The sequence below is a fragment of the Perna viridis genome, chromosome 8, assembly GCF_037379345.1.
Source record: "Perna viridis isolate PV_CMFRI_1.1 ecotype Kerala chromosome 8, ASM3737934v1, whole genome shotgun sequence".
Taxonomy (NCBI): Eukaryota; Metazoa; Mollusca; class Bivalvia; order Mytilida; family Mytilidae; genus Perna; species Perna viridis.
In genome coordinates, this window is record NC_142452.1 from 39,614,909 (window position 1) to 39,679,919 (window position 65,011).

Below are 65,011 nucleotides of genomic sequence, written 5' to 3' on the forward strand. Positions count from 1 at the left end.
TCTGGTGTATTAGGCGAGAGGTGTTTTGTTTTTTCATCTATATTTGATGTAAGCACTTTTTAGCTAATGTTGTATTTGAATTTCTGCAAAACTGGGACCCCCTAAAAATGCAACTTTTACTTTCTTCATACTGTAAAAGAACTATTATTTGTGGTGTGCCGGTTTTCGTGGTTTTCTGGACTTTGTGCAGGCGGTGTTGCCATAGATATCACAGCGGTACGAGTTTGAGTCCCGCAGAGGGAACATCCAAAATTTTCCATCGCAAATTTGCCAGTTCTAACATCTTTGAGAATTTTTCAGACTCTTCTATAAGTTTACGTTATCTTCCCTGTATCAATTTGATCCGATGGAGCAGTGTAGCGAATAGAGTCGTCACATTCTGAGACGTTTGTATATATATATATATATTCCCTGTATCAATTTGATCCGATGGAGCAGTGTAGCGAATAGAGTCGTCACATTCTGAGACGTTTGTATATATATATATATATATTCCCTGTATCAATTTGATCCGATGGAGCAGTGTAGCGAATAGAGTCGTCACATTCTGAGACGTTTGTATATATATATATATATTCCCTGTATCAATTTGATACAATGGAGCAGTGTATCGAATATTCGTTACATTCTCAGACGTTTGTATATATATATATATATATATATATATATATATATATATATCTTCCCTGTATCAAAATAGAGTCGTCACATTCTGAGACGTTTGTATATATATATATATATATATATATATATATATATATATATATATATATATGTATATATATCTTCCCTGTATCAATTGAATCAGATGGAGCAGTATAGCGATTAGAGTCTTCACATTCTGAGACGTTGTATATATATATATATATATATATATATATATATATATATATATATCTTCCCTGTATCAATTTTATCCAATGGAGCAGTGTAGCGAATAGAGTCGTCACATGCTGAGACGTTTGTATATGTATTATTATTTGATTAAAATCACACACCAGTAATTAAATAAATTTAATTACATAAATTGCAGGTCTATGAAATACATAAAATTAGACATGTAAACAACGATTTCGAACAATATGTAATTGAGCCATTAATCCCCTGTGTTTGGTAATTAAACACTAGTGTTTGTGGGATGATGATCATTTAAATCGTGAAATTTTAAAATGGTTTTAATTACATCACGGATCACATGGAATAAGGCAAAGTGTGTTCTTATCAACGAAAGCCTTGCCTCTGTTATACGTTTCAGGATCTGTCAGGATTTTCGTTTTATATGCTGTCATAGAACAGTTTTCCTGGCAGATTCTGACAAAATTTAAGAGAGCTTAGAAATGATCGCAACTGTAGATGCTAAATACGTATAAAACCAGCTGTCAAATACCATGCAAATAAACTAGACGAATAAAATTGAAATAAAAAAACAAAGGAAAATTCATAAAATGTGCATAAATATACGTATATAAGATGCATCCATAAGAGCTAAATGTTTTGATACAGATCTATCACTTAAAGCTTGTTGACGAATTCACTAAGAAGGGAAAGGTAAGTTCGTGGTTTCTCGCAGTTTTTAATTATAATTAGTCGTCTCATTTTTCTTACAACATGTATTTTTATTTTGTCAACAACCCATCTTTTTTCTTATTTTCTTGAATATGAAATTCGTGCTTGAAAATTTTGTTTTGAATTTAATTTCAAAGTTATTTTGATTAGAATACATATTCTACCAGATAAAATATTAACACTAATCTGAATATAATTTTCACAGGTACCTGTTATCTGCTTATTAGATGATGCTATTGTTTTATAAACTATTTTGCTCAACCAAAAGGTTTATCTCATTTTATGACGTAAAAAGAATGTATTCAATGATTAACCAAGACATTTTGAGGTTAATGCGAAATGTGTATACCAGCTCTCAAATATCTGGTCACTTAACCAGAAGATTATAATTCAAATTAAGAATTATTCATGGATAGCGTAAAATATCGAATAAAATCAATTTTTAAAAGGTAAATTCATATTTTGTTCAATGCCTTGTAATTACAGCAACTTAAAAAATAGTGTTACCGGTTTAAATACAAATCTTGCTCGACTACTAAGTAGTTTAATTAGCTATCTAGATAGAAATCTGCCTTACATTTTATCAGTGTTTATTACATCATTACAAAAGAAGACCTGTGTGAAATTTTTACACTGCCTTTCGAATTTGAATAGATGTCAATTAGGACCATCTTTTTTGTACGTTACCCCATAAATGATAAAAAAAGTAATTACAAAATTGCCTAATCGATAACTGATATTATTTTTTTCTTCTTTCGACGACATGATCTACACAGCTTCAGAAGGTTATCAATACAGAAAAATGAGCTTTATTGCACAGTGTTTGGTAATGTTTGCACTTTTCGGATGCTCGTCACTACTGAGAAGGAAGTCCGTTCTTGAAATGTTTCCTGAGTATATGGATTTTAAAGCGGAAATAAGAGAAAACATTAACGCTCTTAAAGGTGAGAAGAAATTTCAAAATATTACCGCAATTTTTGATACCAATATTGTCTTTGCAACATAAAAATTTTATTGATTAAACCAATCCTTTATATCATGCAATAAATACTTCATTGTTCTGATGATTTGATTAAAGCCCCATGTCCGGTCATCATTAACATATTAATATCATAAATACATTAATTGAATTATGAATCTGTCAATCGGTTCATGTACATGCATTTTCAATATTTTGCTAAGGAATCAGGCATATATTTGTTTTGGGAGAAACTGCTACTGCTACTTATAACTGGTGGAGAACTTTTGTATTTAGCAAATATTAGGCTGTAAATTATTCTTATTTAGTGGAAAATGACAATACAAGAGATAGTTAGATAATTGCCATGAAAGAGGTATTCAGACACGCATTTATATTTTGCGATCGCGTTGCAAAATTGACGATAATTTACATTTATAGACCTCACAATTCAGCGAAACAACATCACACCCAGGCAGTGTATAATGTCTGTGTGTACCATTATATTTAAAGAAAATACAATTTGAACAATTACTTCATTACAATTATTGTAACTGAGCAATGAAGGACATATAACTTTATTGAGGGCATGATTTTTCATCTTTTATTGTTATTTCTCTTTATAGCATATTTAGTTAAAGAGAGACTAAATGAGAATCAATAAATATAGATTGGGTCAAAATGAATGTAAATAACTCATAAGATGTGTATGTTTTCGATCAGCTTATTACAGTTATGCCTGTATGTTTTATTTATTTTTATTGTTAATTATTTTTTGAGTATCTGTAACAGTTCATACCTTTTTTGTATCTTTACAGAAGAAAAACCGGCATTTCAAGCATACCTTAGCAATAATCAAACATTTAGCTTTGAAGCCTATGTGAATTTTGACAATGTTAAATTAGACAATTTTAATGCCTACAACAGAACATCAGGGACATTTGTCTGTCCAATGACCGGTATCTATGCTATTGGGTGTGTCATAGACGCAGCCGCATTGGATGGATCATTCCGACTAATGAAAAACGCAAGTCCTATCGCCCAAGGTGACTTAAAAACGGAATCTGTATACATCCAAAATGTGGTAATATCGTTATCCAAAGGCGATCGTCTTAACGTGATGTACCGCTCAAAGTATTGGTTTTTAGCTTTTAACCCGATACTTATCAGAGCTAAATTGTTTGGTGACTATAGGACATCCTTCCATTTGTATTAATATACCGCTTCTAAAGATTAATACATAATCGAGCTTTGTTGATAAGCATCCTATGCCACGAATCTCTGACGGTAACTATCCATCTGAAAGGCAGAAGCATCATTGCACACTGTTGCAGAGTGATCTAACCAAGTAATCCATGTGTTTGCATTAGTGTTCTGTTCTATTTTTCTTTTAATTGACCATGTCTTATTTTCTCCAGAAATATTAAAATGATATCGAAAATTGATCCTACGATTATTCCACAAAAACACACGACAATAATGTACAACCACCAAAACATAACAAAACATGAATATTTTTTCGCTTTGGACTATAAAAAGTCACAAAACAGGCAATCAATTGATCAGTTTTCTATCATATTTCTTCATTTGTTTTTGTCCCTTGTATTTTAAACCATTAACAACCATGTTGTTGCAGTAATCTGCATATATTTTTTGATTGCTTATATACGGAAAAAGTGCTGGAAAATTTTCCAGCCATTTTTCCATAGGTGCATTTCAACTAAATTTGACCCATCAATATCTTAAAAAGGCAAAATTTACAAACACTTTGACAGTAATGTCTTGGGGTTATGAGGCATAAAATCTTGGCTAATGTAATAAAATATCTGCGTATTTTTTTCTTCATGTGTCACACATTATACACATTTTGCCTGATTCTTAGACGGAGGAGTACTTAATTACTTTTTTGAAATACAATTAACTACTACAGTACTTCTATGGGGAAAGCTTCCCGTTCTGTGGTATATAGGGGGATTGGGAATGGGGGATGGGGAATCAAGATGGGGAATGGGGACGGTGATTAGGGGATTTGGGTTTTAAATGGGGAGGATAGGGAAATTAGATTTAAAATATCTATTGATATCAAAAAAATGTGTTACATCTAATTAAAAAAAGATTAAGCAATTTATAAACCATCATGAAAACTACATAGCATCACGAAGAACATGTTTTTTTTTTATTTCGTGTCATGTTATACACACTGTAAGAGTAAACAAAGGAACCAAGATTCTAGCGGAAATAGAAAGAATGTAATGGAGGGACAAAAACCAGACATGGTAAACAGACAAACACAACAAAAAGCATATCATAAATAAAAAATACTTACAAAGTAACAAAAGTAAATGGGCAACTCGGATGTCACTTAAAACTGGGAGCATGGACCAGGTGCACCGATAGGGTAAGCGTCCTCTGCTTTTCTAGAAACATCCGCCGAGTTGCCAGTCAAGTCCCGGGTAGACGAACGAGGAAAGGAAAACTATGACAAGTTGAACAAATCAGTTTTCATGGTGCAGATGGATACAATCTGTAACAATCTACCAGGTTAGAACTGTATGCAGCAAATTTATGAGAGGCTATTAATGCAATGTTTTGGATCGAGCTACCACATCGGATTCGCAGATTATTACACCTCACAAAGTAGCAATATAGATTATTTTGATTCGTAACTTCAATTCCATATACCTCAAAGACGAATATATGTCGTCTGTTACAGTTCTTGAACCGATACGCGCAACAATTTGATTGATCGATGACCGTTGACTGATTGATCGCTGACGGATCGATTACCGATGACCAGTGACCAATCTGATCGGAGTTTTGTTATGTAAAATGACGTAAGATCTGTTTTATATAAAAGAAATTTAAAATAAAAGTATGAATTGATGCTTAAATCTATAACATGTTGTAAATATGTGTACAATTGACAAAGAAAACAAAAAAATAATCCGTAAAATACGTTGACCGCTCTGTGTTCACATGATGCGATCACCAGTTAAGGGACCGGTTTTACGGATCGATGACTGACCGGGAACTGATCGGTGATCGATGATCGATCGCAATTTTTGTTGCACGGATCGGTTCAGGTACTGTACCTTCTGAACAGGGAAAAACAGACCTGAAAGCTGAAAGCACATCTTATCAAGAGCTTATCAAGGAAAGTCATGAGACTTCCTCTTTCCAGCCTCATTGTACACATGTACAAAGGTACAATGCAAGTGTTCACGCTGTTTGGGCATGTCTGTTAACTTGAAAAACCAATGAAGTCATCGAGCCGTCAACGTTTTCAAATTATACAAACTTTTATCACAGAGATGTGTCTCGCTTGTTGCTGTTATTTAAGATTGTGACATTATTGCTAATTTTATGTACCATGGACAGTTCATAATATCCTTGTCTATTCATTCATTTGATATGATCCAAGTGGACAGATTCAGCAGGTGTTTGCACCGTGTATTGTTTGCATATATGGAACTGTGTCGAAGAAATGTTCCAGTAGCGTAAAATGTCAATAGATCAAGACTGTGGGAATGGAATTGTGAAGTAATAATGCAATTGCAACTACATACCAAATACTATGAATCTAGTACATGCGATTCATTTTTAACTGACCTTATCAGCACACTTTACATTAAAATTTAAAGAAATTTCAAATCAATAGACTGTGACTGCAGGGGTATATGCACGAAACAGTGAGTTACAAAATTGTGACAAAGTAATGCTAATTCAACTGCGTTACCCATGGAAAAAATTGCCCATTCGGTAAATGCTAACGTGAGGCCAACCAAAAAGCATGTGACATACAAGTGTTTGTCCTTAACTTTCTCGGGTAAAAAATAGTGACAGTTCCTCAAACAGTGGATATTCAGCTTTGTCTGGGCTGCCCGCTTGTTTTGTATAAATGTAACTTTTTTCTAGTCATTTATTTAGCAAATTTCTCCACAATTTCAAGACCTATGAACTTCACAATCCTATGTTCATTCCTTTCCTTTGAGCCTCCCTTCCTTCCTTTTATTATAACTTAATTGCATGTTATGTCATTAAGATCCTAAAATGTGGCTTACTACTTCTAGAAAAGTAGACGACACTATTCCAGCTCCCAGTTTATAGTAGAGTCCGGGTTAATCACTTACTTTTGTTTTTGTACTTTTTCGTTCCTTGTCTAGTTTGCACATGTATCCTTGGGATACACGTACATTCTTCTGATTTCCAATCTTGCAAGGTTTTATATGTATCGTTAACTAAAAAAGTCAGATCATGTTTTTTTTTTTTTCAATATAATACAGAATATGAATATCTTTTGGCAATTTGTACTTTCCATAATTATTCTAAAAAGATTTTAATGTGACTTGTATCATTTATTGGTTGTCTAAATCAATACTTATGTTACAGGTACTAACTACCAATCAATATTGAATAACCTCCCTTTCAGATTATTTCTGAATTACGTACATCTTTTTAATTGCTTAATTGGTTTACACAGCTTAGTTTTCCGAGTTAATATTGAAATTGTTTATACGGGTAAGATTCTAGTATCACACGAAAACAAAGCGTTTTTGGACAACAAAAATGACATGGACTACCACATCAAAAGATAGTGTCATAACAGTATATGACCATACAGTTTTAAATGAAACTATATATTTAGATTGAAAACATTTTTGTACATGCAATATAACAGTTTGTTTGAACCCAATATCACTTCCCTAGGCCTATATCGTTTACCCTGTATCACATCCCTATATCTATATCGTTTGCCCTATATCGCACCACTTCAAGGACCATACTCGAAGTATATGACAACTGGCCCTTTGGGTGACATAGAAGTCTCAGGTTGATACCGCATGGGATACAGATTTTGACATGTAATTATATTCAGTATATATCATGATAGTTTTATACAACAGGAAAACCATAATGCATTTTAATACCTTAAGAACAATGACAAGGTAGTGGACTTTATTCTACCAAATTTCAGATTTTTCTCCGTACATAACAAGAATTATAAATTTATTTTGAAATTAAAACATATATTACTAGAGGCTCATGAGAGCCTGAATCGCTTATCTGGGAAAAAACAAGTCTGTCTAAAGCTAGACCCTTGACCTTACTATACTACTGTATCAAGAATAATTTTATAAGAAGAGGGCATTTTAGTTATCTACCTGGTTTTTATATTATAAGATAAATCTCAGTCATGTTTTTACTCTTCAAGGGCAGTAACTTATACATTGATCAACAGATCTTTGATTGTGTGTATGTGTGACATGTAAAAAAAAATGTTATACTTTCATTGGATAAATTATCATATATGGTCATAATATTAATAATCACTGTACAGTGTTCTCTTTGAATGCTGAATAATCCAAAAACCTGTCTATATTGAACACTGAATAATCAAAAAACCTGCCTAAACTGAACACTGTATAATAAAAAAACCCTTCTTAACTGAATGCTAAAAAATGCAAAAACCTGTCAAAATTGAACACAAAATAATCCAAAAACCTGTCAAAACCAGACTACGGCTAAAAAATCCTTACATTAATTTTCATGTCTTTGAACCTTGGTTAATCAAAACACCTGTCTAAATTAAACCAATCTTAAATGACCAAAAAGGTTCAGTTTAGATTATTTTGACTGTAATTGTACATGTATTGTAGGAATGTCAAAATTTCATTTTTTTATAAATAAACATTACATGTATAGCAAAAATATAATTTTACAACTACTTTAAGCATTTGACAACACAAATTACTAATCAGAACACCTCAGCCTTTCTAGTTACACAATAGAAACACGTTGGAGGCACCAGGCTGATGGATCCGTCAGGCCATTGACTGATCCGATTCTGAAATTATAGTTAAACTGGCTGATTTTTTTTTAAATTACTTTTTTCTTAGCTCCTCCCTTTGCACCAGAATTCTTGTAAGAGTTGTTGTTCTTTATTACTAGTGCTATCCAACTAATTTTTTTAGTGTCATCTGGTGGTTAGAACTACTTCGATTCGCATATGACTACAATTCAAGCATTTTTTTAAGAAGAAATTCTCCTTTCTGCATCCAAGGTTATTTTTTGGGGTAGCAGAAATGGCCAAGTAGTTCTGATTGCACACATTACATATAAACAGAAAATTGTACAGTAATATTATTAAAGTAATGTCTGTGCTAAAATTTGCTAAAACTACAAATTTAAAAAAATGTTGCATTTAATAACAGACGTGTATAAAATGGATGATGAATAAACAGAAAAGATATACAGTATAAGCAATTTTTGTGTAAAAAAAGTAAAATGTTTAAATATATGTAGTATCTAAATTCTTAAAAGTTATAAAAAAAACATCCAAAAAATTATAAAATTGAAAAAATAAAAAAAAATGTGTTTCAGAGAAAAAATGAGCCCATCTCAGAAAGTAACAAGTGGTTTTTCATATTTATGACCCTTGTTCATAGGAGATAAACATTATATAGAACGTACTGCAGAATTCAAAATGAAGGGAGACAACTCTGTAAATGACACTAAAATATAATCAAACCTATTGGATTTTCCATGTGAATTATCTCCTAGGAGCAGACAGATTGGAATGAATAATCATACATTTCATCATATAGACCTATACAGCAACTTAATAACAAAAATAAAAATGTGCAGCCTTTTTTAGGTGTATCACAAAGGAGCTAAAATGGATACAGACAAACAAAAAGTACAAACTTAATAATCCATACTGAGGTCAAGTGTTCCAGAAGGGCAAGTAGTTCCAAAGTCTTGCAAAACAACAGTAATGTTGTTTGTTTGAAGGTTTAGTCCAATATTTTTTTCTTGTTTTTCCATGGAAACGGGAACTAGTGCGGCACCATTATACAAGGTTGTAGTTCACGAGTCTCTGGAACTATAAAACAAATGATTGACATATTAATTAAGGATGTTTTGAGTTCAAAATTGTAATACAAACAAAATTAAATACACAATGCACTAGAATAAACTGTTAAGGACACACATGGAATATGTTATTCAAAGCTTGACTGAAGAAGAAGGAGTAACCAAGGGAATCAAGATTCTAGTAAAAATCAGAAGAATGTAATCCAGGGAAGACCAGACATGGAAAACAGACACATCACATCAAAGTTGACAGATTCCATTTGTGGCAACATCCCTTAGGCACTTAAGTGTGGAGTTTTCATATCACAACTCATACCTTATGCCAAAGCTTGCTATAACCACGCAAAGTTTTTGTATTGCGTTAGACTTCTTTTCATTAAGCTTCTGGAACAGGGTTATGCTGCTACAGGTCATCAATATAGAACTATGGTATTTTTTCAGTGGATTTCAAGTTGTCCATTTACTTTTGTTGCTTTGTATGTATTATTTTAGTTATTTATGCCCATTGTTGCGTGTCTCTGCTATCCATGTCTGGTCTTCGTCTCTGAATTACATTCGACTTCCGGTAGAATCTTGACTCTTTTGATTATTCTTGATCATAATATGATTTCATTTGATTGAATTTGAATTCTGTAATTATACTATACAAATCAACTCAACTATATTCCACGACTAATTGATTGAATGGTACATTTGTGGTATGTGTCAAGTTTCTATTTGAAACTGAAATTTTACCTGCTTCCTCAGTAGAACTAAAGCATAACCACTTTTTCCATACTGATACACCCAAGCCTACCAATATACCAACTATCAATATACCAATACCAAAACCAAGACCAATAGGCAAGCCTATGCTTAATCCATGAGAACTGGTGACTGAAACAAATTGAATGTCAGCTTAATTATGTAAGTATAGAGCAAGAAAATACAAGCATATCTGTTAACAGTTCCACACTTGGGCAGGAATTCTAAAAAGTCAATTAAAAAATTAGTAATGTAAGATTCATGGAAGGTTTTTGATGAAAATTTCTGTAAGAAAGTCTAAATAGCTGATTTCTACACTAAAATCAGCCTGAACGTAAAAAAATGCCCATATAAAACAGAATCAATAGGAGAAAGAATCTACCACTTTAATTGTATAATTCATATATACTATGTATGGGATTTCAACACTTCTTGAAAATGATACTGCACAGACATTACTGACTGAAAGATACATGTTGTAAGCTCAGACTTCATTTCTTTATGATGTTAATCATATTTATACAAATACCCTACTGTGTTGACATTTGTATAATCGCATCCACATGATCCATGCAACTATTTAAAAGATAGATGATCCCAAATTGAATGATCACCAATGGATCGAAAAAAGAAGACTCCTGACCATTCTGAAAGCAGTTGTAACATGTAAAATGACATATGATCAGTTCATACAAACTTCAGAATTTTCATTAAAGCAAATTCAATATAATGCCATATTTCTATTTTGAATTTATTTTGATATTAAATTTACATTTTTTATTGCAAATAAAAACAAAATGTCTGGCAAGGTGTGGTGTGATACGACTGCAGTGAACTAACCATGAACAGATGAGGCAAATATGGACACGCCATTCTACAGTTGAGCGTATGGAATGTGATTAAATGTTTGACACAGATTGAAACTGTTCCATCAACTTTAACATTTCCATTCAAACATTTCCTTGTGGTACAATTTCAAAGAGATCCATATCATTTCTATTTTTAGTAACAGCAGCCATGTTTTTGACAGATCAAAAATTTCCAAATCAGGATACCCTAAGGATGAAAAAGTCCAAGAGATACCATGTTTTGTTTAAATGTTGGAACATCCACGTCTGGTCAAAACCGAACTTGTTCACTTGCACTGATATTTTGTGAAATACAGAGTATGAGATAAAATAACACTTTCCAATATCTATCTTCAAAAAACTACAACGTTTTTTTAAGTTTATTTTCGATCTGAGCAAGTAAAAGACTGACAAAAATGTCTGCTGAAGTTTGATAAAATGTCCAGCATGGGCTGTCAAAAGTCCAGGACCCTTGGGCATGTGTGCAGTGCTAAGGAAGAATCAAGGGAACCAAGGCTCTAGCGGTTATCAAAAGAACGTAATCCAGGGACAAAGACCAAACATGGAAAACAGACATACAAAACAACGGACACAAAGTAAATAAAATAATACATACAAAATAATAAAGCCAATGAGCAAGTTTTGCCCATCAGCAGCCATGTATTTAGACAGATCAAAAATCCCTACACCAGTTCTATGCAGGATTCCCCAAAGAACATTAACATAAAGTTTGGTTCCAACTGGCAAAGTAGTGTCAGAAGAAAAGATTTTTGAAAGAAATAACACTAACAATAGGAAAAAAATTGTCAAAAAAAGGGCAACACCTCTGACATGTCTTCACAGATTTAATTGAAAATTTGACCACATATAGATTTCATCATGCTGAAGACTTTTACACAGTCAGAATTTGACTAAACCTAACGGTTCTGGAGATATGTGGGAAAAACTACTGTCTTTCCCCATTGTTCTATTTGAAGTAACAGTATCCATGGGTTTCAACAGATCAAAAAATCCCCACAATAGTTCTATGAAGGATACCCTAAGGAACATTCATACCAAGTTTGGTTCCAATTGTTCAAATAGTGTCAGAGGAAAAGATTTTTGAAGAAATAACATTAAAAATAGTAATAAAAAACATTTAAAAAGGGCAATTACTCCAACATGCAAATTGAACTATGCAATGACAGATGCCAAGTGATGGAAAAAGCTCACATGGCCTATAGCAAGTTGAGCTACATGTAATAAAAACATTGTAAACCAAAAGTAAACTAATTACCTGCATTGTTGGTGCAATGAGTTTTCTTCACAGGTTCAGTAAATACAGGCTTCTCTTTAATGTCTTTGTACAATTCTAGTGTAGTATTTTCCCTCGTGTGCATATTAAAAAATCCGGATAGTTTTAATTGACTGGAAAACATTCCTATCCTTTGATTCCAATTAGTATTGGATACAACACTTTCCATACTAGAGTTTGCAACCTGAAATTTGATTGAAACAAAAGATGTGTAGAAGGATCACTTGTGTTTGTGACATGTTGAACACTAATTATCCCATGTCAAAACTTTGCTAAACCTAGCAGTTTTTAAGAGATATATGCAAAAATACTACTGTCTGACCCCTATATTTCATTTTTAGTAATGGCAGCCATGTTTTTCAACAGATCAAAAATGCCCAAATTAGTTCTATTCAGGATACCCCAAGGCACATTCTTACCAAGTTTGGTTCCGAGTGGTCAAGTAGTGTCAGAGAAAAAGATTTTTGAAAGAAATAACATCAAAATAGCAAAAAAAAAATCAAAAAAAGGCAAGAGATATATACGAAAAGCTACTGTTTGACAACCTACATTCTATTTTTAGTAAAGGTGGCCATGTTCTTCGACAGATCAAAAATGCCTATATCAGTTCTATGCAGGATATCTCAAGAAACATTTACACCAAGTTTGGTTCCAATTGTTCAAGTAGTGTCAGGGCTAGAGGTTTTGGAAAGAAATAACATTTAAAAAAAACAAAAACACTGAAAAAAGGCAAAAACTCCAATATGGCTTTAACAGATTAAAATGAAAATTAGACCACAGATAGATCTCTTCAGGCTGAACATTTTAACCCAGTCAGAATTTGATGGAGATATTGGAGAAAACATCTGTCTGACCCCATGTTCTATCTTTAGTAATGCAGTCATGTTTTTCAACAGGTCAAAAATCCCCACATCAGTTCTATGCAGGATACCTCAAGGAATATTCATACCTAGTTTGGTTCTAATTGGTCTGGTATTGTCAGAGAAGAGTTTTGAAAAATTGTTAACAACAACGACGATGGACGCCAAGTGATAGCAATATCTCACATGGCCTTAGGCCAAGTGAGCTTAAAATTATTAACGAGGACGATAATGGACACCATGTGATGGCATTAGCCCACATGACCTTCAGCCAAGTGAAGTAAAAAAAAATACTTACATCATTTGTTCTTAAAACTGCGATCAGAGATATTGGTCTTTCAAAGTGATAAAAAGTTGTCTGGTATTCAATAATAATTTCTGTTCCACTGCAAATCGGGTTCCATAAACCACCTTTAACGAAGACTGAAAGAGATTCATAACAATCATGAATTAAATATTACACTTTGAATTGAAATTTAACTCTATATCATGACTATTACAGTACTCTTACCAAATCTATGCATGCAGTCATGAAATTAAATGAAACTAGAAATATTGTAGGTAAATCTCACTAAGGAAACACTTCATCACCAACCAATTTTTATGTGACTTGAGTCACTGAAGTTTTAACATTTTAATACTATAGTTCATTTAATTCAAGGACAAAATCAGCTAATATATAATATGGAAAATAAAAATCTTATCAAACTAAACTTAAGAACAAAGGTCAAGGTCATTCAAAGGTCATGAATGTACCCAACACATTGTCTAATGGTGATTTACCCTCACACAAAAAATTGAAAGCCTGCAACAAAAGAAAAAAAATCCAGACATAATGTTATAATAAAAAACTTATAATTTTGTCAAGGTTCAAGGTCAAATGCAGGCAATAACATGAATGTCAATTGGTTTGAATTGTTTTTATCCCTGAATCATTGCAAAAGTTAAGTTCCCACTAATGGTGAGTTAATGAGTCATCTATAATATAACCTTAAGAAGGCAAGTTTTGATTTCAATATGAAATTACTCATTTAACAACAAACAGCAGATTGTAACTACTTTATTAACTTCAAGATGGGTAATCATGAGGTTGGGTGGATGGGGTGAGGAGGTGTTGGGAATATGGGTGTTCCAGGCAGTAAAATGGGTCTGTCACTCAAAAATGGTCATTTTTTGGTCCATTTCTGGCCATTTTTTGTTACACGCGGGGTTAAACAGAAGCAAAACAGTAACCAAAGCACATTCACCCCGCAGCTTGTACACGGTAAAGGCCACTGAAGACAAATAAGGTCTGTTACAGTCACGAGTGGTAGGTCAGGAGTGTTTTGCCAATTTTTGTCCTCAGTTTGTCCTAAAACCGGAAGTAGTCAATACAAAGTGTCAATATAGAAAGACATCATTCTTATTTAGATTCCAGACAAAATAAGCACTATAGATCAATTCTGCTCTGGCGAGGGCCGAGAAATGAACCCTAACCTCATGACTTTTTTTTCAGCTCTCCAGTCATTACTTTTTTTAAAAACTCTATATCAAATAGTCTCATTTTAAGCGCAGTCATGATGCTTGCAGATGGAAACAAATTGAGCTCTCCTAAAATCAGATTAACACTGCAAAAACCTATAAAGTTGAAACAGGACTCATCCTACAGGTCAGGGCACAGCATGAAAAGGGTTTAAAAGTTACCATCACACCAAGACAACTGAGTGCCTTAAACTCTTTCTTCCAAATTTGATTTTGTTTTATTTATTTATTTGTTTGCTTTGTTTTTGTGTTTTGTAGTTTTGTTTTGTTTTGTTTTTTTGTTGTTTTTTTTTTTTTTTTTTTTTTTGGGGGGGGGGGGCATCAAGGTCATATAGATGTCATAAATGTATGTGCCACATCATCTCATAATAATACACACAAGTACCAAATATGGTATGCCTATGTGGAGGAAGAATAAAGTTCAAGTCCAAAAACTAATCCATGTAAAATATGAAGTTTTGGCAGGATACAACTATAACTAGTTGAACTTAATTCACCTTGGGCAAGTTTGGACACAATTCCATTTTTTTCCACCCACTAAAGTGACTAGCGTTCATTCAAAGACACAATAGAAAGATTTGTTCATTTTAGTTAGTTAACTCATTATTTGCTTTTCAACTATTATTTTTATATTTTACTATTACCTTTTTGTATTATTTGTATAAACAACTGTTTTTTTTTCCATTTTACTTACATAATTTGTAAGTATTAATATTTTTCATTGTTCATCTATCTTATGTTTAAAAGCATGCAATAAAAGATTCATTTATTGTGTGTTTATACACATTACACATGTATAAAAGCATTCGTTCATTATGCAATTGATAAGCATTTAACATGCCTTTAGGTATCGTGCATGTACAATGTAGGAAACTTAATTTTCTCATAGTTATTTAAAGCGGTCCTTCCCTTGATTATACAATGTATATACAGTGGATTCCACTTAATCACATAGAAACTCAAAGAACAAAAAATGTCTCATCTTATCCCTGTAACAAATTCCTCTTATTTGCATATATATATTAAAGACCAAAAATTAGAAAATTAGAAAAAATATTTTTCAATATTTACTAAGAAATGTACCTCAACAATATATCATACATTAAATCTATATGTGTGGGAAGGTTGGAAGGCGGTTTTTTTGTGACCCAACCAACCATACTTATTTTTAAGGATTAGTGCACCTTCTTAATTCCCTACATACGGCACGAAATGTAAAAACAGAACACACCCCTTTATACAAAAAACTGAATAAAAATTCAACAAATTCAAAAATGAAATAATGAATCATCATGAAAATGTATAAAGATATTCAGATTAATATAACTAACAAATTGTGTAAAGTTTTATGCAATAAAACATAAATAGTTTTTGAGACACAGTGCAACATGTGAAAGAAACATCACTTTTCTTAATCACTAAGTCCCGTTACTCAAAATTTTTTTATCTAATTTTCACCGAAAAATATACAGACCATTTAACCATCATAAGAAACAACTTCATTTGTCTGCTTAGTTTCAAGAAATTTGGATAAATTGTTCTAAATTATGGTACGCCATGTGAAAAAAAACGTCGCTTTTTTACAAAATTCAATTACTTGAAAATAAAATATTGAATCAATACCAAGAAGAATACAGACCTTCGATCAATATAACTAACAAGTGTGTAAAATTCTAACCAATAATCATAAATTGTTTTTGAGATATAGCGTGACACGTGAATCCCCCCCAGCCCCCACCACTTTTAGTTACAAAGTATTGTAACTCAAAATGTCTTACTCTGATCTTCACCAAAAACCAAGTATACAGACTGCTTGACCATCATAAGAAACTACTATATCAAGTTTCAATAAATTTGGATAAGTTGTTCTTGAGTTATGGTGTGACATGTGTAAGACAGACAGACTGACAGACACCTGCCACTTGTACACCAAATAAGTCTAGTGAAAATTTTGACAGGCCTATAGAAAGTCAAGTTTTTGGGGTGTGACCCTTTGACCCCTTATAACTCAAAAACAGTAAGAGTTATCTGAAATTTTTGCAGACTTTTTTAGGCCTTATTATAAGGATCATTTCAGCAATTGAAAATTTCTTTTTATCTATCATAGATTTCAAAATACTGGCTGAAAACAGTAGAAAAAATACAAGAAGGCTCTCAGACGCCTGAATCACCCATCTGATAAATTTATCGCCTTTCAAGGGCAATAACTGTAACAAGGAGTTGTTTGACAATAGGGTATGTAAGTCTCGTCATGTGACCCTGTGATTTCATGAGATTGAGTCCTAGTCTACCATTCAAAAGCATGGAGACTTGTCATTTAGAGAATGTTGAGTTCAGTGTTGAGGGCAAAACATCTTTTTGTGTTAAAAAATACCGATAAAAAATAACAAATATCTATTTCTACATGATAAAGGTATTAAGAAAAAAACATAAAATAGAAGATTTTGCATTGTTATACAGCGTTTCGAGTTCCTGGAAGTAAACAATAAAATGCAGAGCAGTCATCAGTTTTCAATACGTTCTACGTTGTAAATTCAGGTAAAGAAAATGAAAATAGAACAAGACTTACATACCCTATTTTGACTCAAGACAACTTTGGTAGGACTTATCATAAAATCATTTCGTCAGTTGAAAGTTTCTTTCTATCTATCATCATTTTTTAAGACATTGGCTGATATTTAGTAACAGTGGCCATACATTTTGACGGATCAAACATTCCCATTCACGTTCATGTTGAGGCATTTTATATCATGAGTAGGGGTGGCAATTTTCCACCTACATGTAACTTGACACCGAAAAGTTCAAATATTTATTACTTAAGCTCATTTTGAAGTTAAGACACTATATTAATGTACCATATCACACAATAGCTTGTTTAAACTACAGCAATCTAAAAAAAATACAATATTGGGTGATACAGAAGAAAATTCTGAAATTTTGAAAATTCCCCTTTTTCCGATTTTATAGTAATTGTTATCCAAAAAGAAAAATCTAAGCACCTTAACTGACCAGATGTATTAGGAACATCATTATCTTGATTATGAATACCTAAAATATGAGTTTTATGGTGTCAGAATGCTGAGAATGAGAATTCTGTTTGATATTGAGACCAGTTTTCTATGGGTAGGGGTAATATTTTTAAAATTTTTGGAAAATCCTTTCTTGAAAATTAGTTTTTCGTGAAATATTTGTGTAGAAAATTAAATTATCTATCGATTGATACCAAATTCGAGACGTTCTAATTGAGCACATGGGCTATGTTCTATACCTGTCAGAAAATTTCAAAAAAAAAACTTTTTCTCACTTACTTGTTTTATTTACAGGAATAAATTCAATGACGTCGAATCCATACCAAACTTGATACATTTCTTTCAAATCTTTCAAAGTAATATTTTCAATTGTAACTAGAATACTGTTGGAATTATTATCATGCAGAATGCAGTACTTGGAAAGCATACATTTCTGGTCATCAGAGTCAGAGTATAGGTTTTTACTTTTCACATCTAGACGTATAGTCCCATTGCATGATTCAGAATAACCAATTGTAGTTGTCATATTTGTAGAAGACATTTTCATGGATTTTATCCACACTGAAAAATCAAGAAAACAAACTGAGCTTTAAGTGTGTTGAATTGCGTAATATTTTTTCCACAGTAGCCAAATTTAGATGGTGATGGTTGTTACCACGCCAAAGAACTTTAACCTCACCGCATTGCCGCACCTGTCCCAAGTCGGGAATTTCTGGCCTCTGTTTGTCCTGTTTTGTTTTCACCTTTAGTTTATATTTATGTTACTTGAGTATATAGGGGCAACTTTTTCACTGTACCTGTGTATAATGATGTTTTTGGGCCAGCTGCAGCCTACCCTGTGGTAAGAGGGTTTTCTTGTCATTCATTGAAGACCAATGGGTGGTCTCGGGCTTATATTTTCATCTTGGTGCAGTTATTGTCTCTTTGACAAATACACCTTTCCTATTCTCATTATATCACATGATACAGATATAGATGCACAACAGCCTACTTTAATACATCCCAGAAAATATATTTTTGTCTATGTACTCTTTAAAATTATAACATATAAAAAGGAAGATAATCCATTCAATGAAATTAGCATGATAAAATTGGCTGAAAAAAATTGTCTTTCGAAGACACACCAGAGAGACGTGGGGTGGGCAACAGGATAATGTTTCATTGGCCAGTGCTACTGTCTTGCTTTTAAAAAGTTTCCATATCAATTCAGTCATTTTATGTTGTCATGTTCCATAATACAATTCAGATGACCACTATTTTGTCCTACATAATCAATTTAAACAACTTTGGATTTCCTAATCTATGACATAAACACTCTGACTAGTTGGTCTGCACAGTAATAAATCTAAGAGAATCAGCAGCAAAATAAATAAAGAAATCTTCAAACTTCAATTTCTTGAACTCATGATAACTCAAACATATTTTAATGGTCCTTTGGAGTTTGAGATACTGAAGTATTTCTGTACTTACTTCTGCATATTTCCCTGGTTTGATTGCCACTGGTTCCTGGCAGGGTTGGACTGGCATTGCTTCCAATAACCAAAACTAGCAGATATAAGAAGACAGTCACAACTGAAAAAAAAAGAATTACAATATGCCTTAATATTCATACAGACCAATATGTAACTTAGTACAATCATTTACCTTAACTATTTTTATAGGAGTTATTCTTAATATCTGTGGCCATGCTGACTAAGGAGGTAGACCTAGGGTAAGAGACATAACTCTTAAAAATTGGGTATGTGTTTGTATCATATGCAATTTCACCAAATCCTTTCAAGCTTTCATTTGAAACAGAATGAAATCAGTCCAAGTTACCTTGACCATAACATGAGGTTGATATAAAATGCTGAATACAAAACGTCCATTGATTTGTATGAGTTGTGTCCCTTACCTTAGGTCTATATCCTTAAGTCGGTCAGTTGCTTTTGCTTTTTGTTTTTGATTTTGGCAAAAAAACAGTCAAGGGTCAATAGTAAACAAGTACTACATGTATCTTTAAAAAAAGATAACCGACGCAGTAAAATTTGCTCTTCTTACTTATAATTTTCTACATTTCATTCAGGAAATAACACGACAAATTCAATTTTCAATTCAGTTTTTCGAACGTCATCAGTATTTGGCCAACTGGGAAACAGAATTTTGAACAGGTGACTTGGGTTTCCATGGAAGAGCGTCTTTAAGGTCAAAGGGTAAAAAACGAAACTATACCAACTGCACTGGAAAAAACTAGACAGGTAGCTTTCGTTTATCATGCGTTTAAAGGCATGCTGGGAGCGTTGTCTATCGTGTTTAAATTCACGCTGGGAGCATTTGTTTATCGTGCGTATGGTGAGCGTTAAGCATGCGTTTCGGTATCGTGAGTGTGGGAGACCTAAACGTCTCAAGGAGTGTACAATGTATGTTGTGTAACTGTAATGAACATGTACTGCAAATAATACATGTGAGTTTGGAAACTTTCAGTATTTCCATATCTTGTGTGAACTGATTTGCAGATTAAACAAATTAGAAAATGCCAATCTTGACTATAGTGTACACCATAATAAAAAGTAAATCTCATCAGGAAAGATAATGGACTTGGAAGTGTACTAAAGCTTCTCTAAAATACATAACAAATAAGGATATACTTGTAAATTGAAATGAAATCTCTGCCAGGAATGGGATAAGGAGTAATGAAGGGAACCAAGATTATAACAGAAATCAAAATAATGTAATCCAGGGACAATTATCAGACATGGTTAAAAAAAAACAATATGAATCCTTATTAACATAATAAGTATCATATTGATCAGTTCTAATAACAAAATAAAACAGAATAAAAGTTTTGAGTGAAAAACATACCATAAATGTTGGGCATCCAAGTACAGTCAGTTGAACTGCTAGTCATTCCTGTGTTGTTTGGTGGACTGTCAGTTACCTCAGTATGGGTTGGTGGACTGTCAGTCATCTCAGTATAGTTCGGTGGACTGTAAGTCACCTCAGTATGGCTTGATGGACTATCAGTCACCTCAATATAGTTTGGTGGACTGTCAGTCACCTCAGTATAGTTTGATGGATTGTTAGTCACCTCAGTATCGTTTAGTTGATAGTCAGTCACCTCAGTATGGTTTGGTGGACTGTCAGTCACCTCAATATAGTCTGGTGGACTGTCAGTCACCTCAGTATAGTTTGATGGATTGATAGTCACCTCAGTATCGTTTGGTGGACTGTCAGTCACCTCAGTATGGTTTGGCGGACTGTTAGTCACCTCAGTATAGTTTGGTGGACTGTCAGTCACCTCAATATAGTATGGTGGACTGTCAGTCACCTCAGTATAGTTTGATGGATTGTTAGTCACCTCAGTATCGTTTGGTGGACTGTCAGTCACCTCAGTATGGTTTGGCAGACTGTCAGTCACCTCAATATAGTTTGGTGGACTGTCAGTCACCCCAGTATAGTTTGATGGATTGTTAGTAACCTCAGTATCGTTTGGTGGATTGTCAGTCACCTCTATATGGTTTGGTGGACTGTTAGTCATCCCATTATGGTGTGAAGAACTGCTAGTCATCCCAGTATTGTTTGGTGAACTGCAAGATATCCGAGTAAGGTCTACGTTAGCAGTCTTTTGATTAAGGTCTTCATTTACACTACTGGTCCTTGTAGTGACTTCGGCAATATTTTTGTTGGATATTACAGAGCCTACATGAGTTAAGCTCTTCAAAGTTGCATTAGAGTTCCTAGCTTGATCAGTCACTTGACACTCTTCTGGGTTCATCAAATCTACAAAGAAATAAGATCTTTGTTTTTGCTACATGTACATGTATATCAAGTACAAACATGTATGATGAGCTAATTACAAAAATAGCATTCCTCAGAACTGTGTAATAAGTTTCAAATGAATAAAGAGCTTTACCAAGTGAAGCATGATAGGACTGCATGCTGATCTATGTTCATTTGGGGTAATTGTGGACAAAACAATTTTTAACACACTTAACATAAGGACTTACAGTTTGTTACGAACTAAATACTGCACAAAATTTGAAATTCAATTAAAGTTGAAAGAAATTCTGCTTAAGGATACATGTAATAATAATTTCACTAGTACAAGACATAGACTAAATCTGACTGCAGAATGTAGGCACGGATTTTCATACAAGCCATAACATGAATAATTTACACTCAGCTTTACTTCTTGTTCCTTTTTCTACAGCCCATAATCCCTTAACAAATTTGACTTAAACCCCCGAAATAATTTTTAAGGTTTGACCAAAAATAAAAGAAGTTAATTTGGCAAAAAAAACAGTCAAGTAGTGTCAGAGGAGAAGAGTTTTGAAAAATTGTTAATAACGACAGACAACACGATGACAGACGCTAAGTGATTGCAATAGCTGACATGCCCTTTGGTCAGGTGAGCTAAAAATGATCTTCATTTTATCATATGTGTTATGTCTCTGGCTTTTGGTGGGAGCTTCCCAATACTTCATAAAAAAATACAAAAATCTACCCCTTACATTTCCTGACAATATGCATATATGTGACGTAGGACATCTCTAGGACAGGCAATTTTCACTCCAAAATAAGTTTCCCTGTCTTACATGTAAGAATTTTCATAGTTTATCATTGTTAATATATACACATGTATATAATGTACACCTCAGATATACATGAAACAATTCTGTTTATCAAAAGAATGTAATCCAGGGACAAAGACCAGACATGGAAAACAGACAAACAAAAAAAGAACACAAGATACAAAATGTAACTAAAATAATACATACAAAGTAACAAAAACAAATGAGCAACTTGGACTCCATCAAAAAACTTGAACATGGACCATGTGCAGCGGTAGGATATGTATCCTCTGAAAAAACTGACGAGTTGCTCATAAAAAGTCAAGTGCAGGGTAGAGGAAAACTGTGACACATTGAACAAATCAGTAGAAAACAGAGGTATTTTTTTTTGGTCAGTAATGACTACCGGTATACAATTCAAAATGACATCATTTCTGGTAATTGTAGACCAGTATGATTCTGAATAGAAAGCTTCATGGAGTGCAGCATGATACAACTGCAGTAGTTGAACCCAGAACAGTTTGGACAAGTGTGGACACAAGCAGAGTTGGAAGTTATAGCCTGCCTGACCACCCGAGACTGCCTGTTTTATGATTGGTCAGTCCAACATTAAATTTCAACAGCCTGGAGGTCGGGCTATTTATACAGGTGATTGGGATTATCCTTCTTTATTTTTGTAACGAGTTCTCAGTATTACCTCATTCATGACGGAAATTAAGAATCAAACCGATCAAGTAACGTTACATTATCACGTGTTTTGACTCAATCTCTGCAGGGAGCATGGTAAACCCTTGTGTTTCAAATCAAATCCCATTGGCTGACTTTTATTGAATTAACTAATAGCGATCTGCTTATATAACAAAAATATTGACGGAAAGGGAAAAAAATGAATTTGTTTTTGTTAAATTTCTAAAAGTTGTGTCTACATATGTATGTGAACCTACCGTCGGTAGGTCATTTCTACCCGAATGAGAACCTTTCTACAGTTCTACCATGGGAACAGAAAATATACTGCTTTCTGAATTGTCAAAAAATATCTAGAAATACCCATATTCAAACCCCAAAACTTGTGTTTCAATCTCATTCCTTTGATAATTTAATGAGCCATAAATTTGACAAAAGGTGTTAATTGTGTCTAAATAGCTTTGATAATTTAATGAGCCATTAATTTGACAAAAGGTGTTCATTGTGTCTAAATAGGTAAAGAAATGTTTTATTAGAAGTAAATATTCTCCGTGGAGCAATCCGCTGATCAGTGTTATTGATGATGATTGACAATTACAAAAATTGATTCCGATTGGATACATCCACATTTAATGTACAGCCAATCATTTCCTTAATTTGTTAATTACTGTCAATTTAACAGTCTAAATTTTGTAGAGCCACATGTGTCAAAAAAATTTTGGAATTTTTCGTTTGACATGGTAATGGTCGGAAGAACATGAAAATATATTGCCAACTAAGATGGTGCATGAATTTGAAAATAACTTGTGGTAAGTGAATCAATACTCAGCATAGTTTATAACTAAACAAACTTCAAGTATGAGGTTGTCCATAAACATCACACATAATTTACTTGTTATGCTAGTAGAGAAAAAAACACTGATCAAAAACCTCCAGTTTTCTAATTAAATCTCCAACTGAAAAATAACTAATCTCGAGTTTTGAAGGAACCACTTTATCACATGTAACAGTCTTTACGACAATATTTTAAACTTCCCTCCCCAAAAAAGCGAATTTGATTTCAAGGAAAAGAATGAATTGTATGATCAATCTAAGCCAAAACGATTAATTGTTCCAAGTTTTGAGGGTAATTTTTCATCCACACGTAAATTTTTTATAGGTACATGTACACCCATGTCAAAGTTACATTTGTCACTGCTTTTGTCATGTACATCTCTGAAACCCGAAGGATCAACAATTGGCGGTTCCCTCAGCTTTTCCTCAGATGAGTTCAAATCATCTTCTTTTATATTTGTGTTCAACCCATCTGGTTCAATTGGGACAGTTGAAGGTTTCTCTTTCAATGGGAAGATTCCATCCAACATTTCCATGGTATAATTTGTGTCTGAAAAATATTGAAAAGCTATTTATCTTACAAATTCTATTTCTAATGAGCTTTTATTTAAATGTACTGAAATAACTACAAACTTCAACGAAATTTTATGTACCATTAAGACCAAACATAATCAAAGTGCTGTTTGCACTGGTTTTTTTTTTTTATTCTTGTAAAAGGTGTAGCATGAACAAAATTTCAAAGAATACAAGATGCAAATTAAACTTGTGATCATATATTCCATTTTTCATATTTTTTAGAACTGTTTTTTCCTAATCCATATAAACTGAATTCGAATCATTACTACAGAAACTGCAATCAATAGTTAAACAGAATTCAACTTCACACACATTTACAAATTTTGATCTCTCTCACCTTTTCCAAAATTCTTAAACCTGTCCAAAAGTTAGTTAGCATTTACATTCAATAACTAGATCAACAGTGTATTCACTTCCTGTTTATTAAATGAAAAATACATCCATTAATGACAGAATAGAGATTTTTACTGACAGTTTTCAAGATATTGTCTAACAAATTTTACCTCTGAAGACATTTGTAGTCATAATAATAAGGATCATTTCAGCTATTGAAAGAATTTGGTTAAACCAAAAGGTTTAGGGGATATATATGCGAAAACCACTGTCTGACCCTTATGTTCAATTTTTAGAAACGGCGGCCATGTCTTCTGACGAATCAGAAATCTCCACATCGATACTATGCAGGATACCCCAAGAAACATTCTGACCAAGTTTGATTTCAATGGGTCTATTAGTGTCAGAGGGGGGATTTTTTAAAAGAAATAACATTAAAAATAGCAAAAATCATTGAAAAAGTGCAATAATTCCAACATGGTTTAATGGATTAAAACGAACTTTGACTACAGATAGATCTAATCATGCTGAACACTTAATGACTTTTACCCTGTCAGAACTCAGCCAAACTAATGGTTTTGGAGATATATGCAAGAAATTACTGTCTGACCCCTATGTTCTCTTTTTAGTAATGGCAGTCATATTTTTCAATGAATCAAAAATCCCCACATCAGTTCTATGCAGGATTCCCCAAAGGAACATTCATACTAAGTTTGGTTCCAATTGGTCAAGAAGTATCAAAGGAGAAGAGTTGAAATATTGGTAACCACGATGGATGCCAATTGATGGCAATAGCTCACATAGCCTTTGGCCAGGTAAGCTAATCAAAGTACTCATGTACTTAATCAATTTATATCGATCGTTTGAATTTTTATGCCTAAAATAATTGCAAATTACAAAAATATGGGATAAATGGATAGTACAGGGATCAAATTCAAACGTGACACAAGCTTATTGTTATAAATGGTTAATATTGAACTCTTTGTTTTAATTTTAATTTCACCTTTCTGATTATGAAGAACATTTAAAAACCACACACACACACACCAAAATTCATGATGCATTGTAGTAGTGCGCTAGTTTGCATAATATACAAGTTTGATATCGGTTTCCTTTGAACACTTAGATGAATGAAGACAAAAGTTTCCGACACAGTGCATCCCCTGTTCTTAAATTTTCAGGTCGATATTCAAATTATTTGCCTCTTACCTTTGATTTTCAGCTCAGATATTATTCATGGGTTAGTTATGTACTTTCAGTATTTTTACAATTCAGGTTATTCTAGACTTATTGTAAATCGCTGTATATAGTTGTGTTTTGCTGATGTCCTTTTGATACTTAGTTTTCGTCATTTTATAATAAATGACCTTTTTCAATTCATACATTGTGTTGTGTCTTTTTATAAAAATCGAACAAACCAGAAGTTATTCAAGGAAGGAAGGTGACAAAAATCCAATTCATCGACCTCCAGGTCGAAACTTCTCTTAAATCATTCAAAATTAAGCCACAATCATTGAAATAAATCATATCCTTAAATACATGTTTCTCTGAACTAGCTACATTTCTCAGTTGATAAGCTTTATAGCTCAAGTGCTACAAGTTATTCCATAGATGCCTATTTGCCATGTAAAAACGCTGGGTACCTAGTTCCAGAGAAACACACATTAACATTAACAATAAAGTCAGAATATATTTTCACCAATCGTGTCTGGTGCAGGAAACATACCATGCATTTTTAAGGCCCTGGAGTACCTACAGCTCTAGTACAATAACATACATGTACACATGGCTATAACAGCCAGATTGAATGATTATTGCAAAAACCAATAACACCAGACCCAAAAAAAATGACACATTTCCCGAGAAATGCACAATCAAAATTTCTATGGCTTCATGAATAATTGCCACCCTGTCAAATGGAAAAAACCTCAACATGAACTAAAATGTTAATTTTTTAGCATATAAACAGCGTTCAATAGACATGTTGGAACTTTTAAATTATCAATATATCCAACATATCTGCTCATTTTAGGTGCTTATTATTCAGTTTCAATATGACAATAATGAGTTTGTCATAAAAAAGGGGATTTTTCGAAATATATTTTCTCTTCCATTTCACCAGCATTTGGCAATTTTATTCAAATACTGTCCCTAAACCAAATTTTTCAATACTAGTATTGACATACAATGATACAGTGTCTTAGATTTCTAATGAGCCACTGTAATAAATATTCCAACTTTTCCTTTTGAGTTCCTGTAAAGTGTATTCATGTCACAACATATACTGCATACTGAGTTTCCTTTACAACATAACCTTGAAATACATGAAACTGTCTGCTTATTAGTGCTATGTATATGGTAAGAAAAAAACAAGATAGGAATTTCACTACAATAACAAAAAAAGTTCTTCAATAAATACTGTTCCTAAAGCAAGAGTTGACATATGATTCTGTAGATCAAGGGTATCTCAAATTATTCATGTTTCCCTATTCTCAAAAGATTTAAGTTTTTCTTTTAAATGTCAACTACATGTAAGGACTGTTTTCTTGTTGCCATATCTGCTTTGTATAGATGGAACATACATTGTAACTTATGTAAGTGATTTTGGGTACTGTCCAATGTCAACTTTCTGTTCCAAGTGTCATTTTTCACTATATTTTTGGAATGAACTGAAAGATTTTCTTCACAAAAATATCAACTCACTATAGAAAGAATTTAAATCTCTTCCAAAATTTGATTCTCACCCATCAACAAAAATATATTTAAATAAAAAATCTGTGAGTAATGACACTCTAGTTATACTCCCGATTTCAATCAGGATATAAAGAAAATAAACGAAGTCCTTCGTAAGCAGTAAGTTATTGTTGATTTTTTCCAAAATAGATCCCACCATACAACATACAGGTCCTACAGGAAGAATGTGTTAAATTTCAAGCCACTCACTGTGATGTGTAGTATCTGAGAAAACTGGTGGAAAAAATTGTTATGGTAACATGGACAAGGGTAAGACAGTTTACCCTCCTCTTACATGATTTGACGACAAAATATTTTAAGTACATAGAAAGAATTCACAAACAAACTCCCCCTAAAAAAATGATTAAAACAAAACTAACAAACCAAACTATCTCTGTTGCAACATGGATAATACTGATTGGTAGAGTCAAAATAAGACTAGTAGCCCCCACCCCCAGTCAGTGTATAGAGCTGCCACATCTGAAAAACCTTCCCCTGAATTTAAAAACAGCAGCCACACCAGGACAATAAGGACAAAATAGCACCCTAACAAAAAGAAGGCAAAATAGACACACTTAAGAAATAACACTATCCCCTCCCCTGGTGGCCTACCACCAAAAAAAACCATAAATATAACATAGTAGAAATATTGTGGAACTAAAAAAAACTTAAACACAACTAAAACGGAGAAAACCCCAAAAACAACTAAAAATAAAATGGAGAAACCCCCTAAAAATAACTAAAACCATATAAAATATAAAAAAAAAATAAAAATAGAGCAGCCACATCTGAAACAAATACAAAAGAAAAAATAGTCCCCCAGTCAAAAAATAAATAAAATAAGAACCAAGAAAGCTAAAAACTGTGTATAAAAAATATTGGGTCATATACAGTAACTAAAAAAATAAAAGAACCCCACCCCAATTTGATAATAACAATAAAAGTGTATATCTCCCTAAAAAAATTACACAACAGTAGTACTCCGTTAAAACCTTTTATGCCATTAAGGAGCAGTGTCAGCTCCCGGTGTCATGTAAGGCACTGTCAAAGTGAAAGTAAGAAACAGACATTAACTCATTTCGTATACAAACTGAGGCACGTGACCTATATAAAAGAGTAATCAAGGGAACCAAGGCCACAGTGGCAATCAAAAGAATGTAATCCAGGGACAAAGACCAGACACGGAAATAGGGTAAGCATCCTCTGCTTTTCTAGAAACACCCTTCGAGTTGCTCATAAAAAGTCAAGTCCATGGTAGACAAACCAGGAAAGGAAAACTATGACCCGTTCAATAAATCAGTTTTCATGGTGTTGATGGATACACCATAACGATCCACGAGTTCATGATGACGACCATAAAACTTCTATAGTGATGACCTCAATCTTTTAGGAAAGCTGACAATTCTGAATAACAAAAAATGTTTTTCGATTCTAGTTTTAATTAGAAATTACTGAAAACCTTGAAAAGGTTAGTATTGTCGGCTATAGGAAAATAAATACTACCGTTTTCCCTATAGCGGAAACTGAGATTGAAGGATCTAGCCAAAAAAAGTATACTTTCAATATAAATAGAAATGGCGATTCAGTGGGGGTTCCGGGTCGTTTCGCCCATTTTCCCCTTCGCCCTGGGTTGTTTCGCCCTGAGTTGTTTCGCCCTTTATGTGAGTTGTTTCGCCCTTTATGGTGGGTCGTTTCGCCCTTTCCTTATTAATAAGGAATTTCTCCTTATAAATATTATTTACTACTATTTTAGCCTTCGTTCTCGATGTGAGTCGTTTCGCCCTCTCTAATTCGTTTATAATATTCACTCCCTAATACGTTTATGTATCATTACAACAAATAAATAGTTGATGATACATTAAAAAGAGTTCGTTTATGTGATGAGTCATTTTATCCCTCCATTTTTATGTATTTATTTCTTCTGTTAAAAATGGTCGGAGATTTTCGCCCCTAGGCAATTATTGAATTCTCTCGATCCTCCGTAGACATTTATTTATTTATTTATTTATCTATTTATTTATTTATTTATTTAGAGAAAAAAAAAGATCGAAGATTTTGCCCCTACAAATGTTGAATAGTTTGTATATTTATTTAGATCTCTCTCTCTCTCTCTCTAAACGTACATATTCATACGTACAAGTTCACTGTTTAATTTTGAATGCTGCGGAATATTGCGTAACTGCATAGACAGCTTGTCAAAAACAATATAGAATGCATTGTCTTTTCTTTTCAATTATTTTTTGCTAATTCCATTCACAGCTTCAGCAATTAAATCAATTAATGTTTAATAGTAGGTAATTTAACATAATTAGTTCTTAATTGATCTACACTACACCTTTGTATAATTGAATTCACAGCTTCAGTATTAAACTTAATTAATTTGTAATAGTATATAATGTTTTAACCCGTATGTAATTGCATTCATGGCTTTAGTGCTTGATTGCGGTAATCGTTTGATCTTAAGATCGAATAGCTTGGGCATCGTTGACCGAGGTGCTTAAATACAAGTTCCATGGGATCATCCGGCATTCCCAAACAACTCCAGTATGCCTACTGAACTCTGCATACAGTGTTCCCGACCAGTAACCGGCCGACAGCACGCCATTACATGCGATGTTTGTCAGAAATGTCACCACAAACTCAATCCTTTGATGTACCACCACAAACTCAATCCTTTGATGTGCCACTACCAACTCAATCCTTTGATGTACCACCACAAACTCAATCCTTTGATGTACCACCAACTCAATCCTTTGATGTACCACCACCAACTCAATCCTTTGATGTACTACCACAAACTCAATCCTTTGATGTACTACCACCAACTTAATCCTATGATGTACCACCATTAACTCCACCACCTACTCAAACCTTTGATGCGCCACCACTCACGCCTACTAACTTCGACGACTTGCCACTACCATCATCGCCACTCAATTTCAGCAACTTGAGCTCCTACGACCTGATGGATGTGGACCTACTTTTACCACCACTACCACCACCAATGCCACTCAATGACTTCTTATCCTTACCAACCACTCGAGGGGAACAATTTGACGAATCCTTCGACGTTCCACACCAGAATGCATTCAACAACTCAGAGCCACTTGAGGAGACATTCGTTGCAGAGGATACCCTACCCGACAGCCACATAACAATTAGATCAACCCCTACTATACAAACATTCAAGTTTTTATTCACAGATTAAACATGTATTCTTACCTGTCACAACACAAGCCAATTAACAGGAAAATAAATCCAAGGAGGGCGAAATGACACATCAATTACTCGGTATATATAAACACATGTATATCCAATGAGGGCGAAACGACCCGGTCGAACGGAAAAAAAGGCCGAAACAACGAGAGGACACTGAATCCCAAAAGAAATTACATTGTATATAAAATATTACCTTCCTGCTCTTCCAACAGTGAACCTGAATGACTCAACGACCAAGGTGTGGCGCAGGGAAGTGTCGCGTCAGGCTCTCTTATAGTGTAATGGCTACAATCGGCAAACTTCGGGTGACTCCGCTAGCTTCTGGACCAATCAATTTAGGTAACAGACCACCAATTCAACCAATGAGCATTTGGATTTAGGGTTTTCGACATGTGATCAAGAAAAAGGGGGAGGCATGTCAGACATAAATTTTTTAAAATAGACCAATTTTTCAGAAAATTACTACTTTTAAAGGCTATCTCTTTATTAATATTGTTAAAAAAAAACAAGTTGTGATTGATTTTTTTTATTTGAAAAGTCAGAAAAAGTTCTTTGCAAATATTTAATGCATTTAAGTATGGTAGAATATTGTCACTTTTTTGCTCGCGCAACTTGGTTACCCTATATTTAAAAATCAAATATTTAAAAAAGTGCTTGTCACATTTCACTGAAACTTTGCAAATGCATTCAGTATTTGTATAGGAAGATACTTGTATAGTTATTAATTTTTTCTAAGACAGAAAGTGACTCTTTAGATTACAGACCACCAATTCAACCAATGAGCATTTGGAACGTACGCAAAAATAGTCCTACGCAGAAATTACCCCTGTTCCTCATAGTGCTGTGAAAAAAGTACTCATCTCATTTAAAAAATTTAAACAGTTTCTGAAAGGAAAAACATTTCTGTACATTTTATAGGTGCATTTGCTTCTTGTGATGTGAAGCCTGATCTCCATAATGATTTCTAAATATACCCCTATCTTGTGAAAACACTGGGATTTCCCATGCTATTTATAGACACTTCACTTCCGGTGACCAGTACTGCACTGCAAGTCTGCTAACCCCACATGCCATTCTGAGGATTGTGAGCTGACATATGTAGAATCATGCTGATATATAGTCCTCTGCAGGTTAAAGTTAAGGTAAAGTCCAGAGAAGCCATTGAATATTGTGAAATTAGCATAGAAGCCTATGGGAAGTGGAATTAGTGGTTTTTAGTCAAACTTTATTACAGATTTGAAACACAAGATCATTACAGTCTTCTGAATCACTATTTGTTTATGAAAAAAACACCACTCAAACCTTTGTAACTATGATAACAGCTGAAAACAAGCTTTACATTACCATTTAACATTTACTTGACAAAAAATGTTCCTATTATTTTTTGGTAAAAAAAAGAAACTTTTCTTTTCCTACATTAAAATATTTTTGATATAAAAATACAACATAATAGTGATCAAGTTTTTCTTCCTATTTATCTATAGTAATAATGATATTATCAATTATAATATTAATGTCCTTTTTCCCCTTTACTCTAAAATACTGTAATTGTTTTAATCCAATTACACAAATTAAGTATGGATACATCAAGAAATAAAAATATAAAGGTGCTACAAGTACAATGATTTAAACAACCATTTGTGGCTTCCTCCACATAATGAAATGTGTTGTCACCTTAAATTATATATATTCCTGTTGACAATGGAGACTCTTTTACAGCAATGTCAAATCTTTGCAATATAAATTTTTTATTGGTATTACTTTAAACAAAAGGTATTCTGACCTTTTATTATATCTTCCTGTAATCATTTTTTTTTTTGGGGGGGGAGGTATTTTAAACTGTCAAATCCTGCAATATACATTTTATGATTGGACCACCAATGGAATCTGATGATATTTTTTCCACCTCCTGCGATATTTTAACCCCCTGTTATGATAACTTAACCACCTGCTGCGATAAATTAACCCCCCTTGTTGTGGAATATTAACCCCCTCCTGCAATATTATAACCCCCTGTTGCAATATTTTAACCCCCTCCTGCGATAATTTACCTCCGCTGCTATAAATTAACCCCCTGCTTATGATATTTTTACCCTGTGCTGCGATATTTTAACCCCTCCTGCGATATATATTAACCCACTGCTGCCATATTTACCCCCCTCCGGCGATATTTTAACCCCCCCCCCCTGCTGCTATAAATAACCCCCGTTTTGATATTTTTACCCCCTGCTTCGATATTTAAACCCCTCCTGCGATAAATTACCCCCCTGTTCTGATAATTTAATTCCCTGCTGCAATATTTTACCCCCCCTTCCTGCGATATATAAACCCCTCTGTCATGATTATTAAACTCCTGCTGCAATATTTTAACCCCCTTCCAGCGATAAATTTACCCCCTGTTATGATAATTTTAAATCAACACCCTGCTGCGATAAATTAACCCCCTGTTATGATATTTATCCGGCCTGTTGCAATATTTTAACCCCCTCCTGCGATAAATTAACCCCCTATTATGATATTTTAACCCAGTGCTGCGATGAATTAACCCCCCCCCCCCGTTATGATATTTTGAACCCCCTGCTGCATTGATTTAACCCCCTCCAGCTATAAATTAACTCCCGGTTATGATATTTGTATGCCCTCCTGCGATAAATTAACCCCCTGTTTTGATATTTTAACCCCCTTCTGCAATATTTTAACCCCCTACCTGCGATAAATTAACCCGCCTGTTATGTAAATTTAACCCCCTGCTGCGATATTTTGAGTTATGATAAATCCTGCTTGACTTACATGGAAGATCAACCGCAATATGTTTGAATGGTACAGTGTCAGTGATATTATGTCAAATTAAAGAACATTCACTGAAGGATTGAGAATGGTTGATTGGTGCTGGGCTGACAACAGACGGATTCCATGAACACTTTTGTACCCTGAAAATTTATATTCACTTGTCATACCAAAGATCCTTGAATAATATAAAAATATGCATCAAACCAATAATTTCTGTTGATTTTTAATTAGTTTCTACTTGATGCATGTATGTAAAGTTTATGATAGATACAAACTCCCTTCGTGGAAAAGAAGCTTATATCTGCAGGGTTACCTAGATTGGGACAAACAGAAGTGCAGATTTACGGACAGACCTTAACTCTATATTCCTCAATTGGTCCCTTCTACACCGACAATCAATTAAAAATACTATGTACTTTTTTCAATCCATCTTTAAAATTGTGACGTCACGTCATCTGCCATCATATTAAAAGAAATTCCAAGCATCTTAAATTTACCAAATGTATTCAAAACTAAATGTTTCCCTGGAAGGTTGTTTTGAACACTCCGCTTTCTTGATCCAACCCATATTGCTTCAGTTGTATTACCCTAGTATATACTTACCTTTGAGAATTAAACCCTCTTGTGTTTTACTAATGATATTTTTAAGACAGATTTCAACCTATTTTCTATGCATGCTGTAGCTAATTCATAATCTACACAAAAGTAGAGTGATTGGTCACCAGTTTTTGTACATTTTTGGAACTACTCTGATGAGATTAGCACGATAATGGGTGAAACCTGTCTGGAAAATTTCAGTCGGCAGTATGGCAGTGTCACAAGGCAGAGATGTTGCATCGAAGAGTAGTCTTGGATTCTACCAGCACTGCCATATCAAAACTGGAATGCAGATGTACCTAAATGACACTAGCGACTTTAGATTCTTACAGCTAAAACTGCTTGCCAGAACGAACTGCTTAAGTCTAAATAAGAACCTCTTTAGGATGAAGATATCTGAAACTGATCGATGCCCGCTATGCGATTCGGATAGCGCTGAGGATTTAGAACATTTTTTTACTTATGTGCCCAGCACTCGATCATATACGGTCAAAATATAATAAGGTTTTCAACTCGGGTGTAAATACTGGCTTGAACTTCAGCGATCTGTTGCCAAGTGCCAAAGTTTTGTTTTTATTGGTGATATAGGTTATGCTTTTAGCGATGATGTTGGTTTGTCATATATGATGTCTATGACAGAATGTATCTTGTAGAGTTATTTAACTTTCGTCACAGTATTCTTAATTAGTACTTTTTAATGAAAATGATGGTTTTTGTTTTTTATGTTTACTCTGAAACTAGATTTTATTGATATTTTACGACTCATTCACTGAGATTGATTTTTTACGCACGATGGTGTTCATGAAATTTGTTGATATTTTTAATCACAGAAATAACATTTTATGTAATATGATAACCATGTGTTTCTCGGAGGAATTTTATATTGATGAACGATATTTTCTATTGTTAATGCAGCTGAATATTCTAGCAGTGCTGTTGTACATTTTGTAACTATGATAGACGCACCGTTACTCCTTCCCTGGTAGCTGGTGCCCCCGTTGTAAAGGGGTAGCTTCTAAATAAATAAAAAATATATATATATATTTAATTAACATGTTATTATGCCTTGTCTTTCACTGAAAACTTACCCTTATAGTATGGCCTTCATTAAGACTGTTTAGCAGTGGAGGTTTTATTTCATTCCAAAAAAATACTGCAGTAAAATAATTTAGACCTGGCCACTTAAAATTTTGCATGTGTTTTTTAAGGCTGTCAACTCAACGTGATTCTCCCTCCAAACATGAATCAATTTCATCTACATCAGGTTTATTAAAGCTGCATTAATTAGCTGCCAGAATTGTTCAGTTCTGTATTTTTTTTTAAATGGTGAGTTTACTTTCATCAAATACGTTTTTTACAGCTGCATTTTCGTAAATTTTTGTTTCTGTTGAAATATGCCTTAACTTTAAACTATTTCTACTAAATTATACTTTTCCTATATAATTTCATTCGATATCCCCAAATAAAGTGTGTTAAATACATGAAATAAGTGTATATACATTTATGGTCTTGTAAGACAAAAAATCGACCTAGATAAATTCGTATGCATGTGACTTCTGATGATCTTAATCCACGCATGTGCTGTAAGGGTCGCTTTAAAGAAAAAACAAATCTGATTGCAAAGCGAAAGTGGTTCATCAATGGCAAGGAAGACAGACCGTCGGACTCAAACCGTAAAAGAAAAAAGTTCGAATTTGATGCAAGGATCCTCTTGAAATTTACGTATTGTGATATTATGTGGCACAAATATGGTCAGTAACTGCCATTATTTATTGGAAAACTAATCAAGAAATAGATGAAATGAAATGTAAACAAGACACGTGCTTACCTGTGTATCCGTTATTGTTATTTTTTTACCAAGGTAAAAGTATTTTTAACCCAGGTTGATGTCCTGTCGGCAATCTTCGAAAGTAATGGCGAAACATACTTAGATCTGAGCTATCGATCTTCTTTGATTGAAAAACGTTGTTTTCACAATATTCTGTAGGTATTATCGACATATTGCTTCAATTGCATTACTACAAACTTATTTCATATTATCAGCGAAATTCAGTAGAATTCTTTCTTGAAAATTAGTTTTGGTGGTTTATTAATGTAGAAAATAAAATTTAGTCACGCAATAACTTGTAGAGTCGAATTTATGCAAATTTTCGCGGGAGTCGAAATTCCCATGTTTTTAGAATTAACAAAATATAGTCTGACTACGAAAATCGCCACAAGTCATCAACAGTCCGAGGTGTATCAATTTTGATGATATTGAATGTAAATAACAAATAAGTTATTTTTAGTATAATAGAATAAACACTCTAGGGTGACTGAATAGACTACCCATGTCGTTCAGCATTTTTCTAATCGGCGTTGTGGCGTCTATTTTGCCTTTTACGGATTGATTTGAAGTTTACACCGGATAGAAAAGTTCCGGGGTCACACGTCATCATGAAATATTTGTCCACATCACGTAAAGAAAAAAACCACATCACGTAAAGAAGAAATCACTGCACGTAAAGAAAAGAAAATGCACATAAAGTATTTAGAGATCGACATAACGTAAAGATGAAACGACCTCACGTTATAAGAAAACCACTGCTCGTAAAGATAAATCCACATAACGTAAATATATGTTGACATAACGTAATAATAAAACGACATATCGTAAAGACAAAATTACAGAACGTAAAGACGAAATGACAGAACGTAAAGACAAAACGACATAATGTAAAGATGTTCCTACATAACATAAATACAAAATGACCACATGTAATTATAAAACCACAGCAAGTAATATAAAGTTGACAACACGTAAACAAATGTGTATCTCATCAGACAGTTTAGGCGTTCCATAATTTTACACGACGTTATCCGATTGTCAAACGACATATGATTAATTTCGAAAGGCATGTCTGAAGCGGTTAAGAAAGGAAACGAACGTCTGCCGCTTCGTGAAATTCGTACATCATTACGGTGTATCCATCTGCACGATGAAAATTGGTTTGTTCAACGTGTATTAGTTTCCCTTTCCTCTTTCGTCTACCCTGGACTTGACTTTTTATGAGGAATTCGGCGGGTATTTCTAGAAAATCAGAGGACGCTTACCCTACCGGTGCACATTGTCCCTGCTCCCAGTTTAGTGTTCGAGTTGCTCATTTCCATTTTTTAATGTTATTTTATGTTCCTTGTTGAGTGTCTGTTTTCCATGTCTGGTCTTTGTCCCGGGGTTACATTCTTTTGATTTCCGCTAGAATCTTGGTTCTCTTGATGACTCTTTCATGAAAACCCGAAAATTTCACTAGTAAATATATGTTTAAAAAAGGAGGAATAATTACAAAAGGAATACACACAATGGAAAATTAAAAGTATTATGTGTCCTAAATGTACCACCGTACAAAATAGATGCACACAGTGTTTCTGAAAGCAGGTTTAATTTTCAGCTCTGGGACAAGGGTATCAATGATAAATGTTCCATTTTTCGGTTGTGTCAGAAAATGTTTTCTTCAGCTAGACATTATTTTACCTCGCTTTTTGCTGAAAACAATTTCTTAAGATTTGAGTATCAGACTCCACGTTTCACTGATGCAACATGTATCGTGTATTGGATTTATAGCGAGTCTTTTTAAGATGTGGGGGAGAGAGAAATCAAGGGAACGAAGGTTATAGCGGTAATCAAAAGAATGTAATCCAGGGACAAAGACCAGACATGGAAAACAGATATTACTGATCACGTTTGTGGCTTACTTGGACTTACTAGTACTATTCTAGTTCATCTAATGGGGACATACGTCGACTGCATTTTTCCCTCTTTTTAAGTCGCTGATATTGTTAGGACTTCTTGTATCGAAAGTCCAGAACTTTACATTCGCTTATGATTTGCATATTTATATATTACTTTTCCACAATATCTGAAGTAGGGTTGGGGCACTAGGCCAAACAAAAAATCAACTGCTTACTACATGTGTAATTGGTGCCGTGTTTACCGTCATAGCTTCACAGTTTTAGCTTCATACGAAATCAAAATATACCTGTTAAATATTACACACATGTGTTCTACTTGTGTTTTTGCGTGTATGAGATTGGGAAGTTTTAGTTAAAAGATGAAAATGATCGGTTAGCATTGAACATTGAACATTTCACTGTTTCCGATTCGGACAAAGGGCTCGTTACAATTTAATATATATATATATATATATATCCCTGGTCATTTCTTTCCATGGCTTATCAGTTTTATTTTTGGCTGCCTTTTTTCACGTTTGAAAGTGTTAATTGATTATTTAATATTTATTCAACGAGAGGGAGTTTCTAATGCTTATCTCGTCCGGCGACTTCGCCGCGAGACGAGCTCTTGCGAGTTGAAAAAATATTAAATAATCTGTTTATCGCTGTTTTGCAGAAGTGTAAGATTTTAGTTATGATATATTTATTATTCCAGTCAGAAGATTAGAAAAAAAGTTGTGCCAAAAAGATGTTTACACTCTGAAAGAGAATTTGCAAAAAAAATCTTGTTTCTTCAATTGTTAGTTGTATATTATTTCATTGTGGTATCGCTATGATTAATTCCATTTTCATATTTTGGTGCTTTTGTGAGGGTCAAACGGTAGACCAAGCACGGACATTGGTATATTATAGTGTGGTATTGCTATGACTAATTCCATTTTCATATTTTGGTGCTTTTGTGAGGGTCAAACGGTAGACCAAGCACGGACATTGGTATATTATAGTGTGGTATCGCTATGACTAATTCCATTTGCATATTTTGGTGCCTTTGTGAGGGTCAAACGGTAGGCTAAGCACGGAAATTGAACAACGGTGAAATGCAAGAAAATGTGAAATTCTCAAATTAAGACACTAATGATTGGGTTAACGTAACGCCAGTTAACTTTAGACCGCTCCGTTGGAAAGTAAAATCCAATATACACTGCGCTGTCCTACTTTCATGCTTCAAATACATGTAGTATGAACCGGGTAAGAAATTACAGGCTGTATCTATAGGAATAAGTGATGCGGTATGAGTGCAGTTGAAATTTTTTTTCAAGAAGCGTCAATCTTTATGGCTAACGGTGAGCTTTTTCGTACATTTGTATAGACGTCGCGCACAAAGTTGACTCCACCAACGTAACGTTTTCAAATCACGTTTTTCCTTTTTCTAATTGACCGTCAAACGTTACCTCATTTGCAAGCATTTTTTCCTGTTCACTACCTGAATCCATATTTATATTTTATGATTACCTGTGTTTGTTATTAAGAGCAGGCTTTCTGATGTTTTGTCTTAGTGATTTGTTATACCATAAATTTCGAAATATGACCTAATGTCTGTGTACAATTCAACATCAGTTGCGGGGTGATTTTACAATATTTGATTGTTTTGAAAATATTTCTTTTTCGAACGGCCTTACTTGGAGCATGATCATGAATCAAATTCATCATAGTAACAATCAAATATCTGCCTTAATTTTACTTTCCGTTTAAATAAACACAACCATGAACAAAATTAAACTTTATTAACCGTTATTAAAATTTTAGTCGACATCTTATTTGTCAAGGCAGCACAGTATATTTCTATGGAGGGAATCGTCAATAGAAACTGCTCCGTCATCACCCAGTTCTAGTTCCAAACATATATACACTACAGAAAGCGCGGGAACAATAGCAGGAATACGTTTTATCAGTTTTTGTTCTAGTGGACTACAGAGATGCCAACCATTACGATTTTGCCGTAATTGTTACGATTTTTACATTAACATTACGCTATTACGGTTGGTAAAATATAATTACGGATTTCCGCCGTTTCCGGTCTGCTGTTAAAATTTTCGGATTTTTTGTCGTTTCCGATCCGGTACGGTACGAGCCGTGTGCTACATAACAAATCATTGAGACGCTTTGTATTTTGTTTCAAATCGGCTTCGTGTAAAGCGTTTATACGACTTAATAGTAAATACTGGTTCCTGGTATTTGTACTGACACTGTTAGCAAACTTTTTGTCAAAGAAACGTGAAGTGAATGATACTTTTCATTTTGACTAAATAATAATGTCAGGAGCACCTCCAGCGGCGATAAAGCCGAAAATCGGACAAAAGTATCGAGATGAATATTCAAATGAATTTCCATGTTTGTCTAAGTCTTCTAAAGAGAACTACGCACATTGCAAGTTTTGTAAACAGGACTTTTCGATTTTACACGGCGGCAGAGATGACTGTCGGCGACATATTAAAAGTAAAAAAACACATTGAAAATTCCAAACTGCGTACAGACAATCAAAAGGTTTCATCATTTTTTGAAAAGAAAGAATCCCCAATTGAGTTACAGGTTACAAATGCTGAAGTTTTACTTACAAACTTTCTCATTGAGCACAACATCCCAATGGCAGTAAGTGACCATGCTGGCCCTCTTTTCAAAAAAATGTTTCCAGACTCAGAGATAGCTAAAAGGTACTCGTGTGTCCGTACAAAGACAACTGTTGTCATAGACAATCTTTCAAAAGACATTACAGGTTAAAGATACGCCTTACTCTTGTGCAACAGATGGAGGCAATGATATACATTTCCAGCTTTATCCCCTTGTAGTACGGTATTTTGAGAAAGACATTGATCAAATTGTAACTGCACTTTTATCAATTCCTAATTGTTCAGGAAGTTGTCCTGGGGAAAATATTTTTAATTTAATGAACCGTGAGTGGATTAAAAATGACATCCCTTGGAAAAATTGTTTTTCATTTGCATGTGATAATGCATCTGTAATGACTGGGAAAAACAAAGGCATGGCAAAATTTATTGCTGATCAGCATAAGTGATTGTCCTTGTCATCTTGTCCATATTGCTACACAAAAGGCAGCAGCTAAATTACCAGTTTCAATAGCAGATATCCTAATTGACATTTATTATTACCTAGATAAAAGCTCCAAACGCAACATTGCTTTGAAAAACTGTCAGCTAATGTGTGAAATCAAAAATCAACAAGATTTAAAACGTAGAAACAAGGTGGTTGTCAGTGGGGAAATGTTTAGAGAGACTTCTTGAACAATGGGAAGCATTGAAATTATTTTTCAATGATGAATTTTAAGTAGAAAAGGACAAAATTGAAAAACAGAAGAACAAAAATAAAAAACAGTCCATGCAGTCTGATAAACCTAACCCATCCACAAAATCTTGTCAAGTTCCCAGAGAAAAATCTGATTCAAATTCAAAACAAAAGACAATCAAAATCTGTGCCTGAAGGTTCAAGAAAGTCAAGTGACAGTTCAAAACATAGTGGCAGTAAAACAGCAACTTTTATGAAAGAACAAGCGTCTAAAGATGTAACTCAAAAACCCAAAGAGAAAGTGTTGCCTTCAAGAGTTGAGAGAGTACATACTTTTTTGAATAGCAAACTAACAATCTTATACTGTTTATTTCTGAAAAATTCAATCTATTTATTTGACAAATTTAACACCTTGCTTCAAAGTGATAAGCCACTGATACATGTTCTTAGGAGTGAAATGTTGAGTCTTTTGACAGATTTATATACAAGATTTGTGAAACCTGAATCAATTACTAAAGAAAAAGACCCCCTAAAAGTAAAGTATTCTGAGAGGAAGCATCAGAAAAAAAGGGAAGACACAGTTATAGGCTCTGATGCTAGAGATTATTTGAAACAGATTAAACTTTCTTATGACGAGGAGACATCATTTTTTTCTTCAGTGAGAGAATTTTTTATAGCAGCATGTAACTATTTGATAAAAAAACCTTCCTTATACTGATACTCTACTGAAAAATGCTGAAGTTGCAAATATTCATTTAAGAACATCACAAAAATTTTCAGTTGTTGAATATTTTATGAATAGATTTCCTGTTCTTAGTGAAAAATTTGACAAAGATCAAGTTGAAATCCAATTCAGTCATTACCAAATTGAAAAACTTTCAGATGAGATACTGACTGAAGAGAGGATTGATAAGTCCTGGGTATTAATTTCACAAATAAAAGGTCCTGATGGAAATCCCAAATATAATGAACTTTCAAGTGTTATGCTTTCAATTTTAGTAATTCCTCACAGTAATGCAGATAGTGAGAGAATATTCAGTCTAGTTAACAAAAACAAAACAGATTCTAGACCAAATCTGTCATCTTCAACACTTTCTTCTCTGATGGTCATGAAGTCCTACAGGGTATCAGTAGACACAAAGTGTCATGAACAATCCTACACAGCAAAACAATTAAAAAGTGCAAAGTCTGCAACCTATTGTTCACTACAGAATTAACAATTTAACTGTTACTTTGAGTTCTTATTTGACAGGGAGTCATTGACAAAAACTAAATTGTATATATTTTATTGAACTGATAGTAATTAAATGAAAAGAAATGTTGGTTTTTGTTTAACATAATTTATGCTCATTATGCCTTGCTGATATACAGTAATTTGTCACAGAATCATAACTTGTTTTCTTGGTTTATATCACTTAAAAACAATGAGTACCAATGGGGCATTTCAGACATCAAAGATCAATTTTAAACAAAGACAAAACCAGGATACACTTTTTTTTAAATATTATCACAAAACACATCCATTGAAATCTCTGCTGACATTAGGCGCTCCCACATGAAAGGGAAATCTTAATCTGGATATTTATATAGTAAGTATAATTAAGTCTAAATGTATCTAGTTATTATTGTGTTCCATATTTTTGGTTTGTAGGTTACATTTTGTCGGTCAATATTATTCATTTCTGAAAAGTCTCTGAAATTACTGAAAAAAAATGTGTCTTTTTACTTAGACTGCTTACATAGGGTTGGCATCTCTGAGTGGATTTTCGTTCACCATGCCGAAATAATATCCGTGTATTATTTATATTTCGGGAGGATAGGTTATCCCCCATTTGTCGGTTGGTTCTTTTCTTAGAATTTGTTTGTTTGCTTTAACAAGGTTATAAGGAGCATTAACATCGTCTGCTTTAACGGCAATTAATGTTCCATTCGACACAAGTTCGTAAAGGTGTTCAATGTCATCAGCAACATCCACTTCTTCTGATTCCTGGTCAGCAATTTCTTTAGTCATTTTGAAGATAAAAAAGTTGCCAATTTGGTCAACATTCAAACAATCGTCATAATCTGTATTTAAACATTTTTCACACGTATAGCAGGACAACTTTCTAATTTTTACTGTTTCTAATTCCGTAGAAAATACCTGGTGAATTTTTCTGTTCTCTTTTGCGGGTTTGAAATATCGATCACGGTTTCTATTGATCGAGTCGATATAACGGAAAGTCCTTCGGCGGAGGGGGGAGGTACTTCGTTGAAAATTATTTAGTTAGGCCTATACATGTATATAGCTTGGGTAGTGGGGTAGCGAATCCTTTTTTTACGGATTTCTTACCAATTTTGTTGAATGGTTAGCTTCGATATGATTTATTTTAACAGAAATTTGTCATGGGGGCTCTTTTCTGGTATAGTGACTTAATCTTGTCTGAACAAATCATCTATGGGCGCGTATGTATGGTATCATGAACTCACTAAAGTTCATTATTTTTTTTTACTGTATAGTTTTGTCCTATTTCGGGCCTACCTTGCTTTTTCCATTCTCTTAGAAAATGCAGCATTATCTTCACAATTATGAGAGGATTCTGATATTTTGGAACGCCTCATATAAAGTTTCATATAGTCTTTTGTCTTCCTTTTGTCTTTTTCTTTCGTTATATTCTCTTTGTCTTTTTGCCCCTGCGTTGTCCTTGTATACTCTTGAATTCTCTTTTGCAATTGGTTTATTTTTTATGGTAGGAGTTTCTTTTTTGTTGTCTTCTTTTCTGCAAGTTTAATTCTTTGTTCAGCCGAATTCTTTCCGCTGATGATAACTTCCTGCTTGTCTCTTGAAAATTTAATTTGTGAATTGCGACGTAAATTCCATACATGAAGTCGGTTTTTTCCCCAGAAAACGAACGCGTAACAAGACTTTGAACATTTATTTTATCACATATATTTTAACTTAAATCTACATGAAATAGCGCAAATTACAGTTGAAGTCAACTTTGTGCGCGACGTCATAACGATATACATACGTTTTGATGATCCTCAAATATTATAAGGACTGGGTACTGTATTTTGCAGCTGCTAACCTCTATCCAAATTTCCATGAAGTGACCACTTCATGAAAAGTAGTTCTACCAAGTTTTAGTCAAGATATGAGGCTGATCTCAAGCGACCATGGTACTTCGATCATCTATTTAAATTGAACCAATTGGATTCGGTGTAGACAGATTTCCCTGTACTTGTATATAGGTTACAGACCACCAATTCAACCAATCAGCATTCGGAACGTACGCAAAAATAGTCCTACGCAGAAATTACCCCTGTTCCTCATAGTGCTGTGAAAAAAAGTTCTCATTTTATTTAAAAAATTTAAACAGTTTCTGAAAGGAAAAACATTTCTGTACATTTTATAGGTGCATTTTGCTTCTTGTGATGTGAAGCCTAATCTCCATAATGATTTTTAAATATACCCCTATCTTGTGAAAACACTGGGATTTCCCATGCTATTTATAGACCCTTCACTTCCGGTGACCAGTACTGCACTGCAAGTCTGCTAACCCCACATGCCATTCTGAGGATTGTGAGCTGACATATGTAGAATCATGCTGATATATAGTCCTCTGCAGGTTAAAGTTAAGGTAAAGTCCAGAGAAGCCATTGAATATTGTGAAATTAGCATAGAAGCCTATGGAAAGTGGAATTAGTGGTTTTTAGCCTTAAATATTAGCTGTTTTCAAATGAGATACAAAACGTGCATTTAAAATGTATAAACATTGTTCATCTAATGGTACAGTGAATGATAACCCTTCACGATGTGTCATATTTTAATATTTTTCTATTGTATACGCCATAGTACACAAATTTTCAGCATTCGAAGAAAGATAACTCCAATTAATCAAACATTACCCTGTATCGAAATTTGAAATGAATTGCAGATTAACCTTTCAGCATTTCATTGCTTCTGTTACTTAAACTATTGTTTTGACGTGTCCGAATTAATCTGTTTTGACTTCCAATGAGGCCTTTTGTGGAACTTAACTGAGCTAAATCAAACAGTGTGTGCGTGTGTGTGTGTGTGTGTGTGTGTGTGTGTGCAAGAACCCATTATTTAGACGCTGTAATTTGATATGTACAATCTGAATAAGAAAGAAAGACGAACTGTTTTATTTTATCTTGTTAAAATGAATTGAAAAGTCATTAAAATCCACTGCAAATGAACATTTCAAGGTCGCGAATCGCTCTCAAAAACCTCAATTTTCTAACGATCTATTGAAAAAATACCAATTATTACGCACTAATGCAGCGATAAAAATGTTCCTTTCAAATAGAGAAGATTTCTTTGAATGAAACTATATTGTCAGATCGTCGAGTTTTTGACTTTCATGTTTTCCCATTGTGTCTGACTTTCTCAGAGACTTATTCTTCATTATATGCATATTTTAAATTATTATTTTCGTTAGGTATTTATTTGCGGATGTGTGTATTGTGCCCTTTTCATATGAAAATATTATAGAATTACGGTATAACAGGGATTAGAGAGGTTTTAATAGTAAATAGCATACACATGCAGTCTATAAGTTGTCTTGGTAAAAGAAAACTACCATTCTTGCTTTCCCCTTTTTTGCCTTAGCTGTTTGATTTTATAAACCGAAAACGGGAGACAGATAGCTGAGGCATTTTCGTAGCAGTTTGTTTTCGTATTTAAGAAATTAGCATTAATTTAGTTTACTTTTTTTATGATTAAATTAACTATAAAATGATAAATTGTATTCGTTTTTTTTATTATTATTTTCAGTTCAGCGCGCTGGTCGGTAGAAAAATACCTCAGGTACATGCAAGTGACGCCCAAGTTACAAAAAGTCCTATCTAAACGGTTTTCTTTCGACCAACAGCTGCAACGCACATACATGTATCATATACGGTCTGAATGAATTGATCTTGAAATCGCAATTCATCACTACGAAGCAAGCGAAATGTACTTAGATTCGCGGATATACATTCAGAAGTCAACGTTAATGAAATAACAGAACTTTTTCGTTTGTTCCTTTTGGACTATTGGTAATTAGTGAAGTAGTGATAAATCGAACAACTTCTTATACTTTCTAGAAACTACTCACTGAGTTGCTTTTGGAAAGTTTTATTTATTGTTTGTCCGCCGTTGATTCATAAAAAAAGAATCCACTGTTAAAACAATAGGTAGACGTCACAACAGTGGTTTAAAGTAAAATGAGTCTGCACTATAATTCGTTTAATTTGCTTTCCAAATACAAGTATGAGTAAACACGGCACTTCTGTATATGCATTTAATGCATGTCAGAATCGGGTGTCCTCCCTTGTGTGAGCATATTCACTTAAGGAATTTATGCGGTTTCCTTGGTAACGGAACCGGTGTATGCTCACTCCTACAATTTTCACACATTTTACCCCCAGACATTCTCTTGCATTGCTACGCTCGGAGTTTATTCCATTTACGTCTCCAGATCCTATACCCGAAGGCCTGATCGCCTCTGAAAATTGCTTAAGTTCTTGTACGCATGCGTTTTTCAATCCAGCTTTACTAAGAAGCGGACACCTGCAATCAGATAATTAAAAAAAACCTTTGTGCTTACTGTTGGCTATTCGATGAACATGCGTAGAATATGCTCAATATACACTTCCGTGAGAAAAATTCTTTTGTTCTACACAAACCGTATCTCGCGAAAGTGTATATTGAGCATGCTCATCAACTTACCACAAACGGGTCTATTGTTTAGGAACTTAATGTGGCACGCTCGATTGTAGATGCGAAGTCTATGCCTTGGTGCCTATTGCATTGCTTGATAATAAACATATCAAAGTTTCTTATAGAGTTGTTTTGGTCTGCATGTAGAGTATAGAAATGGAGAGCCTTTGTGCTTTCATGAAAATTTGTTTCCTTGTAAGATTACAGTAACAGTTACTGTGCAAAACAGGTAGAGAGTTACGGGGATATGAATTTACCCTTTTTGGAAAGTTTTGTTAATTTTGTACAAAGTTAGGACTAAAGTGCTCAAATAATAGCTTAGAACCAGCTTTTATAAATTTCTGGATCGGAACCCCACTCTCTTTTAAAAAATTCACGAATCCGCCCTTTGCAATCGTAATGCAAAAAATACTGTTGTTTAATACGGAGAAGTTCTACAGATGTGATCTGTTAATAAAAATTTTCCAATTAAAGTTTAGCCTTCTTAAATTTCTCATGATTCTCTTGTATTTTGAGTGCACATAGCAGAAAAGGGAGCTACATGTACATGTATAAATATTGCATAGCGAATTGGCAGACTCTCTTTATGTGTGGAGAATGGATGTACCTTACTTATATATTGATAGACTGCTGAACAATCTGATGAAATTTACAAATCAAATCATTTTTATTTTATACAGCTGAAATCGTGTCAATATTCATTTAACTTTATGATTATCTGACAGTGACGGCACAAATGAACAATTATCATTTGTTAACTGTAATTCATATTGTCCTTAATTTATATGTCAATTACCGGCCACTAACCATAGTTTAATGGAATCAATCCTGCATCAGGCGTCTGGGATCGTCATGCATTTAGTGACAGAATTGCCTTTTTGACCGTTTGAGTGACTGTTTTATGGAGGAAAGTATATTTGATTTTACATTTGTTGGTGATATATTGATGTAAATGGCTTCTTGATTTATGTTCAATCTTCCGTTGGTAGTTATTTGTCACTGTTGATACATTTTAGATCACATCAAGCTCCAAAACAGCGTCTGACGTTCGAAATTCACTCGTTACTGGACACTGCAGCCAGCCCTCTAAGAAATTTCAAGAATCTTGGAAAGTCGGGGTTTTATGCTACGTTATCCGATTGTCAAACAACGTTTGATTCGAATAATGTCCGAGAATTTCGAAAGGCCTGTCTGCAGCGGTTAGTAAGAGAGGAAACGAACAACTACCGCTGCGTGGAACTTGATATCATATTGGTATCTGTAACAATCTTCCGGTTAAAAGCTGCCAAATTTTGTGTTGATATGTTTGTGTTTAAGTACCAGTCCATATAAAAGACATACTACTACCTATGGTAAGGTGATTCATGGTGTAGAAAAAGCCATGGATCAGACCATGCTATTTTGGTCTACATATTTTTATGTGACAATAGTCCTTTCTGTATTTACATCTGTACTTTTGAATTTGATTCTCCACAAATTTATTACCATTTGTAACGAACTTTAACGAATTATGACGAGTCTGTGTCGAGAATGAGGGCGAACTTTTTCGCCGAGAAGCTCTAGGGCTTGATGCCAATAAATGCGAAATTGAGTACGACTATGTAGAACAGGGAATTCTAGATCACTGCGTTCAATCGGTTGTCCTAGGCAATATCAGTTAAATTCCAAATGCTTTCATTTTCCAAAGTATAAACATAAATATAAGGTACAAGTAGTTCACAAAAACACGTCTGCTCACAAAGGGTTCCAACCGGAGTCCTTTAATAAGTAATGATACAAATTTAAGTAGAGACTCTATGTGGCTAAGCCAATGAAATTTGTTGTGGTCAGTTTGTAATTAGAAACGTAAAACGGAACATTCAGTTATAGGACACATTGACCATTTAAATAAATTTCATAATGTTTAAAGTTCCATAACGTCAGCATATGAGAGTATACATAAGACAATTTACTTAGCAAGCCTAACCTTGATAATAGCAATAAAAATAAACGACCTTAAGGATATAAGTTGACTTGGAATTAAAACAACCAATATCTGTGTCTAACAAAACTACACTCCCACTAAAATCAACCAAATCAAACTAAATCAAGAACGATAACTCTTGCAAAATGAAAATTTCATAAATTTTATTGCAAAAACGTAACCACCAAATGAAAAACTAAGCATGTTTATGTGATCAGTAACTGTTTCTAAACAAGAAATAAATTTAAGCTGGACTTGGTGGGTTCTTGACATGCATGAATCACCTCCTGTCTGATTTTTGTATATTTCACGAGTGACCCTCATTTTCTTAAAGGGAGTCCGAACGTCTATCAAAAAACTAATTTAATAAATACAATTATTTGGTTGAACTAGGTAATATCAACAAAAAGGAAAAAATATTTTATATTGCATCATTGCCGATAATTGACCAGTTGTATGTTCAGAGTTTGTAATAATGACATATAGAAATTGTAATATCTGTGGCAACGCAAATATGTTGAATAGAATAAACGAAGCTCTAGTTTTGTGTTTCCATTTAATAAAATATGTTAGATTGTTAGTTGCCATTTACGTAACTTTTGAATCTGGAGAATTTTTCACGCAGTCTGAAAAAAAGAGAAAAAAAATCGGCACGTACGTTTCCAAAACTAACGAACGTTCAAATCAAGTGTCTGATTGTATCATTATTCTATAGTTCTATAAATTCCTAACGTTATTTAAAAAAATAAACTCCACTAAAAATCGCACAAAATGGTCGGCGCTGAAAAGTGAAGTGAAATGAATCAAAAATAGCAAGCTAGTTCAAGTAAGCAATTTTAAAATAAATAAAAACGCAAAGACATTAATTCAAATGTTTTTTTCTAATTTCATTTTTTTTTAGTCATCAGATTTGAAATAAAAACGTTTGAATATGTCGTTTTCACTTTTTATCATAAGATTTTAATATGTCGTTTATTTAACTTTTAAAAATTTGGATCACTTTTCATTGTTTCCTACAATCATCAATATAACTACTGACCTTTATCTATACTGTATGCATTACTGTATTAAAAGTAATCGAAAATACAAGTCCATATGAGAATCAGACATACTTCGTTATTAAGAGCATTTTTTCCTTAATTACTAAAATCTGATGGCACGTAAATAAAAACTATAATAACGGTAACTTTGTAAGAGTAATCAAGGGAACCAAGGTTCTAGCGGTAATCAAGAGAATGTAATCCAGGGACAGAGACATGGAAAAACAGACGTACACAATAAAGAACTTAAAATAACTAAAATAATACATACAAAGTGAAAAAAAGCAAATGAGCAACTCGGATTTCACTAAAAACCGGGAGCATGGACCAGGTGCACCGGTAGCGTCCTCTGCTTTTCAAGGAACACCCGCCGAGTTGCTCATAAAGAGTCAAGTCCCGGATAGACAAAAGAGGATAGGAAAACTACGATAGTAAAGTATGCTATATAAGTGGAGTATGTTATAACTAATTAAGTATGCAATAATATGTAAAGTATGCTATGATAAGTAGAGTATGATATGACTAGTTAAGTCTGCTATAATATGTAAAGTATGCTATAATTTGTAAAACAAATATTAAATAAGAAATTATTATGTTTCAACAGAAGCCAGGTCTGAATGTTTGATTTTGTGTGAATTTATTTTTCCGAAATGGAAAGTTACAATATATGTGGACTTATTGTAAAACGTTTTTGTAAAGAAAAACAAAAACAAAACAGGAAGTTAAAGGTGTTGTAGTGCTAGGTATACCCAGACTGGTTCATGAAGTTTAAATCAGTTGACACAAAAAAAAAAATCACATACAATGTAAACCCCATTGATTTTCATTACACACCAAATTTGAATTGAATCCATTCTTTGGGGCCGAGATAACAACGATAAAATCGAACAGACGTTAATAATGGACGGACGGACGGACATGCGAAGTAGTTTCAATCTACCATGCACTCGTTGAGTAGGGGGTATAATATTTCAGTTATTCCATAAGTTTTATTTTAAATTAATAATTAGCTGGCTGATAACTGTAAATCAGCAGAGAATGTAGTATAACGTCACAATCACATGATTAAATTACGTCTGTGAGATGATAAACGAAAATAAAATCGCCTAATCCGAAGAGACGTTACATCCAACATTAATTTATACTCAGGTTACATAATCTTGTAATTTTCTGACAATTGATCACAAAGATAGGACTTAATATGTTAGTCATTATTTGTTTAATTCTAATTCACGCATGATTTTTATAATGCATTGTACTTAATAGAACAAAATGTAGCACATCAATACGTAATTAAGACACAGTACAAAATCGTACCTTTTGTCAGACTACGACCAGGATGCATCAAAGGAAAATGTGATTTAAATTACAATTTAATTGAGGTAGAACAATTCTTTTGTTTGACATTTATAATAATACTGTGATCTATAGAAAATAGCTGAACAACAGTAAAGCGGATAGAAATTCATTCAACGCTTGATTAATTAAGAAAACGCACGTCGGACATGATTTGATTAATGTACAAATAAGGAAATCTGAGAGGTAAATTATTGGCCATAATAAATAGAAAATCCATATCTATAATGTGACTGGAAGCTTTCAGTCTCCGTAACGATTTAACTTACTTGATCGGGTACCTTCTTATCTGACGATCTCCTCCTATCTTGTTAATCTCTATCACTAATTGTTTTTCATTAAGCATTCTTTCTATTGGTACAAATAAAAGTTAACATTTGTTTTCATTTATGTGTTATTTGCGACTCTATTGGGAAGAGTTAAGGAGTGTTTTGGTAGTTTGTATTCAGATTGATAAAGTGATTGACAAATATCTATGTCAGAAGAAATTACTGTCAGACTAGAGTCTAGTGTACTTCATTCTAATGGCACGTGGATAAAGGTCACAGGGAATATTGGATTGCTATATTAAATATGGAAAATCAGACCTTGCGATCAGTCATGGGTGTTATCTCACTTTTTGAGTTGCATCATTTATCCTTTGTATCTGGACAAACCAACGGTTTTTTCTTATCTTTTCTTCATTTATTTGAATATAGCTGCAACTTGCAATTGTAATAACCTATGATATTTATAATTAGAAAATTACTGACGCTCTGCAGATACAAAAGTCGTTGATGTGTCGCATGGAGGAAATGAATTATATTTAAGGATGTATATTCACAAGTTTTCATAAATTGACTAAATAGGAAGAACGCATGTATGGTTACTAATGATATTACAGCTAATTTAGGACAAAAACAAAGTAGTTCAAGCAAGCCTACTCAATATTTTATGTAGACTGTAGCTAAGGTCTTTGTAAGAATCAGGTAAATAGAACAACATCAGAAACATGCATGACAAAACCCCGCCAATCTGACAATATATTTCACTCACGAATGCTTTCTCTATTTGCAAAGACCATTATTTGATCTCTGCTTCACTTTGACTTTTGACAGAGTTATCTGCCCCCGAGGTATTCATTTTCTGTGCATTTTTATAAAATTATAACACAATTTGCCAAAATGATATGGAAAATACTTTCCCTTTTTCGTGATTCTGAAGGTAATCAGATTATACTTATTAAATGTATTTTTTTATACAATGTTTCACCCACTGCCTGCTATACAATTTCAAGTATTACTGCATTTTGTTTTTCGATTTTTAACCAAGTTATGCGATATAATATACCCAGTTTACGATACGCGAACCGCTATCCCTTTATGAACAAGCAAAACAAAGATGACAACTGACCAGAGATTGGGTAATTGTAATTATCATCGTTAATCAGCTATAATTTATTGCCTTTCTTCAAGAAATCATTGTAATCATAAATCAACCAAAACTCTGATTACATGTAATGTAATGTAATCAATTGCTTGTCAAAATACCCTGTAATTCTGGTTACTTTATGATTACATTAAGATTACAGTGCAAATATTAAAGCCTCAAATAGTATATATGAACACTGCATTATGTCAACAACAACAAAAAAAGAGTAAAATGATTGTTAATAATTCATTGATTTTTTGTGTAAATTTTTCATTTGTTTTTTGGGTTTTTTTTTTCTTTTTTTTTTGGTGAAGATATTACAAAACGTTAATTCTATACCAAAAAGTAAAATAAAATCTTATTATTGTAATGGAAAAAAATGTGTTTGTTAGAGCTATCAAAAGACCCTATACAATTATCTTAATAAATTTGATAAGAATTACAACAGTAGAACACAAGGGTATAATGGCTATTTCCTTTGATATTCAAATATCACTAAGGGCATAACTCCATATGAATCAAGCACAATGGTTCTTAAATTGCAAGTGAAATGAAAATGAAGTAAAATGAAAGTCAGAGTTTGCTATATTGTACTTGTATATATTTCATAGATCTATGTTGTTTTAATACATTGGTGAAGGTCGATGTTCTGTTATGTTTAAAAATAATATTCTATTATAAATTCAAAGAATATAAAGCCTTATGAAAAAAAAACAACAAACAAACAAACAAACAAACAAATAACATAAACAAAATTTTCCAAACCTTTCTATTAATTCATAGTTATTTGCAAATTCAGTGTAATCAGATGTAATCATGATTATTTGCCAATGCAATTATTAATTTAATTTAATCGTACATTTGACAAAGTAACTGTAATTTAATCAGTTACATTGAAAGTGAATGGACCCATCTCTGCAACTGATGTAACACTATCAAATAATGTTTTTATACAAAATAAGCTATGATTCCGACAAAAAAAAATAACCAATCAGAAGGCTTTGTTATACTTTAAATTAATTATTATTACAATGAATATAATGTACCTTTATACAATTAAACAATACAATTAACACATCGTACAAATCAGATCATTTAATGGACCATAAGTTTCCAATGGTATTCACCAACCTAGTAGACAGACTTGTCTGACCCCGAATTATATTAGCTTTTATTTATCATATTCATCAAAAATTGCAGTATTTCTTTCTAAATTCCTACAACACCGAGGCTTAATTCCTTGTACAAATGTACTGCACAAGGTAGAACCTCACGGTGATGGATTTCGCTTCTTATTTTGATAGTTTTGGTTTTTATATCTTTTTGTGTACTATTAATTTTTGGATTTAGATCTTCCTATGCATTTTATTTTCATGCTGCTAACGAGAGGTTACTCTTTGAAACACGTGTACAATATATTTAAATACCAGTCCATATAAAATTCAGAAACTGCCCATAGTATAGTGATTCATGGTGTAGAAAAACCCACCAAACAAAACAATGCTTTATCAATCTACATATGCTATTTTGTTCACATTATGATTATTTCTGCATTCAGATCTGCACTTTTGAGAAAATTATATATTTATCTCCCACTAAAATCAACCAAGTCAAACGAAATCAAGAACGATAACACTTGTCAAGTGCCAATTTCATGTACAATCTATATGATTTTTATGTCAATATAAAAATGAGTTGGACTCCTAATTGTGTATTTGTAAAAAATGACAATGATTATACATTTTCAGAGGCCGTCAAACGAAATAAATCTAGCGTCGACAAAGTTTCAAAATTACTTTATAAACAATCGACATTTTTACAAGAATACTGCAAACTGTTAAGGTAGCCCACCTGTACAGAACCTCTCAAACAAAATGTCATTCTTATACCTAATTAAACCTTAAAATGAGACATGCTTTATAGTAACAAAATGTAGGAAATGTGTTTAAACAGCACTGGTTTCCTCGGTATAATGTACCAACTGTTAGTGGGTGCAGTGAACAACAGAGAAAAGGGAAAAGAAATGCCTTGAGAGAACATCCGGAACCGGAAGTCAATGACATTACACCATACAATGATTGCCCAATTATTCGCGGTTAAATCTGTCAAAAACGATCGATAAAATTATTTAATGATATTTCATTCAAATGATTAAAAAGAAGTAATTTTAGATTCATACAGCGAGGCAAATATCCCACTTACAATTCAATAGGTGAAGTAACATTTTGTACTTTTTTCTCCGAAACTGTGGAATTATAAATGCATTGTGGAACAATTGGTGATATAATCATACTGTTTCCGCTTACAGGAAAACATATTTCATTTAGAATGAAAGAGTCCGTCAATTATATTTCACAAATAGTCTTGATAAGCACGATAGTAGTTAAAACATTATTTATTTTGAAATATCTTTGAAACATGGAAATGACAATTTTCTTGTATGATAGGCTTTAAACCGTCCTGCGGCAAAAATGAAATATCAAAATTTCCAATGCCAATTTAATGATGACATTAGTGGTATTTTAGTAAATTCTGCATTATCCTTCCTATGCATCTAGTTAAAAATGGATAAATTTTGATAAGGCTTTGAACATGCAACTTATTTTTTATATTTTCATATCGGTGCTAAACTTATGTATCCATTTGTAAAGCATGAAAATCATATGTTGCATTATTTTCATTCTATTTTGGTTAAATGTTATTTACTTGTTACAATAAAACCTCTCTAAACCGAACAACTTTCAGGCTAGAATTCGGTCGGTTAGGACAGGTGTACGATTTATCCTGGTTCAAAATACAATTCAACTGACACACTGAGACTTCAAAAATTGTCTGATATAGGCAGGTTCTCAGTTAATTCAGGGTTTGGTTAAGACAGGTTCCATTGTCCTTAGTAGTTAGAACTTTGTTAAATATTGTAAGGGAGATAACTTTCGGTAGATCTTTCTTATTACACTGAGCATTCTTTTTGTCATCTTTCAACATTAACAGACAAACGTAGTTTCAACGAAATAATAATGCTTCAAATGATATAAAACATTGCTTACATCATTTAAAGGAGGTAGACCCAGGATAAGGGACATAACTCATGAAATCAGTGATATATTTGTATCACAGTCAATTACATTAAAGCCTTTGAAGCTTTTAATTTGAAACAGAATGAAATCAGTCCAATTTACTATGATACTTACACGAGATTGTTGTCAAATGCTGAATACAAATGTTCCAATGTTTTGTAAGAGTTGTGTCCCTTACCCTAGGTCTACCTTCTTAAAATACTTTTCGACATAGACAATTGTATGGTGATTTTTTTTTTTATATTACAATAAATAAAGTTTGATTACCTGCATTTTTCTTTCTGAAATATGAAAGAATGCCAGTTAATTGTTCTTTTTATATATTTAGAAAAATTCTATCAACCAGTTTTTTGACAGGTTTCGGAATAGTGAATTTGCCCACATAATTCATATAAACATTGTCGTTATTAAGGTTCAAAGAGATTTTGGTGACCTATTTTTCTAAAGTATGATCATTCATTCAAAAAAGCTAGGAAAATTTATCTACTAGAAATATTAAGTATTGTCTACCTTAATAGATAAAACTTAAAAAATTGAGAATTATCTATGCTTTTATATATAGGTTTAAAACTATAAAACCATACTTCATAAAATGTCATCTGTGCTATAAGAAAGATTGACTTTACAGAAACCTTACTTATTACAAATACTTCAAACAAGTTGCTGTAGGATATTGGTAAAATAATCTGAAATAATTTTGCAATGTAAGATGAATTTCCAATTAATCTGATATGCAATAGAAGCTCTGTGTGTTACGAAATGTACCATATAAAAACCAAAGTATCGAAAATATACATATCATTCAATGGGACAGAGATGTGACAAGAAAAACAACCGATTCTTGTTTTATTAATGCTCTAGCGGTTTTCCCATTTAAGCTTCTTTCTTTCTTTTTTTCATTCGGATTCTGATTTTGTGCTATTTATGTGTTATGTGTCCGTTCCTTTGCCTCGTCTGTACTTTTTTTCCCGTTCTTAACACCGCTCTGTTGGAATCCCACGTATTATTTGTAATGCCGATTACTGTAACTGTGTAATATTTACATACGTATGTGGCGTCAGGCGTTTTTGGATAATGTTGTCTCCGTTAACGGTTCTTTAAAAATATCTTCATGAAATCTTCTAACCAACTGGTGACTGGTGGATATATATATGTATTTCTCATTGAAAATGCCATTCGAATCCTACGAAACTTAATCCCTTTCGAATACTTGTAGTTACTGTATGGCATTTTATGACCACCGATATCATACGAGATATGAGTACGACTATTGGTAATTTAATCACCTGAAAGATATAAACCACATCTTTGTTGTTTATTCTATAAGTTAAGTCAAAACTAAACGTTGGACATAAGTGTGACAGAAGTGCTAGGACAATAACCTATAACATCATGTAAAAACTATGATAAAGACAAATATAATTTATACCCATTATGCTCGTAGATAACACCCGTTATAGTTCCAATTTTGACATATAACACTACCGTATAACGGTTTCTTTAAAGCAGATCTCATTCATCCGGTTTCTCTCAACCCATTGCTACAGCCCCTTCTTTCTTTCTCCATACTATATTCCGCATTGCTGTATAAATGTACCTGATTATCAATTAAGTTCACCACATTTTATCTCAACTTCTCTATAATGTTTATGTATCTTTATTTCACCCCAACCCCAACCCCAACCCCCCCCCCAAAAAAAAAAAAAAAAAAGTTTTAGGGGTATAAGAATCACCATGCCCGTCCGTCTGGCCACATATATTCTAAGCTTCTCTGTACGTATTATTTTGGTTATTTTATGTTCTTTGTTGTGTGTGTGTCTGTTTTCCCTTGCCTGGACTTTGTCTTTGTCTTTCGTTTCTTTTGATTTCCGCCAGAATCTTGGTATCTTACATTAATCTTATCATATGTAAACTAGTGGTTTTTAACAAAGTCCTTTTATCGCGGTTACTTTATTCAAAATTTTTTCCCGAATTCTAAAAATCGCAATAATTCGCCAAATTGTATAAAAAAACTTATCCCAAGAGCTCACTTTTGCGTTATAGTTCTTGCAGTAAAACACGCATTTCTTGCGCAAGAGGAACTTAACTATCAGATGTAGACCAAGAAAGTGTCACACGAGTAAAATGTTTTAGTCATATTGTTTTTCTCATTGTATCCATGTACCACAAATATTATCCATTTAAGGAGGAAGACCTAGGGTAAGGGACAAGACTCTTTGGAATGTTTGTATTCAGCATTTTACATCAATCTCATCTAAGCATCAAAGTAACTTGAATTGATTTCATTCCGTTTCAAATGAAAGCTTGATAGGCATTGGCGAAATTGAATATGATACAAACATATCACTGATTTCAAGAGTTGTTTCCCTTACCCTAGGTCTACCTCCTTAAACATTGTAGATAGGTAAAAACAAAAATATTTGTTTTTGTTTTTGTTTTTGTGTTGTTTATGTTTCTTTGCTTTAATTTAGGCATAGAAAATGGTGTAAGTACATTTAATAGCAACTGAATTGTGTTCAAAATAGGTTGAAAGTTCCATTGAGCAATTGTTTTCGCATATTGTAGACATTGACAAGATATTTCTTCTGAGGTACTTCATTATATTTAACAAATTTGTGGTTAATCGTATAATTTGGACAATAGCCTATAGAAATATACAAAAAATATAATATATTGTCTTTTCTATATAATGGCCTTTTGGCCAGTCGAAAATGTTTACTTATTCCTCGAACTCGTCAATTCTGAAAAGAATCATGAAGTACTTCAAGAACACAATCTTTTCTAACATTTCTTATTTAAAAATGATTTTTTAACAGTTTTTGTTGGAAAGTAAAAAAGGTAGCTACATTCTTCATAAAATGTGATGCTTGTAGATAATATTCTCCCAATATTTTCCTTTAATCAAGGATTTCCATTAATTCGTTGAGGTTTGCAATGCATCAAATCTGCCTAGTGTAATCAATTATTTTGAACTCGTCATCATGAACTCGTGGATCGTTATGGTGTATCCCTCAGCACCATGAAAACTGATGTATTCAACGGGTCATAGTTTTCCTTTCCTCGTTTGTCTACCCCGGACTTGACTTTTTATGAGCAACTCGGTGGGTGTTTCTAGAAAAGCAGAGGACGCTTACCCTACCGGTGCACCTGGTCCATGCTCCCAGTTTTTAGTAGAGTCCGAGTTGCTCATTTACTTTTGTTACTTTGTATGTATGATTTTAGTTACTTTATGTTCTTTGTTGTGTATGTCTGTTTTCCATGTCTGGTCTTTGTCCCTGGATTACATTCTTTTGATTACCGCTATAACCTTGGTTCCCTTGATTACTCTTGGAGAAGATAATTTAAGTTTAAACATATGAAATCTTGTACATCCTGCAAAAGAGAACTGTTAAATTGTTTTGGACATGTTTAAGACGGTTTGGGGCATTTATACTTATTGAATATAACAATAAAACCTAAGAACATATGTGAATGACTTGCATTTACCACCTTCGCTTTTGTATAAAAAATAAACCCAGATGAATGACAAAATTAAAAATATCATGAAACAAGGATTGTGTCATTAAAAGTTCTACAGTAGTTCAAACTGTAGATCTGCTTAGCTTTAGCCCAAAAGGTAAACTATATAATTACTACGCAAGTGTTTGAAAATAGAAAAAAACAAATCTTGTTCAGGTGCAAACAAAGTTAATGCAATCTCATTCCTGATCAAAATTAATTATTTTAATCAATACTCAAGAATATGGGTTACAAACGTATTGTTTTATCTAAATAGGATTTGATCTCTTCTGAAGTGGGAAGCGCAAATTAAAAAGTGAAATTTGATTCTGTATTTGTAATTTGTTTCCAACTGACTGTAACAGAATCATGACAGACGTAATTATCGTGTCACACATTTTAGAAAGGTGTGTGGCTTTACAAGAACGCTATTTGATTTTAAATACAGGTATTGGACAGTGTAAATTCCTTCTTCATCAAATGCAGCCCCACCTTTCTTCTATTCAGTATGCAATATCCCACAAATCTACCTTCAAGCATTTGTTGATGCAGGTTATACAAGGTAATTTGGTCAGCGGTAGTTTACACTTGTAAATGGAAGCGGTTTAATGAGAAAACAAAATAAAAACTGGCCCAAACCTGGGCATTGAGTACTGCACAATTTAGACAAAAATCTTAAAATTTGATTTCTAAAGAATGAAATTCCAAATATTAATATTTGATTTTTTGATCAAAGCTTAAATTGCTTAAAGCGGCCGACCAATTGATTTAAGTTACGAAATAGTACCAAAACCAGGTTATACAAAAAAGGGATCCAAATAATTAAAAACATAATACAAATTAATACAAAGTAAATTATTATTTGTTGCATTCAATCTAACCCTCGTGAAATCATTTCATTTTCTATGATTCTACAAAATATATTTACAGAATGTAAGTCATTTTAGCCAGTTTTTCAAAGGGGCGTAATCGAACAGGATATTAAACACATTATTAGGATTAGACATAAGTTTTCCAACGCTATTTTAAGTCTTTTCCTGACAAAAGATACCCATATATTGACAACAGCAAAACACATATGTATACAATTGTATACAATGTTTAAAATGAAGTAAGATATGTTACAAATGGAAGCCGAAGGAGTTGAATCAGTATAAAGCACATAAAAAAAAAGAGTTGAATCAGTATAGAGCACATAAAAGAAACGAGTTGAATCAGTATAGAGCACATAAAAGAAAAGAGTTGCATCAGTATAGAGCACATAAAAGAAAATTGTGAATAGATGGGAGAGTACAGAATCAAAAAGCTGACTAAGATGCTCCAAAACGTTTCGAATTTGTTATTAAACAAATTGACCAACTATTTTAGTATTTACCTCAGAAATACTATAAAACATTAATGATTGACTCGGGAAATACATGATTTCTGTGCAAAGTTGTGCCACTGTCTGAATAATCAATCATGGATCATTAACGTTATGGTATGGTAATCTCATACATGAAAACAAACCTGTTCAAAATGTCTTGGCTGAACTTTTTTCATTTTAACCCTGGCTTAACCTCACACGTTCAACACAGTAGGCACTTGCCCTACCGGGGAATATGGCCCATACTCTTAGTTAGTCCAAATTAAACTTAAGAGTCTTTTTTCGTTCAAGTGTTTTGTTTGTGGTGTCTTGTCGTTATCACCTGATCATGAATATCTTTTTATTAGTTCTAATTATGGCATGATGATAATAATCTTGGATTTTACATTTAAGTACCATTCTGTGTAAGAATCAGGCAATGAGTGCCACATCATTTTTCTCAATAAGGTCTCAAATATATTCAAATACACCTATAAAACAACTGAAAAGCTATTTAAATTTATCCTAAAGCATTCGTGATGTTGATATTTTTGACAGCTTATGTAAGGAAATAGTTCGGAAAAAAATTTCCCGCAGTTTTTCCATATTGCATTTCAAATAAATTTGAACTATCAATATCTTGAAAAGGCAAACTTTACAAACACTTTGACAGTAATTTCTTGAGGAAATGATGTATAAATATTTGGATAATGTAATAAAATCTCTGTTTTTTTTTTACTTATATTCCATACCATGTATACCGTATTCACATTTTGTCTGATTCTTAGACGGAGAATACTTAACTATTTAGACAAAAATAACCCTAATATTTGCCCACGCCCACTACTCGATTACTTAAGGAGTACCACGCAATAAAAATTAATCTTCGGTCAACTCTTTACACACGTACGTGCTATTAATCAATAGTAATAAATATTACATTAGAATATTTTGTTCGAATTTATTAATACACTGATGTAACTGTAATTGTTTATATACTTATAATGCATTGCACAATTTTGACCAAAACAAAACCAAACAAATATATAAACAAACAAACAAACAAAGACTTTTGACTTCACTTTGGTAAATTTAGTAATAATTCCAATGAAATTCACTGAAATAAATATTTGAAGGGCAAATAACTTTGCCATAAAACTCAATTTTCTAACATTCTATTGAGAAAATTCTGAGCACAGCCAGTGATGCAGAGATAACAAATGGTCTGTACAGATATACCGGAAATATTACAGTTTTCCACGAATGGTGGAAATATTTTTCACATATCATGTGACGTAAACAAAATTCAGACGACAGCAACAAATTTCAAACAAAAAATGATTGCCTTTCCTATCTTAGAAATGATATGCTTCGATTTTGATAATAAAATCGGAGTTATGTTTTTTTTCCGAGGCGTGTTTGGTTCTTGACAACAGCAACAATGGAACAGCGAAAATACACTACGTACATCCACGTGTTTCCAGAAGTTTTTAAAAACATAACATTCACTTCTTTAAATAAGTAAAACAAATTAGACAAAGACTTGAAAACTATCAAAAAAGATTAATCTATTTTTACTGAAACGTAAACTTAACCTCTATTTTTTATTTGTTTGTTTAATTGGAGGAAATGATTTGTTTTTGTAAGGACAGGAACCTTAAGGGAAATATAGAAAGTACATGTAATAACGGTAGAGCTCACACCGCCTCTCGGCGCTCGCTATTAAATATATACCACTAATTTAATACATGTAATTAGATGTAATGGTCAAGAGGGAAAAAGTAAAATAATGCTGGTGTAACCTGTAAGATGACAAATTCATAAACTTGGGAGACTTTATCGATGTTCATGTCACATATCTTAAGTTGGTAGTCTTTGGACAACTTGTAATTTGGTCGAGTTGTACTATATGTTAATATTTCGTATTTAAACCTCAAATTCTGCCAACTGAAATCAGGTCAGCTATTATTAAAGATCATATTTAAAAGATATTTAGACTCCTACTACGAGAACTACGTCTTCTATATTTATTTATGAAAAAAATCGAAACAATTAAAATCATTAATCCATAATACTGACTGTATTTTGTTCGGCCAATTTATAATTAATTAACTATTATGGAAACCAAAAGCTTGAACGCTTACGCAGGATGTAAATTCCTGTTAGTCTAAAATCTTGTTGTAAGTGATTCGAACTTTTATGTTATATTTTACTCTATGTTATGAGAACTTCGTCCATCATAACATAAATATGTTTTCATATATAAATATGTTTTCATATATAAATATGTTTTCATATATAAATATGTTTTCATATGTATAATTGGTTGTTGCTAACCTAAATCGTAAGGATTTATTCTTATAGATTGTAGATTGATTTTTTGAATTTAAGAAGTATATACTCATTATTTTTTTCGAGTGATGGTCTACAGAAAAAAAGACTAGATATACAATAATTAATTTATCTACAATAATTGAATAACTGTTAGGAGTCTTTGTTTTTACATTTTAATTACCATAGCTTGTTGTTCTATTTGTTTTATGAACTTAAACTTCTGTGAAATTTTATTTGTTTTATAAGAATGTTTTGTGTGTTTTGTGCGTGTGTGTGTGTTTCTTCCCAAATTCAAAAATCCTCAAACTTACGCAACATTTACAAAATTTATACAAATAAAACGCCCATTAATCCTGTATAATTCGGAACCAAACGAGTGGCTTAAACAACAACAGCCGGTGCAGCTGGTCCAAGCTCCCAGTTTTTAGTGGAGTTCGAGTTGTTCATTTGCTTTTGTTACTTTGTACGTATGATTTTAGTTAATTTATGTTCTTTGTTGTGTATGTCTGTTTTCCATGTCATGTCTGGTCTTTGTCCATGTATTACATTTTTTTGATTACGCTAAAACCTTGGTTCCCTTGATTACTCTTAACTGGTCTTTATCTTTGGATTACATTCTTTTGCTTTCCGCTAGAATCTTCGTTCCCTCCTTGACTCCTCTTACGGTAACAATATAAGCAAAAGAAAATTAAAAGTAATTGTTTCAGTTCTATGAAAATCTGACATATTTGTTAGAATAACATAAATAAAGATTTTAAAAAAAAGTAATAAATAATAATAGAAATAGAGAACAGCACAGTTTTTTTCGTTGTTTTTAGGGTTTTGAAAATTGAAAAATCGGGTTGCAGGCTATATTTTGCGTTCATTGTGTACGAAACTAAACAGTAAACACTAAATTGTAACTTTAATACAAATTGGACTCTGTTAAGTTGCAGGATATTTCATTAGTAATTTGGTTTATATGAAAGACTAACCAAGGGAACCAAGATTCGAGTAGAAATCAAAATAATATATTCCAAGAATAATATCTACAGGAAAAACAGACGCACACAACAATGAACATGACATAACTAAAATAACACGTACAAAGAAACAAAAGTAAATGAGCATTCCGGACTCCACAAAACACTCGGAGCATGGACCAGGTACACACCGTCAGAGTAGGCGTCCTCTGTTTTTCTAGAAACACCCACCGAGTTGGAAATGTCGAAATCTTTGCTTAGATATTTTATGTAACGAAGTAAGCGATCTAACCAGATTGTCCGTTAAACATGCAATAACCACTGTCTGCTATTTTTTGGTTTTGTTATGATAAATTTATTGTATTTGTTCACTTGATACGTGGAAACAATACATGTATACACTTCCACGAGGAAAATTTTTGTTCTACCAAAGCTCTACCTGTGTATATTGAGCATGCACAAAACTTACCACAAAAAGGTTTATTTAGGTGTTAAATGTAGATTTGTTGAAAAAAAAATTCAAATCTTACTATATAATATAAAGCATTGTAAATTTTGTATTACTTTGTGGTATATTCTTATAAAAAAAAGATAAATAATTATTGGTTATTCATATTTGATTGCTATAATTTTATGCTTGACGACATCTTTCTTTTAAACATATTTTTGTAAATATGGATTATGTGATCATCAACTGTTTATTCAAACAAGATTTCATAGAGTAGAAAATAAATGTACTAATAGATGCCATCCATGCTTCATTTAATCTGATTCCTTGGTAAATATCATAAGCGACCCTAGGATCGCTAAAATATGTACTCAGGTCACCAGCGACGGATATGCACAATATGTGACTAAATTGCCGCTTATGAAATAAAGTAAAAACCAAGATGAAATATCTTAGTTATATTTACGAGAAACTTATGGTAATTATAATTAAACATCCACTATGCTAAAACTTCATAAACAAATATAATATTTAAATATTCGCTTGCTACAGCCATTCTGATGGTATATTGAATAATATATTTGATAACTTAAAACCAAAAACTAATTAACCAAAAACAACAAAAACAAAAAAAAAAAAAAACAAAAAACAAAAAACAAAAAAAAACAAACAAACAAAAATTAAAGTTTAAAAAAAGTTGGCAAGTCCCTGATTTTATAGTTTACATTTTCTTACAAGTCGTTGGGCAGTATTAACTACATGTATAGTACTTAGAAAAGTTGTTTGCTTTTTTTTAAGGTTAGTGTAGGTTTTCAGAAATGGCTTAGCTGAAAATGGAGACATGCATTATGTATATCCCT

General features: G+C 33.0%; 2 protein-coding genes and 1 pseudogene across 2 annotated transcripts; 2 read left to right on the top strand and 1 right to left on the bottom strand.

The window, feature by feature from the left end:
• Positions 1-2,329: 2,329 nt before the first annotated feature.
• LOC148610457 (uncharacterized) lies at positions 2,330-3,740 on the top strand. The gene is made up of 2 exons (XM_088543196.1): positions 2,330-2,510; positions 3,343-3,740. The coding sequence occupies exons 1-2, from the start codon at positions 2,330-2,332 to the stop codon at positions 3,738-3,740; spliced, it is 579 nt and encodes a 192-aa protein (XP_088399322.1).
• Positions 3,741-6,847: 3,107 nt separating this feature from the next.
• Positions 6,848-30,855, bottom strand: LOC148610458 (uncharacterized). The gene is made up of 9 exons (XM_088543382.1): positions 30,816-30,855; positions 24,114-24,311; positions 20,535-21,452; positions 19,164-19,265; positions 17,973-18,254; positions 13,442-13,566; positions 12,266-12,467; positions 10,133-10,273; positions 6,848-9,407 (listed from the first exon to the last, which is right to left on the bottom strand). The coding sequence occupies exons 2-9, from the start codon at positions 24,295-24,297 to the stop codon at positions 9,361-9,363; spliced, it is 2,001 nt and encodes a 666-aa protein (XP_088399508.1). The 5' UTR covers positions 24,298-24,311; positions 30,816-30,855; the 3' UTR covers positions 6,848-9,360.
• A 9,174-nt stretch (positions 30,856-40,029) lies between these two features.
• On the top strand, positions 40,030-42,451 carry LOC148610459 (uncharacterized; annotated as a pseudogene).
• The last annotated feature ends 22,560 nt before the right edge of the window (positions 42,452-65,011 follow it).

Coding starts and splice junctions, on each gene's coding strand:
- LOC148610457 (XM_088543196.1), top strand. CDS start 2,330: ATGATCTACACAGCTTCAGAAGGTTATCAATACAGAAAAATGAGCTTT. Junction 2,511..3,342: donor AAACATTAACGCTCTTAAAG/GTGAGAAGAAAT, acceptor GTATCTTTACAG/AAGAAAAACCGGCATTTCAA.
- LOC148610458 (XM_088543382.1), bottom strand. CDS start 24,297: ATGGAAATGTTGGATGGAATCTTCCCATTGAAAGAGAAACCTTCAACT. Junction 19,266..20,534: donor TTGGATGCCCAACATTTATG/GTATGTTTTTCA, acceptor TTTTTTTTTCAG/TTGTGACTGTCTTCTTATAT. Junction 9,408..10,132: donor TAGTTCTACTGAGGAAGCAG/GTAAAATTTCAG, acceptor TTTGTTTTATAG/TTCCAGAGACTCGTGAACTA.